The following is a 60,948-nucleotide window of genomic DNA, read 5'->3' as shown; positions in this document are numbered from 1 at the left end:
CAACAGTGAGGGACGTCATGGCGAGGGAGAAAGCCCCAGCCTGGCAGTCACAATCCCAGCTCTGCCACTAATGACCTGTCTACTTAGGTATGACTCTTTGACTAGGTTGTAACTTCTTTCTCCAAGAAATAAGGAGGCTTGGAATAAAGTGTGCTTACTGTCTGTCTTGACTAACAGTCTAATATTGTAGTATATATGCACTATTTTTAGCAGGAAAACGAAGGAAACAAGGACACAGGGAGCATCGCCACTGGACATTCAGCTATCAAGAGCATGAGCTCAGGATTCCCAAGGGGTCCAGCTCAGAGGAAAGCTACTCCAACTGTTACAGGACCAAGACCTTCTAGGAACCGAGGCAGTGTCAAAAACCCCTTCAAACCCCAGTTCTTGAGATCAGGTCAGAAAGATGTCAGCCATGTCACTCAGAGTAGCAACGATGAGTTTATTAGAAGGGATGGGAACTGGAAAAGGGGGACAACTTTTTTTTTTTTTTTTTGGTACCAGGGATTGAACCCAAGGGCACCTAACCACTGAGCCACATCCCAAGCCCTTATTTATATTTCATTTATAGACAGAGTCTCACTAAGTTGCTTAGGGCCTTGCTAAGTTGCTGAGGCTGGCTTTGAACTCATGATCCTCCTGCCTCAGCCTCCCGAGTTGCTGGGATTACAGGCATATACCACTGCTCCTGGCTAGGAGGACACTTTTAAGGGAGAGAATGGGTCCTCTCGAGAGAGAAATGGCCTGCCTCTACTGCCCTCCAGTTTATTGAGGGTCCCAAGGAGGTTTCCAGAGAGTTTCCAGGTACTCCTCTTGACCTATGTCTGACAGCAGGACGACATCAGACTTTCAAGTCCCCTCTGCCATGACAGCTCCAGGTCACTTTGGCCAGTAGTGTCCAGTTCTAACTGGACCCTGTTCTTACAGATTTTATAGTTAGGGAGAATTATCTTTGTCTGTTTTGGGATCTGGTCTGTGTAAGAGTCACAAAAGCCCCCTACCCCCTTCAGGATAACTGGTGTTCTTCATATTAGCAGTTCAGGGCCTGCATTCCTCCTGCAGGTGACAGGTAGTTTGCTGAGGAACGTAGCATATCCTGCAGACGTAAGCAGGCAGGGCTGCAGGTAAATTACTTTTTTAAGAAGAAAGCATGTGTGGGTTAGCACAGTGGGCCCCGTTTATAGAATTATTCCCTTAATGTCACATTCCCACCATTCACATCCTATCACAAAACCCCCAAAGCCTCAGATTATCCCATGGGCAGTTAAGGCTCTAACTTTTCCCTGGGGGGGGGGGGGGGGTTAAGACATGTTCTGCAATAAGAAGCTGGTATCACAGGGGTGAGGGGATGGTGTGGGAATCCAAGCCAGGTCTCCTTCTTTTGTTAAATAGTCAATTCCCTAGGCTGAGAGGGCAGAACCAACCTACTCTCCCACTTCTCTCCTCGCCCTTTCCCACCCATGGAAGGAATCCTGAATCGGACTAAATCCCATCAAGATGAGCTTTAACTGGAATCTATCCAACATGGTAAGGGCAGCCCACCTGGTAGAGAGCTGAATAAACACCTGTACATGGGATAATCCAATAGCCTGCCATGATCACAGCCAGAAAGGCAAGAGAGGAGAGGGGACAAGGGGAAGAAGAGGTGAATAAACACAGGAAAGGAAGTGCAACAGGAATTTGCTCCTGGTCCACAGTAGAGTTTGAAATGTAGAAGAAATAAGATTTCCTCCAGCTCTTTTGAACTTCCTCCTATTTTTGCCAAGATGGTTAGCAAGAAGTTTGTTGGTGCATACACTAAAGAAGCAACTCCCAGCACACGGTAGGTGCTGAATAAGTACATATTGAATGAATAAATCCACAAATGGATGGACAAATCTGTTAGTCATCATGTTGCCTCTTTTTTGAGGTTCTAGGTGTTATGAACCCCAAAGATGAGATGTGCTAATCAAAGAGAAGGCACAACAGGAACAGAGCTCCTCCTGTACACTCAGCTGAAGCTGCCTCCACACTCCAGACCAGACAAGCAGTTAGAACCGATGGCAGTACCCAGGGCACATCCCTCTGCCAAGGAGCACAGGACCATGCAGTTACTTGTCCTTGGCTTCTGAGAGCTTGAAGTCTAACCGAAAAGACAGCAAATGCTCATATGGAACAATGATATGAATCATGCAAATCGTAAGTAATCAGCCTTAGGTAACATAGGGAGATGTATAATTATGATTAGAGTTCAAAGAAAAGAGAGATGAGTGGAACTGGAATGGTCCAGAAACTTCCATTGCAGAAGTGGATGGAACCTTGATGCAGAGAACAGGTTCATTCACATAGCAGGGAACTTGGGTTAATTTTCTGGACCCTGCTCCCATCTGGGACATTGCCCTTTTATTTTCTAGAGGCATGACCAAGTCCCCTTTCAATTTTCCTCCCACAGTCTGATGGCAGGTGAGATTTCCATCACCATTAGAGCAGAGGGGGACTTCAAAAAGGGCAGTGCAACTTGAGTGCTGATGAAGCCAACAGGTTGGATTCTGAAGGCTGTTACTGCTGCCAGGCTGCAACCTAGACATAAATTTGCTGCTTCAAATGTTCCATCAGGAGAATTGGCTGGGGAGCACTAATCCCAAGTGAAACCGTCTTGATTACAAAAGAAGAAATGACAACTCCATATCGTTTAACTGCTGAACTTTCCAATGAAATACAAAGCGGCATTGAAGTTCTCTGCCTGTAATGCCATGGTTTAAGCAGTTAATCTTATTTTCGCTGAATGGCATGTTCATTACAGCAAATAAGTAGGTAATGCATGGGATTATGGAAGAGGAAAGATAAATTAAACCAGTTATGGGCATCATGTTGATGTTTTTTAACTGTCCATGTTAACTTGGTATTTTTCAACAGTCAGATCTAATAAACGATCATTTAGTAGAGATTAAGCCCATGGGACTCTTGCCCAGAAAAGGCATTATGTATGACTTCAGATGCTAGTTTTAGGGGCAGCAGTTCATGATAGCCAGCATGGGCCCCAGCCTGGACTCTCCAGTGCTGAAAAGGAGTGTTTCTGAATGTAAGGTAGCACTTCTTACTTTGCATTACAGTTATGTTTTTAATCATTTATACTTTTCATGGCAACTGCAAGCCTGTTCTTCAAGGTCTCAAACAGATCTTGGATCTGCTACAAAGATACCTATGACATAATATAATGTTGTTCAGGAATGTATTTTGTCATCTTTCCTCAAATAAGCATTATTCTGACTCCAAAACCATTCATTGAACCATGAGTACAAAAGACAAAGGAGATATTGTCCCTGAATTGGAAGAGATTACCATCAAGTTAGGAGAGAAAGGATAATCACAAACATAAAGAATCTTGGAAACAAAGGGAAGGGGTATATATCAAGTGCCAAATTGTATAGTATGGTTTGTGCATAGTGTAGCCCATAAGGAAAAGATGGGCTAGTACTTCCTAAGCAGTATGAAGTACTAGGTTTTAATCATCATGCTATATAGGCTCTTTGTATACCTGATCTCATTTAATTAACACAATAGTCTCATGAGGCAAATATTAGCACCTCCCATTTCACAGGTGTGGAAAGTGAGAGTCAGAAATTTAATCTGCTTGTCCAAATAAGGGAAGCAGCAGAAATTTAATCCCAGGTTGGATTTCAAAGTCCTTGCTTTCTCCTTTATGGCAAGTTGCCTTCTTAAGAAATACAAAATGGTTAGGATATAGCTCGGTGCTAGAGTGCTTGCCCAGCATGCACTAAGCCCTGGGCTCACTCTCCAGCACTGACAAAAAAAAAAAAAGTCAAGGAGGGAGTGGAATTGGATCTGAATCAGAACAAATCTTTGACTCAACTTAAAATTGACAAAAGCTCTGACCAGTGCAACATATCTGTCAATTCTGCTTTCAGATACTAAGCCTAATGGATAATTAAGAAATTTCCCTTTTAGAAAGTTTGTGTCCATTTGCATTCTTGCCTCAAGTGATTATTCTCATGTCAACACCAGATATTACCATTCCTTTTTAAAAACTGCCAATCCATTGAATGGAATACAGGTTCACAATGTAGCTTTAATATATGTACAATTAAGCTGAACACCTATTCATATCTCCACTGGCTAACTTTTGTTTTAGAATTCTCTATGCCTTTTTCTTTGCCATTTTTCTATAGTTACCTCCAGTTAATTTTTTATTTAAATTAAATTTTATGAATTAAAATTATCTAATTTGTAGAACACTTTATATATTAAATAACACCTTGTTACATATGTTCCATATTACTTCTCCTATTTAAAAAATTGGAAGTATTTTGATTTTTACACAGAAAAATCAATGTTTTCTTCCCTTCTAATTTCTGCAGCAGCATCCCAGAAACAACCTTCAGAATGTATATAGCAATAATGAGAAATAACCTTCAGAAAGTATATAGCTTTCTCGAAATGATAGTTCAGGTGACAAGGGACAGCCAGTGCAGATTTGCAGGACGTTTAGGTATCTTCCAGGATTATAATCCTGCAGTTATGCAGAATCAGGACTCCAGTGAGGCTCAGAGGTATTAAAGTGAAGACAGGTGATGTTTGATGGCTATCTAATCAAAGGACACCTTAGTTCCACAGATTTTTTTTAGTATCTTGAACTCCTGGAATAAACTCTCACATGCTCAAATTATATTATTTTAGCATCCTGATGAAATGAATTCACAAATATTGCATTTCAAAAAATTTTCAAATATTTTCTTTGTAGATGGACACAATACCTTTACTTTACTTTTATGTGATGCTGAGGATCAAACCCAGTTCCTCACACATGCTATGCAAGCGCTCTACCACTGAGTCACAACTCCAGTCCCACAAATCTTTGCTTCCATATTTTATAGTGAGATTCAGTTTCCTTTTTGGGCTGTGTTCATCAGGTCTGATATTAAGAGGATGCCAACTTTGACTCTCTCTCCTTTGCCTTCATCTACATAATGATACTTGGGTTTAAATTTATCATCTCACTATTTTGTTTGTTCTCTGTGCTCATTTCCTTTTGATTTGGCTATATTGATATTTCCCTCTTCTGTTAGTTTTATAATTATACTTTTATTTTTTAGTAGCTAAAGATTTCAACATTAATCCTAATCTCCAGTGTACTTGCACTTTGTACCTTCTTTGCAAATAATATAATCTTAAAACATTTTAACTCCAAGAATACTGTGATGGTTAAATTTGTGTTGACCTGAGTGGTCACACTCATTTCACACTGTACCTGAGATGTGGAGCAAAAAGTAAGTCCTGAGTGGACAGCAAAGTTCTGGTGGGCAAAGCATGCCAGGGAGCACAAGGTCAAAAAGACCTTTAGCTCTTTCCATAATCTCCATCATTTCCTAAAAGCTCCCCCAGTAGATATACAATTTAATAAAGCACAGTGAATATGTGAGTCACACACAGCTTCATGACAAATGTCCCCAACTCCCCTTTCCCACATAGATTGCCACCCCTAGGTGGAATTCCCCTATACATTCAGGAATCTCAGGGTAGAGGTGTGAGTGTGGTGAGCAGAAATTTAATATGAAGATACTATTTGTTCATCTACCCTCTTCATGTTGTATGTGATTTTTTTGCCCATACCACAATTATTATTAATTCTTGAGCATCATAGGATTAAAACAATGAGAGATGGCATGTATATGGGAGTAGGGAGAGGGGTGCTAGATTTTGACTAGTACAAATAAACACAGTGCCTTATTTAGTGGAGGACAACCAGGATATGAAGAGGATTTCAAAAAGCCAAGGTCAAGTCCTTTGTATCTCAGCTCCTATTACATTCCTGGCAACAGCACTTCAAATGAATGTAGAAAATAAAGTACTAAGAAGAGAGGGAAGGACTGGGGTTGGGGCTCAGTGGAAGAGCATTTGCCTAGTATGCCTCAGGCACTGGGTTCGATCCTCAGCACCACATAAAAATAAATAAATAAAACAAAGGTATCGTGTTCATCTAAAACTAAATTTAAAAAAATTAAATTAAATTAAAAAAAAAAAAAAAAAAAAACAGGAGAGAGGTTCTGGTCCTCTCTGAAAACAAGGATGGCTACAAGGCTTTCTATTGTGGCAACTGCCTCTAAAGATACACAGATCAGTGCCCAGAGCCTTCTGCTACCTTCTAGTCTCTTCCATTTCAAAAGTCAAAACAGAATAAACAGCTAATAATTTTCAATCCTATTTATACTCTAGTTATATATAATTATCCCAGAAATTACAACTGAACTATTTTTTTTATTTCCAATGCCTATTGGGCAAATCTTTTGGATATGATCTTGAGCATTTAAATAGGACCATAAAATAATTACTGCCATATCTGGCTAAAATGAACCTATCCTTCATTTTAAAGGTTTGAAATTTTTTATTGTATTTGGGTACTGTGACGGACTTTTTAAATACCTCTTTATCATAGGAAAATCTAATTCTAAAAATCATCACTGAAGAACTTCACATTTTAAGAGGCATGGATCAGTCAAATTATCTTTTAAAATCCCTCTTTAATTCCAAGGAGACAAAGAAAGTTTCTGGTCATAAAATGTGTTATGTTTGACTAACATTTATCATAACCAATTTAACAGTTTAGAACAAGCAAACTTGGAAGAGTTATACTTTTAAGTGCTAAGTGTGCAATTCGGTATAGGCCAAAGTCCTTTTAATAATCAACATGATCATTTTTGAAAATTTTTAAAAGATAAGAGTGTGCAGTAGAGAAAACATTTGATTAGGCATCTCAGCCCTGTATGATGTGCTGTTTCCCTAGCTAAGAAGACAGGGAAATAAGTCACATATTTTTTAGAGGCACCCATACAGTGGACAGAACGTCAGATTAGGTGGTCTCCAGGGGTCTATCTAGCTCTGGGATTCTATATGACCAAATGACCTCTAGGGTTTCTTCTAGCTCAAAATATATACATGGAACTACCTGGAAAGCTGAGGCAGGAGTATCGCAAGTTTCAGGCCAGCCTGGGCTACTTGGTAAGACCTTGTCTCAAAATTTAAAAAATTAAAATTAAAAAGGGATGGGATATGCAGCTCAGTGGTAGAGCACTTGCCTAGCAAGCATAGGGCCCTGAGCTCAATGCCCAGTACTGAAAAAAAAAAAAAAAAATGTTTACACACACACACACACACACACACACACACACACACAAATATATGTATATTCAAACCTTTGAAATAATTTTTGGATGTGTCAGCTATCAAGGCTATCTAGTGGAAACAGTTTTTCTCATTTAAAATTGTTATACAGGTTAATAGTATAAGTTTGTTTTCAAAATTCGTTACTAGTGATTTCTGATTTTTATTTGAGGTCAAGTCTTTGGACAATGCAAGCCTAACTATAATGTTGTTCTGGGAAGACATTTAACTTTATTAGGACTACACTGCAATAAAAAGTACAGCCCATCTGTGAACCATTAGAAAATGGTGATCCCAAGAGAAGCAACTTTTGCCAACTAAACTTTGATGTTATTCATTGATTTAGAATTACATGTTAAAATATTTAATGTGATTTTCACCACTCAAATTCAAACAAAAAATAATAATAATCCAAAAGCACATTTTTATTTGCACTAAAGTTATAAGATAGATGGGAATTTAAACTCAATACCTGAAAACTGGGATGTGATGTTAATTATGTCTGAAGTTTCAAAAAATGTATTTAAAAATCCAATTACAGCATTGTGATTTCCTTAAGTTACTTTATTTTAAAGTGTCAAAAACTTAAAGATGTTCTTGTGCATACACATAAGCTATGTGTCTCAATTCATAACTATGGAAAGAATTTTCCATCACTATAAAATGAAATACTTACACTCTAGTGTAGCACTTAATACTTATTTTTTTAAATCTACTACTGCTGATACAACTTCTAAAGAGCAATGACCTCACCAGAAAAATATTAAATGCTGTCTTTTCTTTTTTAAAGTGCTTATTAGCTTTATATCCAAAAGCAATGGTTTTTACAAACACATAATATTGAAAGGTGCTCACAAAGTCACTACTTACAGACTCAAATATGTCATTTTTCTAACTTTGCACATGTAAACAGGTTTCATCTGCATTAATGAAGACTGCTTTCAATGGCCCTCAAACACATGCTTCAAATCAAGACAGCGTTATTTGTACCAGCAACAGGAATAGTGACAGCAGAACAAACTGCAGCATATTTTAAATAGATTACAGCAGACCAAAAAAGCAGTAACAGTTTTTGGATATGTCAGACATCCCAGGATTAGCCTTCTTTCACTCTGCATATGTGTTAAATATTTTTTTTTAAACTATCAAAACACTCTCGTGTCTATGGAGCATTTTTGAGTGTATGAAGAGTTCAAACTCTCTTACTACTTAACTAAACTCTGGTTTCTATACATAGGAGACTTCATATTTTCAACATTTAAAATAAAGCCTATTTCCATAAAGAAAGCAAGAAGGAATTAATAAATGAAATCCTCAGTTCCAAAATCTTGAGAAATAAAATCATGAACAATTCTGAAATAAAGTATTATTTTAAAGGCTGATACAAATATTCCAAAATAGAATTCATTTTCTGAGAGTGAAATGTGTGACTTCATTTTAGTCATATCACTTTTATCTGATTTACACACTTTAGAAAACAAATAGACATCATCTTAATCTAACTCCTTCCTGTGGGAGACTCTCATCTGATTCAGGCCTTCAGTATGTACCATTCGACAGTCTTATAATAAGCATCTCCTCAGGTCTGTTTTCTCAGCCTGAAGTTTGGTACTCCTCCTTTCTCTTCCCTCCAAAAATTCCCCTATATCACAAGAGAAAATTTATATTTAAAAAACTTACAATTTAAATACAATTTAAAGTTGTAATAAATTATAAACTGCCAAATAACTTAATGTAATTCATAATGCAAATCCCTGGTATAAAAAGAATCCATCTTGCCCTGAATATAATAAAGCAGTCCAGTGAATTCAAATTACTTATGAAATAAAGGCAAAAATAAGATGTAAATACTATTTATAAAAGTCAAGTAAGAAACCAGTTACCATAAATCTTTTTACAAAGATAAATGTTATGTGGTTTACCACTTTTAAAAACTGTTAGGAAGGGTTATAATTAGTGGTTTCAAAAATGATTTTAGGGGAAACAGTTTGAATTATGTATTATTGTCATACAGGACATATTAAATATATCTATAACAATAATACCACAATGGTGGGGGGGCATGCACAGTGGTGCACACCTATAATCTCAATTACTGGGCAAGCTGAGGCAGGAGGATCTCGAATTCAAGGCCAGCCTGGGAAACATAATGAGATCCTGTCTCAAAATAATAATAATAATACTGCAATGGAGAATAATTTAAATTAATCTCTGTACTTGCTGTCTTTTGGCAAGTATACTTTTTTTCAAAGTTTTGCTGTGATTAATTTTAAATGTTTGTCTTCAAAAACTTTTCTACTTGAGGTACTTATGTTTATAAGGAGATACTACAAGTCTCAAATAGTAATAACATGCCTAACAAAGATTGTTCTTGCATCTTTTGTTATTGTAATAAATGTACTTTAAAATAGACAACATTGCTATGCTTGAAAATTAAAAATATCCAATTTTAAAAAGGGGTGAAAAGGAAAAGGAAAATTGAAAATTCTTTAAAATTTAAAAATAAATCTAAAGTCCTTGCATTTCTTAAGAACTTGACTTGTCAGATCACAGCTTATCTTCTTTTCAATCAAATTATATCTTCCACCACTCATCTTTGTGGTAAAAGTCATCCATGTGATAAGATGTCAAGCCTTCATCTTGTTGGCTTCAGTTTGCATTTTCTTGAATGTTTGCACTGCTGGTACTGGACTTAAGACGTTTGGCTAGATAAGACAAAAGTATATTTTAACTTAAATTTAATTCTTAAACATGATTATTCATTATTTCTATATAAGCACCGTATTTATCTATTGTTTGAATCTAAATAGATTCAATCTTCTGAAAATTAAAATTCATTTTTTATACCAACCTTGAAAAACAACTTAGTTAGAAACTACATATGACTTTGTTATAAGGAGTACCAAAAAAAAAAAAAAAAAGGAGTACCAAATAAAACAGACATCATCTATAATTTCTTGAACATCACCATCTTAAAATATGTAATATAGATAAAAAGCAATCTACTTAGGTAATGTAAGAGTGCTATAAAGTATAATAATAAAACTATCTTTTTAAAAGTCCAAGCCAGAAATCTAAATCTAAATTCCTCTTAAAAGAAATCAGTGAAAATTTCTATCTGCTAAAGGGTACCCACAAAGATTCTACAGCAATTATTATGCTCCATTATTAAAGACTGAATGATCTTCCATCAAGATCTGGAATAAGACCAGGATATTTGGTCTTTATTCAACATCATGCCACTAATTTTGTCAGTGCAACATAGTGAGAAAAAGAAAAGGAAAGGTATACATATGGAAAGAGAAAAACCTGTTTGTTTTCAGATTAAAAAAATAAATTTAGGGGCTGGAGGTATAACTCAGTGATAGAGATTATGCTTAGCATATTCAAGGCCCTGGGTTCAATTCCCAGTACTGTAGGGGGGAAAAAAATCAGTGAAAGAATTCTATAAAATAACATTGAAGAAATAAATTGTATATCACATGCACATTTACAAACATATACACAAACACAAATATATATAGCTTCAAAGAAAATATGTAACAATCAGTTTTGATTGAGTGCTACTTGGATTGAGTTATTATGGTTAATAGAAAAAATCATGGCTATTTGGCATGGTAATATGTTTTGTTCTTACAGTTAAATAAGAATATTTCTCATTGTCATGCTTTAGAAATGAAAAACAACAGTGCCAGTGTGAGAGCATCTTACACTGAAAAACTAGGAATCTCCTGACTTCAATGGTTGTAACCTAGAGTAAAGGTATGATTTGGAAGACCTGCAGTGGAACTCAGGCACCCATTTTGTTTTGTTTTTGAGCTTTATAAATAATTCTGATAATCAAAAATGAGAACCACTTCTATAGTTTCAATCAGGATCTCCCCTGACTCTCATTGTACATGTAAAATGATAACATGACTTCCTGGACCAGTGTGTTTGCTTTAGCATAAACTTAAGAGCAATGTAAACTAAGAAAAAATAAATAAATAAGGGCCTAAATTAGGGAGGCAAACTAAATCAGCAGATTTTTTTTTGTTTGTTTGTCTGTTGTTTTTTACCTAAAATTACAAAAAGTGATCTAGCTTCTTACCAATTATCAGATTACTTAATAAATTGATCAGACCACAATACTTATAGGTACACATACCCACAACTTCTTGCCTTTTTAGTTTCTTCCTGATAAATCCCCATGGCCTTTAAAATTCCACCCCAGCAATGGTCTAGTGGTAAATTCCACCCCCCCGAAAGCAGAATCATTCTGTGGCCCAACAATACTGTGTCTCCACCTCTATTACACATTGTAATAATTGAATCAGGGTCAGTGTATTCTTTAAGGGCATGAATTATGCCTTGTTCCTTTATCTATTTATTTTATCTTATTTTTTGGTACCAGGGATTGAAACCAGAGGCACTTCACCACTGAGCCACATCCTCAGTCCTTTTTATATTTTTACTTTGAGATAAATCTCACCAAGTTCTTAGGGTCTCGATAAGTTGCTGAGGCTGGCCTCAAACTTGTGATCCTCCTGCCTCAGCCACCAGAATCAATGGGATTATAGGCATGTACTACCTACCGCAACCAACTTGTTCCTTTTTTAAATTCCACTTCCTACCACAATGCTAGTATTTTGGTCAGGATTCAATAATTGCTTGTTATAGTTTAAAGTGTCCCCAAAAAGCTCATGGGTAAGACAATGCAAGAAAGTTCAGAGAAGAACTGACTGGGTTGTGAAAGCCTTACCCCAACTAGTCAATTAATCCTATGATGGGATTAACTGAGAGGTAACTGGAGGAGGTAGGTCAATGGGGGCTTGGGTTTGGGGTATATATTTGTATCTGGTATATATTTGTATCTCTCTGCTTTCTGATTATCATGTGAGCTGCTTCCCTCCTCCACACCCTTCCACCATGATCTCCTGCCTCACCTCCAGCCCTGAGGAATGTAGTCTGCAGTCTATGAATTGAGACCTCTGAAACTGTGAGCCCTTACATAAACTTTTCCTCCTCTACAGTTGTTCTGATGGGGTTCTCAGTCATAGCCGCAAAAAAATTTGACTAAAACACTGCTTGATGAATGGTACCATAAAGAAAAGTAAATGAAAATGTCCATGAGGCAGAAGCACACAGACAAGAACTGCTTGCTTGCCCTAGCACTCCCTCAATGTGTTTCTTAGCAATGCTTCTATGAAAGAAGAGGTGTTACTGTCGAGTTTTGGGACATGCAGTCTAGGAGCCTTTACCTTACATTTGTGTACAGTATGTAGCTCATGAAAAGGACATGGCATGCACTGCTTCTCAATCTTATTTGATCCACATTTTTTCCCCCTGAGGAACACACTTTAGAAAATCCTAACACTAAATACAGTATAATGTTTTTTCATTCAATAAATATTTTTAAGTATCAGGTACTTTCTAGATGTCGATGATGTAATGGTAAAAAAATAAATAAAGTTATTGTTCTGATGGGGATTTCAGTTCAGTTAGGGGAGACAAACAAGGTAGAAAATAAAAAGCTAATTGAAATGACTTAAATTATTTAATTATATAAGCTAAGTGACTGAGTATCCCTAAAGAAAGATGACACAGAAGACTGAAGGGAAGGTGTACTCTTAGATTGTAAAGGGGGTTGCTAAAAGGTCTCCTTGAGCAAGAAACCTGAGTTAAGATCTGTTAGCAAAGTGGGAAGGGCTTTGCAAAGGGGTAGTGTGAATGAGCTTGGTGTCCAAGAGGGACTGAAAGAAGGCCAGCTACCCACAGAATCATGAGCAAGGAGAAGAGAAGTGATGAGTTAGAAAGACAGATAAGTCATGCACGACTAGGAGAGCAGACCCTGGAAATAAAGTCTGGATGTTGCCCTATGAATAACAGGAACACATGAAGGGTTCCAAATGCAACAAGGTCATTGTAAAATCCAAGTTTTAAAATTACTCCAGCCACTATAGAAAGTATGGATTTAGTAGGTCAGATGGAAGCAGGGATGAGTGGGCATCTGTGTTACCACAGGCAAGAGATGATAATGGCTTTAGCTGGGTTGACCAGAGGAGGCAGAGGTAACTTAAGATCAGTTTTTGGAAGCAGGGCTGCCAGAATACTGCAGAGGAACTGAAAGGAGGTAAGGAGGGGAATGTGGGAATAGAGAAATAAAAGAGAGAAAATAACTAAGAAATGATCACAATGTGTCTGCATAGCAGAAGGCTGGTAGTGACTTTAACAATGAAAACAAACAAAAAACCCTGATTTAGAAACAGTAAATACTTCCCACAAAGTTCAGAAGAGTTGCAAGGCAAATAAGATGTTTAAAGTTACACCAAGTGCTGAAAGATAAAACTTCTCAACAGTGAGGTCCATATAATATTTTACTGTCATTAGGACTGATCTATAAGATGTTTACAGACATTTACTTTTAAAAAGCTTTACTAAATATAACATACAACAGACTCCTTTACTAGCCACCGTTTTAAGGTGACAAGACATTACAGGTTCAGTTCAAACTTATCTACATTTAACGATTTTATTTTAAACGTAGGTATATTAGAAGTGAAATCAGAAGAAGTGGGTCCAGGAAGGAATTTAAGGGGAAAAGAACTTTTAAAGCATATGGTCCTAGAATACAAGTAATATCTAAGAGAAAAAAGATAAATGTCTCCCCCGCAAATCATTCTTTTTTAAATACTAAAACTACTAAAAGCCAAGCCCATTCTTTCCTTGTGACAATAAAGGAGACATCTGTGTGATGCAAGAGCCACTCTCTTCTAGCTAGACAAGATCTTCAAGCTAGTGTTTCTCTTGCTCTGCCCTGCTGGCACGGGAGAGAGGAAAGGAATCAGTCCACACTGAGCATGTGCTACAGGTCAAGTAACGTCCTTGGAACTATAATTCTCTCTTGTTCATAAACAAGCAGCAAGTTTGGGCCTTACTCCACCTTTGAGTCCTTCTACCAAGATTCCAATGGTCTAAGAACTCTTTATATCCCTACTACTACCATGTTAGAACTGCAAAGACCCTGCTGATACCTCTCTGCTACTATCAACCTCATTCTGGGAGTAATACAGCTTTCTCATTAATCTGATATTTCAGATGATTTACATGTCCTCTGATTTTTTATAATTAGCACTTATAAAATTCTCACAAATCTCTTCTATTAGTAAGCATAATTGTAGAATGTAAAGCAGAGAGCCATTTTAGGTTGACATACTTTGAGTTCTCAGAATATATATCATTTCTAAAACAGGCATAAACTTTTAAATGCAGGCTGTTATCTAAACAAATGAATAATTGTTAAAACAAAAAACAAAACTTACGCAGAATGAGTTTGCGTTTCTTTTGCTCTGAGTGAAGAAAGCTACTAAGGTAGAAGACAACAGGTAGAAAGAGGATGAACACAGAAACAGCAATAACAGGCACTGTGTCACTGCAAGGAACTGAGCAGTTAAAAGTTCGACTCCAAAGTTTTCGAGTAATGTTCATCTGAAACAACAAATAACATTATTCTATTTTATAGTTAACTTGTCTTCAAGTTCTTATAATTATTTTGTTAATAATTAGTTATTATATAAATTTACATTAATGCAAGCCAGGCATGGTAGTGCACACATGTAATTCCAATGACTCAGGAGGTTGTGCAAATTTGAGGCCAGCCACTGAAACTTGGCAAGACACTATCTCAAAATAAAAAATAAAAGGGCTGGGGATATATGTAGTTCAGTGGTAAAGCACCCCTGGATTCAATTTCTAGTACCACAAAAATAAATAAAAAATAAAATTTATATTAATATAGCAATGCCATATTCAAAATTCATAATACTGACCAAAATATTATGGTCAAGTATATAACAATATCAATCACTCATAGCTTTCAAAGAGAAAACTTAAATTAATAGGAACGTAGTTAAATCCTGTTGTTGTCCTTAAAAAAATTAAAAAAAGTATTATTTACTGAGAGCCGACTTCAAACCAAGAACTATTCTAGGCAATAGGAATAAAGCAGTAAAAACAAAAGTCCTCATGACATAGTGATTTTAAGTGCTTTTTAAACCATCTTTAATATTACTGGTCCACTACAGTTCCCTCTGAGTTGCGGTGATAATTCACACTCATTATTAGCAACTGTTAAGCTTATCAATGTTAATTTCAAGTTCTCTGCTTTGAGCCAATAATCTGTTTCCTCTAATGCCTTCTCAGGCATCTTATTGCCTAAAAAGCCATGATCGCCATCTAGTGGTGACCTATGTAAAGGCAGGCTATTTAATGGAAACAAACTGTTGCTGACCATTCAATTAATACACTATTTACTAAGAGCCCACTGTATGCCAGTCATTATCCTACAGACTGAACAATTAACAAAAAAGTCAGGTTCCTGTCCTCATGTTGTTTTATTTTAGTGAGAGGAGACAGACTATAAACAAGTACTTTCAGATTGTAACAAATGTAAAGAAATAAAACAATCATCAGGTAGGAAGTAAACAAGGAATGGCTTCTCAAACACATTATAGTAAAATCTAGAAACTTTAATAAACAATGAGTACCCAATATAATTTAAAGTAAACATACAACAATGCCCATGCCTCTGAAAATAGCACACATTTTCCAAATTTAAAAAAAAGTCATAAATTATCAACTCACTTGTGAAGTGCCTGATCAATTTCCATTTAGTTTGACAGACCAAGATATTCTACTTTATACCTACTACAGTTATTTCTGGTTAAGACAGCATATGCAGATTCCAATGTGCCTTCAAAAGAGATAATAATACTAAAGGATTATTTAACAACCCTGCAAAAAACACATCAAATCAGAAGCAAGTACTTACTGCATCTTCCACATCAATGCATAAATGCTTTCCAGGTTCAGCCTTATTATCAAGCTCATTGATTTTTTGCATTTCACTGTAGAAACTACTCAGAGTTTTGTATGCTTCATGACAGTTCTTGCAAACTTCTGAGTAATTTTTTGGTGGTAGAAGACTGTGTGCACTCTCCTAAAGTCACAAAGGTAGATATGATACACACAATAAACATCACACACAATATCTCTGTAAACTATCTAATCTCCTAGAGGACTGGAGACAAATCTGGTTGCAAGTGTTGAGTTGTGAGGTCAAGGGCAGTACTAAATCACCTGTATTAAAAGTCTCACAGATTAGAGACCTGGTATATGAGAACCATATACCTGGTACATGAGTGCCAAAATATCTGGCACTTTCTAAATGACCTAAGTGTTGAAAATCACTGCACCAGTCAGTGTTAAATGAAGACAACACTAGCTCATATGACAAGTAATTTATAATAAAGTGCCAGATTTCCCCCAATTATCTCACCATTACATATCAGCACATATCGATCCCACTCTTGTTGAATAAAATATGTCCTTGCCTGTGCTGACTTCACCGAAGTTTGCTGAGAAAGGATTTTTATAATGGAGAAGGAAAAGGCACCACAATTATATCCCCACTCAATTCTCTTATCAGAAAGCTCTTAATCTGGGCCTTTTTAGTCAACAGAAAGAGACAAACTCCATAGCCTAGAATAAGGGAAGTAGATGTAATATACATTAGGAAATCTGTCTTTTACAATTCTAGAGTAACACTTGTCCTTTTTCAAGGACAAGTTTACACATTGCTTTCTACTCCCTTCATTCTTTGCTATATTGCATGGGGAAAGAACATTACTGCACATGGGAATGAAAGAGAAAAGGACAAACCAAAGTAATTAAACTGCTGTAGCCCCTATAACGTTACCTTCACCATCTATTTGGCAGAAAAACTAAGTCTCCCATTAGTCTGCCACAAGAAATAGCCCATCGCCTGTTTTTCACAGAAAAATCTAGCTAGACCCAAAATAAAAAATCAAGCACAGAATCTTGATGGGAATAATTTAGTCATTTTTATTAAAACTCAAAATGCACATGCTTTTCATAATGCAGTTCCACTTCTCTGAGTCTGCCAAACAAATCCTCACAAGTACTCCAAGTTACATGAAAAAAGGCTCTCTGTGGCAGTAGTCTGTAACAGTAAAATACGGACATGTGGCATGACAGCCTTAATCTGCCTGTGGGGATACCCACGTGCTCCGCAAACAGCTGCCTCTCTACAGTCACCAGGACAGGCCAGATTTCCAGAGAAGCTCCCTGCAGGCATCTACTGCCCAAGGTGGATCTTATCTCGCACTTAAACTCACCTCCCTGTCATTCACCTGAGCCACAGCCAATAGGGCCAAAATTTCACTGCTACTGCATTATCTGTTTTGCGGTCTCCTACTGACTCTTCTCCTGAGCTTCCCCCACCACACACACACACAAACCCTAAATAACACTGGAGTATCCCAGGGCTCAGTACTTGGGGCCCCTTCTCCATCTCTCTACATTCACTCTCATCCAGTCTCATGACTGTGAGCACCATCTGGACCTGAGGTCTCCCAAACCTCTATCTCCAGCTCACAATTCTTCCCTGAGCTCCAATCTCACTTATAACTCCATGTTTTATCTTACCTCAGATGTCTAATAGATACACCCTGCTTAACACGGTCAGAACAGAGTTCTTTTTGTTTTTTTATTGTAAACAAATGGGATACATATTGTTTCCCTGTTTGTACATGGCATAAAGGCATACCATTTGTGTAATCATAAATTTACATAAGGTAATGTTGTTTGATTCATTCTGTTATTTTTTCCCTTCCCCCCACCCCTCCAACACCTCTTTTCCCTCTAGACACTCCTTCCTTCCTCCATTCTTGCCCAGAACAGAGTTCTTAATCCACGCCCCTATGATCCACTTCTCCTTGCCTTCCCCATGGCATCGTCCTCTCAGTCACTGAGGGCCAAAGCCTAGGATCACATCCAGCTGCTTTTCTTTCCTTCACTAGAAACCAAAACCACTCCACCAGCAAGTACTGCTACACAAACTTCTAAAATACACCCTGAAATTCATCTGCTTTTCTTCAATGCTGCCAATAATACCCTGGCCCAGTCACCACCAGCCCTTTCCCGGCCAGCCTCCTAACCAGCCTGTACTTCCACACTCCACTCTGGCCTGCCTTCACCTGAGCTCCTCCATGGAGCAGCCAGAGTGGTCTTTCAGCATCTGATGACACCCTGTAACATTCCTGCTTGAAGTGTGCAGGATATTATATCATATAGTATTAAATACAATATTTCTAATTTGCTAGAAACCTGGTTTTAAGGCTTCAGATTATTTCAATGAATTATGGAATTCTATCTTTATCTGGGCAAGAAGAAGTAGCTATTGTCTAATCTTGGAAACTCAGAACTACAGATGCAAACATATTTCTTAAAAATCTTAAGATAAAAGATGCTTAAATATAGAAAATGAAACCATGAAAGAACTAAAATAAAATTTTAAAGTATCTCAATGTAGGAAAAAAAGTCTTCCTAATAAAAACACCAGAAGCCATTATAAAATTGACAAATCTAACAAAATTAAAATTTTCTTCATGATAGAAGAAAACACAATGAAAAGACATCAAACTAGGAAAATAACATTTGCAACTAACATCACAGGAAGAGGGCTGATATCCTACAAATATATTCATTATAATACCGGTCTCTTAAACCAAAGAGTTCCCTGGTCAAAGAAATTTGGTAAATGTGGTCAACACAAATTACCATTTGAAATTTTATAACATACCTGAGTCCACTAAAGGTTCTGAAGTACTGTAGTAAAGCATTTCCCAACCTTGGTAAAATAGTAAACCCTCTTTTTTTTTTTTTTTTTGCAGTACTGGGGATCGAACTCAGGGCCTTGTGCTTGTGAGGCAAGCACTCTACAAGCTAAGCTATCTCCCCAACCCTAAACCCTCTTTTGACAGATCATCTTATTAATGTCCTATAGGACACGTTTTGGAAAATGGGAAGTCTTTTTTGTTTTTCTCAGGGAAATTCATAACTCTATGTAATCACGTTTATTAAAGAGGAAATTACACATACACCCTACAAATGTTTACATCTACTTGTGGGGATTACTTACTTATTGTGCAAATACAAAACTAGTCTTTACCAAGGTTCCAATCTCACACTTCACTACCACCTGGCAAGTTCTAATACCAAAATTCAAGGGTCAAAGATGGAGACAACAAAAATCTACCAGGTAGGATTCTTAAAGGCTACCTTTTATATGATAATTCATTATTCAAGGTTACCTTACTAAATAATGCCTTTTTAAAAAAATTTTTTAGCTGTAGATGGACACAACACCTTTATTTTATTTATGCAGTTTTATGTGGTGCTGAGGATTGAACCCAGTGCCTCACCTGTGCTAATCGAGCATTCCACCAATGAGCCCCAACCCCAACCCCTAAATAACACCTTTTAAAGGGGATAAAATACACTTAAGTAAATATTGAGGCTAAAAGTAAGCTTCCTGTAGACAGAATCATACTGCACAGCGAAATACTTTATTATTGCACAAACAAAGTCAGGGTAAATTACTGTCAGACTAAACAACATTGTGTTTTAATTAAATACCTGCATACCTCAGTTAATGTTTTCACACTCATTATCTCACCAAATTGTCCCTATAAAAACACTTGAAGGTAGGCAGATCAGTTATTACTGTCCCAACTTTACAAATGAGAACTGCAGTCTTAATATTTGCAAGCAGAAGAACTGAAGGGCAGAAATTCAGATCCACTAATTCCACTATGAGTACAGATAAATACCAACAATGTTATAAAGACTTGGAATTAGACATTATTCATTTGTCAAGACAGTATTTTAATCTCAAATATATATGAAGTACCTGAAGGTTATGCTCAAAGCAGGTTAAGGTGAGGTTAAATAGATTGAGGAAATATATTGTGCTGTTTGATAATCCTTCACTGTTGTCTGTTAAACAATCTGTTAAAAAAAAAGTATATTACTATATCACAAGCAACAATTATATGTTGTCAGTTAGCTTTCAAGTTATTATCTTTTGTTTGCACTATAGTAATCCTTTATTTCAGCAAGCATGAAGTATTCTACATAAAAGAATTTTCTAAACGCATGAAGCTCACCCTTATTAGTTTCCAAGTTTTTTTTAAAATCATAGCCATTTGCATGAAAATCTTAAAATAACTGCATACCTTCCTCTTTTTATATTAACAATATACAGTAACAAATAAAATTTAAATTGACTTTTAATGGCAAAAGGTCATAATAATGAAAACCAGCTCTCTTAATAGAGCTATTTAGGCATAACACTGTTTACGCTGCATTAATTTTGCCTCAATTCTTCTGCTTTTTTATCTCTGTGTCAAATTAAGTAGTTCTATGTTTCTTCCAACTTCACTAACGGGGTCATTTATTGTATCTAATAGAGTAGCCTTTTTAATTTGCTCATCCTAATATATCATGATTTGGGAGTCCAGAGACATAAAGGGGTGCAAATTTTACCCAAAATACTGACAAAAAGGCCTCAAGTAAAGTTTGGATAAAAACAGGACTGTCTTACACATTTGTGTAAATCTTACGTGAATTGTATTCTTCTGCGACTTCTACTCTTGCTTAGCATTAGCTCAAGTTCACTCATTCCTTTGGTTTTTTATGAATAAACATATTACAATTTTCTTCTCCATTCTCCCCTCATCAGTGAATCTACTCTTTATCTTCCTTTGTCTTTTTCTCTCCCTGTGTTCTCAGCCTGCTATTCCCAAGCCGGGCTCAACTGTAGGCCCTCAGATTCCATGGCCACAGTGCCATCTAACTCTCCTCAAATCTTTGCCTTCCACATACCACAAACATTCCATCTGCTTCCTCTATTCCTGATTCTGATTATAGAACACTATTACATAAAATTCTAAAATTATACTAGAAGGACCCAATTCAAATTCATGTGACCTATGAAGTCACACAATCATAAATGCCCTATTAATTGCTCTACAGGGATGTTCCACAAGGATGTTCCAAATATTTTCTATTCCCTAGTCCCTAGTTCAACTCCTGTCCCCCTTAATTTCAACAGACAGCTTTATATGGCATCCACCTGACTCAGAAAGTCAGAGCTAACCAAGAGTATCTTCCCAGGCAGACCTGGTAGTCCACACCTATAATATTAGCTACTCAGAGCTGAGGCTGAAGAATCAAAAGTCTGAGGCCAGACTGGGCAATTTAGCATGATCCTGTCTCAAAATCAAATAAAAAGGGCTGGCAATGTAACTCAGTGGAAGAGCACTTGCTTAGCTGCACAAAGCCCTGGGTTCAATCCCTGATACCACCAACGCAAACAAACAAACAAAAAATCTCTTTCAACCAAGAGTGGAGAGATACCTTAGGAAACTATGGCAATAATCCTAATGGAATTTGGAGGACAAGAAAGAGACTGAACAGATAGACACTAGGACACAACACCAAAAGACATCCCATGTACTATGAAAAATGACAATCACAACAATGAAAGCTGACATGTGCTGAGGAATTGTTATGTTCCAAGCACCACAGCTTAGATTTGAAACACATTTACTCATTCAATCCTTGCAGTGATTCTATGAGGCAAGGGTAAGAAGCTTAGAGAAATTAAGGAAGTTGCCCAAGGACATAAAATTGATAAGCAAAAAGCTGGAATTTGTACTCAGTCTCAAACACAGCAAAATAACACATTCACAGCTACATTCTGAACCATTAAAACGTTCAAGACTGAGTTAACAAATACAGGCCAGGGCTCCTCCCTCCCTCCAGCACACACAGATAAACTCACACCATGCAGGGATTCAGGCAGTCACTATCAACTGATCAGAGTTGGCAACCAAGAAGAAACCTAAAACTGGCGGCAATAACCAGCATTTTAAGACTCCTTTCTGCAAATTAGAAACAGGCTCCTCTTCTAGGTGAATGAATTATGAAAGGGCATTCCTTCCTCGGAAGCCAGCTAGAATTCAGCCATTCGCCCCCCTACATATACCGCCTGGGCAGGACCCCCTCTGCACCCAGTGAACACAGGGCCCTCTTGGTAAACCTATTGTTTAGATGCTTTAGTTCTCTCTGAACTCATGTACTCTACATTCTCTGCAGCTTTATTTTCCCAAGAACATGAGTCCCATATTAAATGTTCACCCAATCATTTAAAAATCTGAGGGTTCATTCTATAAATTGAAACTAAGAAACTAAGCCAGAGAAATGAGGTGATATACAGAGGCCCATATATCAAGTTCATAAGGCACTGAAATATCAAATACACTTCCCAGACTCCTATATTCTTTTAATTCTACCATTTTTCTTTACTATTTAATACATTATTCCATTTGTCAGCTTTCACAAAATTCAAATACTATATTCTTTAAAATGTGTGTGTGTGTGTGTGTGTGTGTGTGTGTGTGTGTGTGTGTGTGTGTGTGTGAAAAATCCCCTTTTAATGCTAGTTTAACATCACCATGAAGTACCCTTGAATTCTCTTAGGGATGAGGCAGAGAAGATATAAATAAAAAGAAACACAATTACATAGACACAGAATATTAGCATTTTAAGTTAACAAGACTGAACAAGGCTTTTTGTGTCTGATGTCTTGCAGGAAGTTGAGGGAGCACAATTTCATCCACAGCAACAGGACATCTGTGTTATAAAGAGCCACATCATAACAACATACACACCATAAGGAAAGGAGCGTGTATCCCAGCACTGTCTGCAATAATAGAAAGCCCTTACTATGAGAGAGCAATGCAATTTCTTCTATATAAAATATATAATTAAAAGGATTTATTTAAAAAGTAATTTATAAACAAAGCTTCTCTGAAGAACAAAATGATGTAATCTCTTCTATTTTACTAAAAGCCATTTACATTTCTCTGAAGATAATTTGAAAATTAAGCTAAAAGCTAATATAGACTGGTCATCTGGCTAAGTACTGCACTCAACCATCAAAATTTTTTCAATAACTGTTAGCAGTATCATAAGGCACAAACGAGTTCATTATATAATGGGGTTAAAATGTCTTCATTATTAAAAAGCCCTGACTTTCTGCTTCAAAACAAAGGAACACCAGTGAATTCCTCTTTTATCTTTTTGCTGGAACTGGAGGCATGAGGTTATAAACAGTGAGAAGCTATGTATTTCAGAAATTAGTAAGTTAAAGAATATTAGTAATTATAAAGCTTCCTATAAGCACTAAGTGAAGTGGTCATTATGAATTTCCCTCTCAGATAATCAATGGAGCCTCATCAAGGACACATTAGCATAGCTTCTTTCTCAGTGAGGGCTCAGGCTTCTGCTAAAGAGGCATTCTTAAAGGTGTTAAGGATCCAAGTAAAGACCTTACACAGAACCCAATAAATCATCATAATGGGAATTATGCATCTTTAAATAAAGCATTTGGCATCTATTACAAGTTTGTGTAAAGAACTCTGCTGTTTTCAAAACTAGTTTTAGAGAAAATAATAATCACCAATTTTTGAAAAACAGGGCCAACTTCAGAATATATAAAACTGGAAACTTTTAATTAAACTTAACAAGAAAATGTAGACATTTTAAAGATATAAATAAGTAAATCAGATGCTTAGAACATTTTTGCTAGATAAAATATGGGAAAGAGCTCTCATTAACTGACTTTCTGGTTAACCAGTACGTTTTACTATTGATTTTTCAAGCATCAATACATAAGCTATATGTAATAATTTAAGGTTAATCTTCCTTTTATGAATCAGAATGTGTATCAGGATTACACAGTGATTCAATAGCGTCTCAAAAATTATCATTCAGATCACTCTAGAAATAGGTTGTTCATAAAGAAACAGTGGGTTTTCAGCAGGTAAGATCTAACATCTGAACTGGTTAATTTGGATGCCCTTCTTAATACAGTACGTCATGATAGATACTACCTGCCAAAGAACCAAGTACTTTACAATAAAACAGTCCATGGTCTCATCGAATCTGGTCGTTCTGCTAATCATTCAACTTGGTATGTGCAAGATAACCAGGTAAGGTCTCAATAACAAGGCTATATATTCCTATTCCTATGTCAACAATGTCAACAATACACTCCTGCTAACAGCTTTATAATTCTGTACAGGAGAAACTGTTACTATACTTTCTTCTTAGGAGTCATTCTCCACAAGGAAAAACTAGTTTCCATGTTATTTGTACTGTGGTAGGAAGAGTGGACTCTTAACACTTCTTTTGATGATCCATCAATTTCTAATAATTCATTTCCTACCAAGACCAATACTATTCAAAGACAGAAATTCTGAGGAGAAAAGGCATGTGGATGCCACTCACTCCTCTACTGGATTCCTACCCTTCTTTTTATTAACCAATAACCACAGAAACTAGATGCCAACCCTATTTCAAGTTAAACTGGGCTGAGGATATGGCTCAGTGATAGAGACCCTGCCTACCATGCATAAGTCCCTGAGTTCAATCCCTAGTACTGCCAAAGAAGTGGGGGGAAAGAGTTAAATCAAGTGGAGGTTTGAGGCTGTGTATTATTTTTAATAATATTCCTTCCCACAATATCTTTTTATGTATATTTTTAAATAATACTATTTTTACAAAAACTCCAATAGCTCCTGCTATGGTCTGAATACAATCATGCATCACTTAAGGACAGGGATACATTCTGAGAAAAGCTTCATTAGATAATTTTTTACTGTGTGAATGTCAGAGCATATGTAAATAAGTTGCGGATAGTATAGCCTAGGCTACACGGTATAGTGTCATGCTACTCAGTTATAAAACTATAAAGCATACTATTGTACTAGATTATAACACAATGGTTAACAGTTATGCATCTAAACAGATAGTAAAGGCACAGTAAAACTAGAGTACAAAAAATTTAAAATGGCAACCTATACAGGGCACTGGCCATGAGTGGTGCTTGCAGGACTAGAGCTACTCTCGATGAATCACTGAGTGGTGAGTGAATACAAAGGCCTAGAACATTAACTGTAGACTTTATAAACACTGAACATTTAGGCTACACTAAATTCATTCATAAGATTTTTCTTACTTCAATAATAAACTGACCTTAACTTGCTGTAACTTTTTTATTCTATGAACTTTTACATTTTTTTTAAACTTTTTGAATCTCTTGTAATAATATTTAGCTTAAAACATACATACTGAGCTGGGCACAGTGGCACACACCTGTAATCCCAGCAGCTGGGAGGCTAAAGTAGGAGCATCATGAGTTCAAAGCCAGCCTCAGCAAAAGGGAGGCACAAAGCAACTCACTGAGACCCTGTCTCTAAATAAAATACAAAACAGGGCTGGGGATGTGACTTAGTGGTTAAGTGCCACTGAGTTCAATACCCGGTATCCCCACCCCACCCCCCCCCCAAAAAAATACATGCTACATTGTACAGCTGTACAAGAATATTTTTCTGTATATCTTTAGTTTTCTTCTATTTTTAATTTTTAAAAATCTTTTTTTTGGGGGGGGGTTGTAATAGGGACTGAAACCCAGGGCATTCTGCCACTGTGCTGCATTCCCAACCCTTCATATTTTTTCAGACAGGTCTCATTAAGTTGCAAAGGCTGGTCTCAAACTTGCACTCCTCCTGCCTCAATCTCCCAAATTGCTGGGATTATAGGCATGTGCCACTGCACCGTTTTCGTTAAGAATGAAGACACAAGACTGGGCACTGTGGCACTTACCTGTTTGATATGACTTAATAATGGTTATTATGGAGATTAGTATAGAATGAAGGAAGCCAGATGTTAATCATGAATACAATGGAGAATGATCCAAACAGCATTTCTATTGGGATGGAACCTTCAAGGCTGTCCATTCCATCATAGGCCCAGAGTGCTAGAACCTTGAAGGCAAAGCAGTTTCAAGGGAAGGCATGCCATGGGACCTCAAGTCTCCGCTCCCTGCATTTCAATGCATTGCTCCTTGGATGTCCCAGCTGTGGTCCAGGAGGCCCCGGTGCAGCCTGGTTATCACTGTATATGGCACGAGCTGTAAACCCCCGTGGCATCTATATGGGGCTAACTTTGTAGGCACAAGGTGTTGCTTGAGCTATGAAGTCATGGCTACCTCAACCTAGATTTCAAAGGCTGCCTTGGAAAACCTAGGGGTGCCAGGCAGAGATATGCCACAGGGGTGGGGATGCTATAGAGTCCCCACTAGGGCAATGTAAATAGAGCAGGGTTGCCAAAGAGAGCCCCTGCTAGAGCAATACTCTGCTGAGTCATGGGGTTGGGACCACCAGATAGTCCCCATTAAGGTAATGCCCCCCCAGAACTGTGATCCAGGTCATGACAGATAGCCCAGACAGGGGTAACACCTAGTAGAGCTATGGGGATGGGTCCACCCCCAACACTACAGACCTAAAGAGCTTCCAGTATAGAACTCCTGCCTGGGAGAGCCAAAGGCCTGCAAATCCAACAAGAGCTGCAGCAAGCAAAGCCATGGAGACTGGGGCAACCAGAGCCTTGGGGACCCAACCCTCAGTGGGTCCAGAAGGCAGGACATGGAGTCAAAGATTATCCTCAAGTCTCAAGATTTATTTAATACTCTCGGCTCTGTTGAGTTTTGGACTTAACATGTAACCTGTTATTCCTTCCTTCTTTCCTACTACTTTTCTTTAGAATGGAAATATATTTCCTAAGAATGGTGCATCACTGTATTTTGGAAGCATGTAACTTGTTTGATTTCACAGATTCACAGCTGAAGAGCAATCTGCCTCAGGATGAAACATATCTTTAAGTCTCACCTATATCAAGTTCAGAAGACATTTCGATGAAACTCTGAATGTAGACTTTTAAAGTTGATGCTAGAACAAGTTAAGACTTTGGGAAATACTGGGATGGAGTATATTCTGCATGTGAGGAGAACATGAATTTGGGAGTCAAGGGTGGGATTGCATGGTCTGAATGTGTACCCCAAAGTTCATGTGTTGAAACTTAATGGTCAATATGACCACTAAGGATCAAGTGGTGGGACCTTTAAAGGTGATTAAGTCATAAGGACTTCTTTCTCATGAGTGGGATCAAGGCCCTTAGAAAAGAAGCTTCACACAGGGTTTTGTTCCTTTTGGCTATTCCACTCTTCTGCTATGTGAAGACATAATATTTGTCCCCCTTTTGCCCCTTCTGTCCCATCTGCCATTGAGAACAGAGCAGATGATTCCATCTTTGAGGATTAGGCCTTCACCAGACACTGAACCTGCTGGAGCCATGATCTTAGACTTCCCAGTCTCCGGGACTATGAGAAATAAATTTCTGTTGTTTATACATTACCTAGTCTGTGGTATTTTGTTACAGCAACACAAAGATAACCTCTTAAAGTCACTTAAAGTTTTTTTTTACTTATATAATTAATAGTTTTATACTTACTAGCATAGGGAAGAAAAAAATAGACATTTTATATCAAAATATATATTTGTACAAAATGGATCACATATTGGTTTAAGTCTCAGTTAAAAACAAAATTTTAAATCAGTGGTCTTTGTTCTTCTTTTGTGATTTTTTTTTTTTCCTTTTAGATGACAGACCATACCAACTCCATACTATTTACTATTAGGATCCCTATTGAGGGATGGGAGGGGTGGGGGGAAGGGAAAAAATAACAGAATGAATCAAACAACATTGCCCTATGTAAATTTATGATTTTTAATAAAAAAAAAAAATCAATCCTTGTTTTTTACCAATTGAAAATTTGATGAATGTACCATAAGTTCTCATTTAATTAATAGCCTATTGAATATGGCAGTCAGACATTGGTATATACGACTTGATTTTATTGTATCTTCCAATTTTGGTATTTTTGAAATCTTTATAATAATTCGTTTTATACCTTTGTCCAGTATTAGTACTAGACTTTGGTTTTCTAGATTTTAGTCTTCTGTTGTCCCACTGGTGAGGATCAGTACTGTGTTTTCTCTAATCCCATCTGTTAGTCACTTACCTTTCAATTTCCTTGTTTCCTTGCAGATTTTCAATAATAGACCTATAGTTAGATATGTCAGTTCAAGAGTCATAATCCTAAGTTTACAGATCTTTTGATATGTCCTCTATACAGAAAAATGTAAATGGAATGCAATTTTCATATAATATTAAAGAGTTTTTAATTACTTAAGTAATTGAAGTTATGAATTTCTTATATGGGGCCAATTAAAAAATGTCTCTATGCTCTATTCCCATCTTTTAAAAACTTAACTAATCAGCAATACATAAATATGGTCTCATATAGAAATTAAAACTTTGTCTTGACTATCTGCATTTTAATCTGCTTCTTAGGTGTCATCAATGTTATATCATGTATAATCTTTGAAGTTTTTTCATGCTGTTATCAAAAGACATATGTACCTATCAAAAATGGTTATTCAGTATTTGTTATAAAAATGGTAACATGATTATTCTAAAATGTTTTCCCTACTGAATATTGCTTAATATTATTTAATAAAAGTACATACATACTTTTTAAGTGCTACACAGCATACTACATATAACAGTTCAATGATTTTTTAAATCAGAACCATCTGAAGAAGTTTTAGAGTATTTAAGTTTTTAGATATGAGTATGCTCTGAGAATTTATAAGAATTTTCAAGTGCTGTTGATACATCTGGTCTGAGGGTCATACTTCTAGAAACTCTGCCTTGTTTAGTTATTCTTTCATTGATGAACTGTAGAATTATGACTGCTTTTTCACTGTTGTGAATAAATGATATAATGATTATCTTTGTACTCCACTGGTCACTTGAACTGAATGTTTCTCAAGAGCAGATTGCAAGAAGTGAAATCCCTGTTGTGCACCATTACAATTTTTCTTGATGCATTATAATTATACATTTTTAATTGATGCATTATAATTATACATAGTAGTTACACAGTTGTATGTGCACATAGCAATTTGGTTGATTCCATTCCTTTTTTCCACTTTTCTCCCTCCACCTAGTACCTTTCCTCTATGGGGCTCCCAATTTTTCTTCCTTTCTGCTCTCTAACTTCCACATATGAGAGAAAACATGACCCTTCACTTTCTGAATCTGCCTTTTTCCCTTAATATAATGCTTTCAAGTTCTCTCCATTTTCTAGCAAATGACATAATTTCATTCTTTATGCCAGACAAAACTCCATTGTGCATATGTACCACATTTTCTTTATCCATTCGTCTAGGCTGGTTCCATAATTTGGCTATTGTGAATTCTGTGCTATAAACATGGGTGTGCATGTATTGCTAATACTAGTATGCTCACTTTATTTTTCCTTTATATATTCTTTTATTGGTGCATTATAATTGTAAATAATAGTGGGATTCATTGTTATATATTGGTAATACACATAACACAGTTAGGTCAATTCCATTAACTCCCCGTTTCTTCCCCCAGTCCCCTTTATCTACTCTATTGGACTCCTGTTTATTTTCATGAGATTCCCTCTTCCTACACCCCAATTTTTTCTCTCTGTTTTCCACATATGAGAAAGAACATAGTACCTTTTACTTTCTGAGTTTGACTTATTTCGTTTAACATAATGCTCTCAAGTTCCATCCATTTTCTAGCAACTGACAATTTCGTGCTTATTTGTGACTGGATAAAACTTGATTGTGTATATATAACACATTTTTTTTTTTGTCTATTCATCTGTTGATGGACACCTAGGCTGCTTTCGTAATTTGGCTATTGTGAATTGTACTGCTATAGACATGGATGTGCATGTATTGTCATAGTATGCTGAGTATGGATAAATACCAATAAAGGAGTGGTATTGCTGTGTTAAAAAAAAAAAAAAAAGATCCCTATTACTGGCATCACTTATCAGCTGTGTATCTGCTAATTTAATAATCCAATCATTGAAAAAAGGCAACTAAGATAAGTGGGTTAGTGGTTCCTGCTCAACAATTTAACACAGGTTCTGAGAAAGTCGAGCATTCTTTGTGTTTAAATAAAAAGGCAAATAAAAATCCAGAAATTTGTTTTGAATATTTATATTGTGATTTTTGTGTATATACAAAATGACAGCACCCTACTTAAATTTCTGATTGGGAATAATTAGTTTAAAATTTCAGTGTGATGTGACAATCTCCTTCCATTTTATTAAAAGAGTAAATACACTTTATATTCTTTTACACACTTTTAAAGGCCATGATTTTAAAAACAATGACTGGATAAATAGGACATGGATTTTCTTTTAAGTGCAAGGATAAAAAGAAGCATTTACATGATTTAATATCAACATAATACAGCTAGGATGCAATGAAATCAATGCTTAATAGATCTGAGGTTGTTAAAGACGCAGCTGTGTGAGAACTTGCTGCTGATGCCTGATCAATGCAGGGTTGACATTAGAAGATGTATACTTCCATTTTTAAAAAGGTTTTTTTTTTTTTTCTACACATTATCTAGTTTGAATTTTAAGTAGTACTAATTGATCTCTGGAGGGGTGTGGAGAGAACTTTACATTTATATTCTTAGTAAAAGATCTGACTTTTAAGCTGGGTATGGTGGCACACACCTATAATTTTAGCTCCTTGGGAGGCCAAAGCAGGAGAATCACAGGCTCAAGGTCAGCCTGGACAACTTAGCGAGGCCCTGAGTCAAAATAATTTTTTTTTTAAAAAGGGCTGGGGATGTTACTCAGTGGTAGAGCACATACAAGCATGTGGCCGGCCCCTGGTTCAACCACCAGTACCACCACCAAAAAAAAAAAAAAGGCTTACAGTTGTAATATGAAACAAGTCTATGTCTACAGTATACTACAGTATAAAAGTTAAATTTTAGTGGGGCTAAGTGTATTTATATTTCTTAAAATGGGGAACTGTACAATGACTTTGCCAAACTGCACTTTAATTCTTTTTTTTGTTTGTTTGTTTGTTTTTTGGTACTGAGGATTGAACCCAGGGACGCATAACCACTGAGCCACATCCACAACCCTTTTTTTATATTTTATTTAGAGACAGGGTCTCTCTGAGTTGCTTAGGACCTTGCTAAGCTGCTGAGGCTGGCTTTGAACTCGTGATCCTCCTGTCTCAGCCTCACAAGCCACTGGGATTACAGGTGTGCACCACTATGCCCAGCTAGATATGCAGAATTTTAATCCATCCTGTCCTCTACTTCCATGGCCCCTGCCCTCCACCACGTTTTCTTGTTATTCTCTTTCTTTTCCAAGGGGGTTCTATTTTTTACTTGGAAAGTGCCAGGCTAAGTGATATTTTAAAAACCTGGTTTTAACCTGCAGTAATTCTTGCTGTCTTAATATTCCACACACATTATCCATACCAAAGATATTACACTATATAGCCCTTTCTTAATAATATGATAGTGTTCTAAGCAGTATAAAAACATGTTGGCCTAAATGATAAACTACAGTATCAGCCAAGGTCCCACCTTCCCTTTCCAAGTTTATCTCTCCTTGTGCTTCCAAGACTCTGAGCTTGGGCCCAGGATGCCTCTTTATCAGCCACATCCTTCCTCTCATCTCCACTTACAGAAACCATGCCCAGTCATAAGCCGAGGATCAAAAAGTACCTCTTGCACCAAGTCATTTCAAATTCTCCCCAGTTAGATTTATTTTCTACTTTCCCCAAAGACCCTAAAGCATGTATTTGTCCACCCTAGGTTATATACTTGTAAATACATCTTTGTCCCTCACTGAATTATAAAAGTTGAAAGATAACTGCCTAGCACATAGTTGGTGTTCAAAATACATCTAAATTGAAACAGTGATTTTAATTGTTACAAATACCTGAAAATAGCATTCTATTATGCAAAAACATACATATTTGCAAAGCTGGAAGAACAAATGTTACCTCCCTCTCCCTTTCTCTCTCTCTCTCTCTCACACACATACACACAAACACCATTTGACAGATTATTATAAACATCATAATTATTATATTAAACAGTTAACATTTCTTGAACATTAACTATATAACAGGCACTCAACTAAATGCTTTATACAATTTATTCATTTAATTTTTAACACAATCATTTAAGAGAGGTTCTAACATTACCACCGATTTACAAACAAGGAAACTGAAGTTTCAAGAGGCAAAATTAATTGACTAAAATCCAGCAGCTAGTAAGTAGCAGGGGTCAAGATCAAACCCTGCCTGACTTCAAAGCTTGTATTATTCTCTGTTACACTTTTCTAACTTTCAGTGTTTGCCCAAGTAGTTACCACTAATAAACTATGATGTGAAGACAGTTCATTTAAACTTAGTTTCAAAAGCATTATAGAGCCTCAGAGATTCTAAAATCGACTAAAATAAAATCTGAAATTTATACCACTGAACCACAAGTGTAACATGAAAAGAAGGAATTACGTACCTGCACAATTTGCCTCCTTCCACGTGGTATTAAAAAACTCAGAGAGAATCACAACTATTTGCATTCTATCTGCCCTTAAAAGACTTCTGACACAATTCTGACTCTCTGAAGTATTCTGAAACAAAAGAAAGATAGAAAAATGCAATCTGATTATTTTTAGACTTTTCAAACAACGTAAGGCAAAAATCTTGTAAAATAATTAAAACATTTATTATAAACCTTGTAAGATTCTGAAATGATCAGATAATGGTGACATTAATAATAACAATGAGAATGAAACAATCAGCAGCTATCATTTATTGGGATCAGTTTCACCTGTAAGAGAAGAAAATTTCTGCTTTTTAAACAAGCATTTGCTTCTATAGTTCAGTCTCAACTACTTAGGTCTCAGTAGCTTGTGTGTCATAATCTCTTACTTTTTATGCACAGGGGAAAATTCTGGAACACTACCAAAATGCAGCAGTAGGTATCTATGAATAACAGAAATATGGCATTTTAAATTTCACTTTTGCTTCTCTTAAGCTAAATTTTTCTTCAGTGAAAATATGTTTATACACACTTGTACATATGTACATACATACACACACATAGTTTTTAATCTGTGGGTAGATGATCACAAATCATCTGGTTCCATTTGGGTGATATTTGATTCAAAGTCTTATAATCCATGAAAAAAATCCAGTGACATACCCAGTGAATATCCAAACAGTTGGTACTAAGGAAAATATGCTTTCTACAGATCATCTTAAACATGAGATAAACTCATGCTATGCAAATAAACCCAAGCTCCGAAATCACTTAATCCTACTGTTTCCTTTCCTTTGTGTCTCAAGCAAAAAACTATGTTCTGCTGACTCTTCATTCCTTCAATTATTTAACTCCTGCTATTTACCAGGCACCAAAAGAATCCTGGAGTTTTGACCACATAAAAAGTATGAGAATGCCTTCAATAGCCAGGCTTCTAGAACCTCCCTGCAGACACAGTTAAGGAGCTATACAGCAGGACAAGTAATAAGAGACAGTGTTAACTCTAGGGAAAGAACTGATCAGTTGTGTGGGGTGAGAAAGAAGGGCAGGCTTAAAGCAAGGATTCCTGCTTTCAAATATTACTGACACTCATTTGGGAAAGCTAATCCTCTTTCTGATTTAGTTTTGTCATCTCATCAAAAAATACAAATGAGTGCTTGCTTTTAAAAGAGTGAACTGAACAAAATACTTTAAAGTTATTTTCCTGGAATGCTCTCAAAGCAATATAAGTAGTAGGAGAAAATTTGTATTTTTTGAGGGGTGGGGGTTATCAGGGACTGAACCCACCACTGAGCTATAACTACAGCCTCTTTCACTTTTTATTTCTGAGACAGGGTCTCATTAAGTTGCCCAGGCTGGCCTCAAATTGCAATTCTCCTGCCTCAGCCTCCTGAGTTGTTGGGATTGTAGTTGTACACCACCATATCCTGCTCTATATTCTTAAATAGAGCTTGGTCAAGAAATCCAACATGCCTGGATCAGTAGTTGATAATCCTGAACAGCTGACCTAACCTGCCTGGGGTTCAGTTTCACAATCATGAGTTCTATAGTTACTATATTAAATGAAATAACATGATAATCATTTAATATAACATCTGGCACACAGGAACTGCTATATGCTGTTTTTTACCTTGCAACCTTGCTACCAACCTGGAATGCTCCAAGTGGATATATTTGGCTAAAAGTACTCAGTTACTTAGGTTACATCTTCAAAAATTAAAAAATATCAATACAGCATAGCCAGGTGTGGTGGTGCAAACCTGTAATCCCACCGACTCACAGGCTGAGACAATAGGATTCTGAGTTTGAGGTCAGCCTGAACAACTTAGTGAGACCCTCTCTCAAGATAAAAAGTAAAAAGGGCTGGGATATAGCTCAGTGGTAGAGTGCTCCTGGTTCAATCCCCCACCCCTGCTAAAAATCAATATAGTACAGACTGTATGGGTGCTCAATGTGTGGAACAGCTGAGGTGAATAAGACATCAATGTATTTGGGAAGAAAGAAATCATACGGAAAGCAGGATCTGAAGTAAGCTCCCTATTTTGAGAAAGGAAAGAGAATTCTAAAATGGAGACTAAAAGGATCACAAGGTAAAAGTGATTATGTGGTATTTGTAAGTATTCAGTGGGCAAATATAGCTAGAGTGCAGAGTCCCCATATGAAAGTAGGGACATTAGAAGGGTAAGTTAGAACAAGGATGAGAAAGGCCTTGAGGGTCATAAGGGTCTGTACGAAATTCTTGAAGACTTCTGAGGAGGAAAATCAAGAGTTTGGGGAACAAATGTTTAACCCATGATATTTAGGTGAGGAGGCAGGGAGACTAATTAAACTATCCCCATAGTTCAGGTCTGATGAAAAGATGGAGGCAACACTGGGGATGGAAAAGAAGTGATGAATAATCCCAATGATGACGATGTGTCTCCTGAGTAGTTCTAAATGCTCCTAGAGCATAAACCCACTCCATCCTCCTAACAACTATAAAATAGTGTTACCCACCCGAATTCAAAGCCCACCTCTTCCATACATGACCGTGGATAAGCTACTTAGCCACACTGAGGCTATTTCTTACAGCATGATATCCCCCAAATGTGTGTCTGTACCTTAAGTTCCTATTGGAGGAAACTTTGTCACATCTTTTTATTTCTAACACCTAGCAACAGTGATCAAAACCCTAGTCATTGATTTATACTTAAAATTGTTAATAACCAAATCTGTCATCATCATTTGGCAGAATCCTCACTACCATGAACCCAACCATCCACTTTCCTCATGCCTGAACGTAGGTATTTGGAAGCAGTTGGCAAAAAGTTAAAAACCAAGCAGATTGTTTCCAGAGTAAATCCATAATCCCAAGCTACACTCCTCACTTTCTTGCTGTTCTCCTTTTTACAACCACTATTTCAAATCTTCTCCAACTCCCTGAAACTTGGGATAACAATCCCACTCTTTACTCCCAAGAAAAGGTTCAGTCTCCCAGCTGGCAGAGACAGCAGAAGACCTCAAGCCAAAACTCTGATTTGCCTCCCTCTACACTCAACCTCTCCTTCTACCCTCTGGTGGAGAAAATGCCTGCCCCTGATAAAGGCCCGTCACTCCTTGCATACCCTAGATTCTATCCACTCTGTCTTCCTTAGAAACTGACTCTATCTATTTCTCCACTCTCTTACAGGACCATTCACCTTTACAAGGTCTTCACCTTTTCCACCAACATGTTTGGGTGCACAGGCATGCACCTGTAGTCCCAGCTACTCAGGAGGCTGAGGCAGGCAGATCACTTGAACACAAGGGTTTGAGGCCAGTCTGTCTCAATAAACAAACAACTTTTAAAGATGTTTAACTCTTTCACCTTAGGAAAGGAAGAGAGACGGAGGGATAAAGGAATAGAAAGAAATGAAAGAAAAATCACTCAGTGACAAATCTCCTTTAAGGCCAAACTCCCAAGTAGTACAGGTTCACTCTTCCCACTCCCTCACTTTCTATTTACTGTTTAACTCACCCTATTCTTGCTGTCACCCCCAAGCGATCCAATGAAACCATTCTTATAAGTGTCAGCAATGGTGCTGCTGTTGATAGAAGTACTTCCAAGCCCTGGTCGCAGTGACACAACGCCTGTAATCCAGCAGCTCAAGAGGCAGGAGCATCGGCGTTCACAGCCAGTCTCAGCAAAAGCGAGGCGCTAAGCAACTCAGTGAGACCCTGTTTCTCAATAAAATACAAAAAAGGGCTGGGGATATGGCTCAGTGGTCGAGTGCCCCTGAGTTCAATCCCTGGTACCATCCCCCCCTTAAAAAAGGTACTTCCAACCCTCTCAGCAGGATCTGACACAAATAACTACTCCTTCCCTTGTTCTTGGCTTATAGGATCCTACCCTCCCTTCATTTTTCTTCATCTCTGTGACTCCTTCTAAGCCTCCTTTGATAATTTATCCTCTATCCCAAACTTCAACTTTTAGCCTCCTTTTATATGTGTGTGTACATGTGTGCACGCACATGCGCACGTTTGTGTTTGTATATTGGGACTAAACCCAAGACCTTGCACGTGCTTGGCAAGAGCTCTACCACTGAGCCCACAGCCCTCTTAGCGTTCTCACTCCTTTTTCAGGTATGCTCATCCCTGCTGTGGTTTCAAGGACTATGTTTATGCTGATCTCTTCCAAAGGTTTTATCCCTAGTTCAGACCTCTAGACATGTATTACCGAACCACATATGCAATTATCTCCTCTTAGGTGGCTAAAAATACCTCAAACCCAACATTTCAAAATCAAGTTAATGATCTCCCATCAAACAGGCTCTTCCTTCCATCTTACTAAACATCAACCCTCTCACTAAGTTGCTGTTATTCAAACCCTGGAAATCATCATTTCCTCTCTCTCATTCCCCACATTCAATTAAAGACCAAGCCTTGTCATTTCTACTTCTTGAATCTCTCTGAAACCTACCCATTTCTCTCTGGCACAATGGCCCGACTGACCTAGCCACCACCATTTCTCACACCACTGTAACAGTCTCCTAACTCACCTCCCCATATGCCCTCTTTCCCTACCTTCTCCAAGTCCTACTCCTTCCATTTTCTGTCATGTTGCCAAATGGCCTTTAGTACAAATCTGGCCATGTCATTCCACAAATTATTCCTTCCAAAAACATCACACTGCTTTTAAACCAGAATCTAAAATCCTCAGCATTTCTTACAAGGAACACAGACCCTAGTATCTGCTCACTTTTTCAGGCTCAAATCACAAGTCTCCTTGCTCACTGTGCTGAGTTTTCAAACACACCAAACCTCTCCCCATCTCAGAGTCTTCACACCTGCTATTTCTTTAAACATACACCTTTTCTCCCCACCTCGCACTGTCTCACATTGTAGGTGTCAGCTTTAAGCACTGATCACTTAACCTATCCCCAAACATTCAAGATTAGCCCCCTGGTTATATGCTTTGGTACCTCTGGGTCTTTTCTTTACAACACTTATCACACTTGAGTTAAATAATTACCTGTATGACAATATATTTTAACATCCGTTTCAGTCAATAAGCTCAGCTCACCTGGATATATCCCTAGTAACTACCATAACCTGCACATAATAGGTAGTCAAATGTTTTGAATGAATGCATAAGAAGAATTACATTTTCTGGTATTTAATGAAAGATACAATGTTATGCTATGTTCCCATTTTCACCCTATATTAATAATGATGAATATTACTAAGAATTCATTTATTAATCCACACTAAAAATAAAGATTATGCTATGCTCTGTTCTCATTTTTACACTTTACTCCTAAGAATCCATACTAGGAATGTATTAAATACTCTCCAGATACATAACCCAAATGACTAGCACATTCACAAATACATGTGTAACAATACATACTTATATACATCTATTTAAATTTTAAATAAACCAAGTGGAATAGGACAGAGCTTACTATCTCAAAATCTGCGAGGATGAAAGCATCCTTAAAACCAATCTCATGATGCAGAACAGATCAATGAATCCATGTCCTATCAGTTTAAACTAAAAGAAAATACGACTCTAAGGAAAAGGGAACCCATCAGTTCTACCATTCAGGTTTCATAATCACTGTATACTGTGAGATTGCAAAACTATATGAGGTCCTTGGCCCAGTAAATCTACAAGGAAGTTAAAAGAACATAGGATTCTCGTCAGATAATTCTACTAGTTAAACTAATTAGCTTGCTATCCCACATAAACAACCTGGCTAGTTTCTAACCTTAGATTTTTTTCTCCTGGTTCAACTCTTGTCCTCTCTCAATCTGAGTCCATTCATCCTAAAGAAGGTCAGAAATTCAGCCTATGGGCTTTTCTCTGATTAAGCAACCACACCTTGCTCTGTTCCTATCTTTTGGCATCTCCTTTATCCTATCCTTCTACAGAGCTATGGTATAATTTATAACACCCTGGTAATAGTTTCCTTTTTCTTAATACAGGTTTATTTTATTTCCCCAATTACACAGATAGTTTGAGGCCTGGGTCTTACCTACTTTTCTTTCTATATCCTCCTACAAGCCCAACATTCAAGTAGTAAGTAAGTGCCTGCTAATTAAATTGATTTAAATAAAAGAAGTGAGTCAAAGAAAATGGTTTACTCTGAAGAAATAAACCTCCCCAAAAAAGACAACTAATTTCCTCAATTCCACTTGTATGAAAATCAGAACACATTCTTTCATAGATTCATTATATACATAATGGTTTCCAAACCAATCTACAAAAGCCTACTAAATCCATAAAGCAGCTATAGAAATCACGCTTTTGAGGTAATGAACCATACCCAGCTCTACTGAGGAAAGAAGGGGAACAGAGACCAAGGTCTAAGATGAATTGAAGAGGAAATGCAGATTGGAAAAAGGATTTTCTTGTCTCTTTTCACCTCTTTACTCTCTTCACACCAGGGTGAGGTAAGCAGGTGCCTATGTTACTGGCAGAATCTGTGGTACAGAAGAAAGAGGAAAGAACCCCCATATGGGGAACTCATGTGGAAATTCATATACGGATTGGGTGACATCTTTAATACTGTACTACTAGAGTCTGGGATAATTTTTTCTTCAATCCATAGTACCTACACAAATTAGGAAATTTGGCTGCCTCAAAAGCTGTGTCATGACTCATGGTTATTCTGCCCATAATAGCACATGTTCTTTATAGTAAAAGTCACCCTAAAAACTACTCAACTAATTGCTCAAAACCAAATATGATGCCCTATTATTCCCTGCTATAGTTCACAAAGACAATTCTTGGGTACACTAAAGTCTCACAGGAATATAAATACATTTTAAATATACACATATGTATATAAATATACATATTTAAATATGCATATTTTTAAATATGTAAATATGTGTATTCTCCAATAGTACACCTGGAAAATACTGCATGTAAGCCTAAATTTATTTAAACTATCTTGAAAACCAATTCTTTTCAGCATAATAGAGCACAGAATTTATTTGCTGCAAATAAATCCATTTATGTAAAATAATATCAGCTGATTTAAAGCACAACGTAACTATGTACAAGTTTATATTTATCCAAATCAACAATGATTTAGGAGATAATTCCAACCACATTTTCATGAGACTATTTGCTGTCCCCTCAACACAAGAGGAACTTTCCCACTCCCCAAACCCTTAACCCTCATGTTTTCCCCTTACCAGGCATCCTTGTGACTCGCCAGCTGTGACTCTAAAATTTTCCTAGTCTATACATTAGACAGTACTTAAGGGCAGTAATTGTCTTTAAAAAAAAAAAAAATTAAATCCTACTAAATGACCAGAAAAGCTTTCAGGGTGCCAAAAATGGAGGGCACACTTAACATTTCCTAAACTTTTAGCGCCCATAGACGGAGAACTATTGCTATGTACCAGTTTTCCTTGACCTCCTTTTATTCCACACTTTACAGATGAGAAAACGGGCAGAGTGTGCAACTTCCTTAGAGTATAGCACCAATAAGCAGAATGGAACTGGACTCCTGGCCAACTAGCTCCACACTGGTTTAATCGATAAGATGAACTCCCATACATTTCTTTTAATTCTTTTAACATCCACATCACGCAGTTATTGTTCTTTTGTTGTTTTCATTTTATAGGGAGGAAACTAAGGCTCTGAGAAGATCATTCATCCAAATACACACTGCTAAAAACTGGTGGATTTGAATATTTCTGACTACAAAGCTCAAGCTTCTAACCACTATCTGCTTCTCCACTCCACTGTAGTTTCAAAAAAGGGTTCTTCCTGGGAATTCCACGTTGAGACGGGAAGAAGCAGTTGCAGAAGCGGCGGAAGAGGGAAAAGGAAGAAGTTTGGAGAGCGGGACCCCCCCCCAAAAAACGAGTCATATCTACCTGCAAGTATGTACCAAGAGGATGCACAACAGCACCTAATCTCAAGCGCCAAAATGCCATCCCCTTTTTTCCAATGCCCCAAACTCCACACACTCAGTTCAACCCTCGTTTTTTACGGCTGGAAAAACTGAGGCCCCCTGAGTTGACCATCATTACATCCTTCTCCGCTGCCAGCCCTCCACGCCATAGATGCCGGGTGTGCTCCTCTACCCACCCCCACGGCTCGGCTGATGTTGTCCATCTTGCTGACGACCTGTTGGAAGAGCAGGTAGCAGGTCTGGCAGAGGCGCACGGGCCGGGCGCTGCGCACTAGACACCCGGTCAGCTCTGCGCTGCTGTTGGCGAAGTCCAGGAGCAGCTCCTGGCACTCGGGATCCAGATTCGGCAGGTCCGGGGGTAGCGTCAGTGGCCCCAGACCTCCGCCCTGTAGCAGGGATACGGTCAAGTCTTCCACCTCCAGCAACTGCTGCTCCGACAGGAGGTCGAACAAGACCCTGCGCGAACTGCTGCCGAAAGGAAGCGCGCCCAGGGCCAGCCTTGACCACAGTGGCAGTACCAGCAGCAGCCACCACAGCAGTGACGCCCTCCGCCGCGCCACTGTCTGGTCCCGATCCATCACTGGGTTGACAAGCCCCAGGGATCACACCACTGCTTCTCCGCCCCACCGCCGGCGCCGCCACAGCCGCTGCTTCCGGCTTCCGCGGGCGCAGGCCGGGAGCAGGGTCACGAGGCACGCGCGTCACGGCCCCGCCCCCGGTCGCGGCGCCCCGCCCCCTTGGCGGCCGGCGGCCTCAGTCTTAGGGCGCGCGCGCACGGACGCGCGGACGCGGAGGCTTAGCTCTCGAGCGCGCGCCAGGCGCTGGCCTGAGAGCGCGCGTGCCGCGCTGTAACACAGGCTTCCACCTCTTTTGAAAAGACCCACCTTGCCGGTCTTGACCCTTAAACGCCCACTGCTTTGGGGGCTGCCTGTGTTCTAGAAGTCTGCGGAATTTCTTCAAGTCAGCAGACCGACGGCCTGGACCGTCGAGGTTACTGTCCCTTGAATTCCCAGGGAAAGCCCGTTAGTAAGTGGACTTTGACAGGTTTTTTATTTAGAGTTTGTTAACATAATGGTTTTCCTCGTCCTATTTGGAAAAAGTCATAACATCGTTGGCTATTATTGGTGTTGGAACTAGTGGCCTGCTTTTTATTGTGTAACCTTTCGACTGTCTACGACAGCGCTGCGCGATAAAACTTTCTGCGGTGATGGACATAATCTACATCTGCGTTAATGAGTAGCTGTAAGCAAAACTGACCGAACCGGGAGCAGACCTCGACCGGTCAGCAATGCCTTTTATTAAGCAGCGGAGTCCATCAGGCATCGGAGGGGTAGAAAATGGCAGAGGGCTGCAGCAAAGGTCGGAATTTGATGGTGTTTTGGCAAGACCTGCTTTGGGGAGGAGACAGCTGCTTTTGGCGGGCAGGTGAATTTTGGCTGATGAATTTTGACTGAGTCATAGCAGGAGAAAGTTCGGAAGCGACAGGGAGAGAGGCCTGGAGCCACCAGAGGACCGATTAGAGATAAGGGCAATTGTACGTGCTCAGGGCCTATGTCCTTCCAGGGGACGTGATTTTCTGTATCCTTCAGTAGCCACTGGTCATATGTTGAGCCCTGGAAATGTGGCTACTACGAATGAAGAACTGAATTATCGATTTTATTTAAGTGTGACTAGCCACATCTGACTGGTAGCGACGGTATTGGATGCAGGTCTGGGCAGTGGGTGGCCAACGTGTAAGTCTGCTGGGAACTGAAGGGGTTTCCAGGAGGCAGCACCTTCAATGCTAAAACCTGGGAAATCCTGGGCAAACCGCTTTACTTCAAAATCCATCCAGTTTCTGACATACCCAAGGCAACTGTAGGACAATCTAACAAGCATCCTGATACCACTGATGGACTATTAAAAAATTTAAAGTCGTGGATGGAAAATCATTTTCTGACAAATATCTAATTAACAAGATTGGTAGAAAAAAATACTTCCTTACAGTTTTGTATTATCCTGCTTTCCAGATTATCATTTTTGCTTATAAATTGCAGAGCTCCTGCACAGATTCCTATTTAGCATAGTATCCCAATTTATGTTTCTACGGGGTTTATGCTTACTTTTTACCCCACCTGATTTGTTATTGTTTTGTGTTTCTGAGTTTGCTTGTGATAGCTAAATTTTGTTTGATTTTTGTTACCAAGAAACTGAATAGTTGGAAATTGAATTTGTATAACAATAAATGTATTTCCAAAAGAGAAAGTAGGTCGTCTTAATTTTCTCAAATGTAACTTTAGGGTCTTTCTATGTATTGGAATTACCATTATGTGTTGCTGGTGGTTGTGTCCATTGTTAAAATTCTGTAGAAAGCAATGTAGCATAACCAACATTATAAATTCATTTATCTATTGACCCAGTAAGTTGACTTCTGGGAATTTATCTTAAACATACACCAACCTTGTATAGATATTATTATTCATTGAAGTTTTGTTTAAAATAGTAAAAGTGGAAAGGAGGAGGTGAAGGAAATGGGAAATAAGGGGAATTATATTGGCCAAATTATATTGTTATATTATGTGCATGTATGAATATGTAATAATGAATCCCACCATTACAATTATAATGCAAAAATAAACAATATGGAAAAAGAAAAGTGATTTGCAAATATTTCCTAAAAAGTAAATAAAAAGGAATGTTTAAAAAATTATGGACATCTTTTCTCTTCCCTTTATCCCCCTTCCTGGAAGTATGAAGTCCTAAAGGTCAAGTAGAGCAAAGTAGGCATCTGTATTTGGTAGGCTTGCATTGGTGGAGGCCTGGAAAAAGATGTCAGAACACAGGTAAGAAGAGGAGGACATTTACATGAAGGGAGAGGCAATATCAACCAGATGCAGGCTATTGGATCCTGAGAAGAGTTTCCAAGCAAGGGAAGGGATGGCAGTGACAGAGATTGCTTGCAATCAGAAGGATTGATAAAATAAGTAAAGACATTATGGATAATACATTTACCATCAGAAAAGGAAATTACAAGTATGAAAAGAGAGAAATTCACTCTGCAGTTTTGGATTACAAGAAATTGTACACCTTACGACTTAAGATACATATGGATATAAACCAAGTGTGCGGACTTAAACTATACTGCACAACTGTTTCCCAGCAACTCAGGAGGCCAAGATAGGAGGATTGCAAATTTGAGGCCAGTCTCAGCTATTTAATGAGACCCTGTCTCAAGCTAAGTTTTTTTTTTAAAATTAAAAGTACTAGCTATGTACCTCAGTGATAAAGCACCCTTGGATTCAATTCCCAATACAAAAAAAAAAAAAAAAAGAGAGAGAGAGGGAATAAATATAAATATAGGTGTAAGTATGTATGAGTGTATATTTAATATGCATGTGTCCATATTTCTCCTGTGAGAAGGCTCAGTAGCAAAGGCACCTCAATAATAAAGAGCACACATAGTGCCCAGTTCTTGGCTTCTAGTGTCATTTTCCACCAGAAGAAATGAAGGAGCCTTAGAGAAGTGGCTGATTCTACCAATAGAGGAGGAAGAGTACATTTTGATTCTGAACCATCTTGTGCAGCAAGTAAGGAAGTACTCCAAGAAGGATAGGAACATATCAAGAACATACAAAATAGTTTAGTTTCCCACTTACCCAATCTGAAACAATTTTAGCATCAAAATAAATAATGATGCTCTCTTTCAACAATTGACATGTGTCCTTCCTATCCTGGATCACCTTTTAAAGGCCAATGTAATTCATAAACAGGAACATGATATTGTTAAACAAAAAACACAGATACCTTTACAAGCAAGAGAATTGATCGATACCATTTTAGTTAAAGGAAATGCTGCAGCCAACATCTTTAAAAACTGTCTAAAAGAAATTGACTCTACATTATATGGGAACTTATTTGTGGAAAAGAATATGAAGTATATTCCAACAGAAGATGTTTCAGGTCTGTCACTAGAAGAACAATTGAAGGGATTGCAAGAAGAAAGAACCTGTAAAGTGTGTATGGACAAAGAAGTTTCTATTGTGTTCATTCCTTGTGGTAATCTGGTAGTATGCCAGGAATGTGCCCCTTCTCTAAGAAAATGTCCTATTTGCAGGGGTATAATTAAGGGTACTATTCGTACATTTCTCTCATAAAAGAAAAATAGGCTGTACAGTAGTTTTTACCAAAAAGTCTAAGCTGTTGTTGAACATTGAAAGCATCTAACATAAAAAAGGAATGCTTGGTTCTTCATTTAGTAACATTTATGTTCTACTCTGTTTAGGTATTAATAATCTTGTTTCAAAAAAGACAGTGTTATATATTTAATCTTAATCCATTTAGTTGCAAGAGAAGATTTGTTTCGAGAACTAAATCAGTATATAAGTGTGAATGTAGGAAGAATTAAAGGAGTAGTGTCTGTACTTGTTATGGGTCATTTTGGGTCTTCTTTATAAAAGTTTTGGGTACTAAATTGCAGTATAGTTTAAAAGAACTATTAATTAGTAACACTGGAATTCATCAGAATTGTTGCCAGATTCTTTGTTGCTTTTCACTTGTTTTGTAAAATAAGGATTTTTCTGTTACTAATAAACAATATTTTCCCTGATTTGTTGGAAACAATAAAATGCTTTACAAGGAAAAAATAAATAAATAAATAATGATGGTTAACAGATTATAAGCCATTGAGTAAAACAAGAAAACCTTAGTCTATAGTGATATATTTAAATAAATGAATAAATTGATAAGGAATAAGGTATTTACATATTTTCAAAAAGTTTTGCCTTCAAAATATTTACTAATTACAAATAGGAAAAAAGTAAATTTACAATGAAGTTTGTCAGTCTCCACGTTAATTAAATGATCAACATAAACACCACCATAACAGGATGTATTAAAAAGTGTATGCTAACTGATAGAATGCAGTTAGAAGACTGCACATCACTTCTGTTACATTTCTGCCAAAGATGCATTACCTGATTCTAATTATGAGGAAGCAACAGATAAACTAAATTCAGATTCATTCTACAAAATATCTAACCAGTAACCTTCAAAAATATCATTGCTATAAAAGTCTGAAAGGAATTAAGTCCTGCACCTGACATAAAGAACCTTACTAGAATAACTAGCAACATTTGACGGGATCTGAGCATTAGATAAAGTAATGTATAATGTTAATTTTCTGATTTTGATAATTGTGAGTTTTTCATTTGTAGAAAATCCACTGTAAAATATCAGGGTCATGAGGGACATTAAATCAGCAACTTTTAGATAGTTCCAGAAAATTTTTAGAAAAGATTTGTACAGTGCTTGCAACTTTTTTGGTAAGCTTGAAATTGTTTCAAAATCTAAAAATACGTTCAAAATCAGAGTAGAAATACCATAGAACTCTGTGCATTTGAAATTGTATGTACAAATGTGAAACAACTGCCAAGGTAAGTGAAAAAAATAAAATGTAATAAAAAATGTTAATGCTTGTGCAAGCATATGTATAGACTGTCTCCAGAAGGATATAAGAAATTGATCACTTTGGCAGAAGAATAATTGGGTAGTATGGAAACAGGGCTGGAAGAGATACTGTTTGTTGTAAACTGTAGTACTTTTAAAGTTTCGTTCCACAAAAATATACTTCTTAGAGGGGTGGGGGGGGGAGGGAAAAAAATAACAGAATGAATCAAACAACATTACCCTATGTAAATTTATGATTACACAAATGGTATGCCTTGACTCCATGTACAAACAGAGAAACAACATGTATCCCATTTGTTTACAATAAAAAAAGACAAAATATATATATATACTTCTTATTCAATAAATTGATAAGAATTAAGAGTTTCTTGTCAACTATCGGTGGGCTCAGAACATTTCTGAATCCCACAAATCATGACAGAATTTTATAGGTGTATATGTTTTTCTGAGAAGATAGACATAATTTTCATCATAGTTTTTCATAGGAGAAAATGAAGAATCATAGATTTAGAACAAATTTAAATAAAATGACTTACTCTAAATTTGAGTTGCATTAACTTTGCTTTTTACTTCACATATCTTAAAATACATGAAACAAACAACAAAGCAAAATGAAAGGCAGTAATTCATGGAAATAGGCACAGAGATGACTGAAATAGCATTGTGCCCGAAGAACAGAAAATGAAAACAAATGTGTACAATACAAATAAATATTACAGGAAATGATGCAGAGGTATTTGAGAAGCATTGAAGATGGAACTAACCATGCCTACAGTTTTGCAGAAGAGTCAGAAACCTCTTCAAAGAGTTTTTTTTTTTTTTTTCTAGTGGGGTTCTATAGAATGAATAGGAATTCACCCAATGGAAGCTCCGGAGTGTCTAAGAGCGAGGTGACTGACACCAGTCTAGACAGAAAGAAAGACTGGGGAACTTGGCTTAAACCTGAAGTTGCAGGCAAGCACACTATTTTTCCTTAGAACTTAGGTTAATAAGCTTACCATGGAGATGATGGGGATGGTGCTAAAGTCAATTCATATGCTTATTATTTTCTGTGCTGAAAAAGCTTAGGTTTTGTCCTGTAGGCAGTGGGGGAACCATTGAAGGACTTAAAGAGGACAATGACATAATCATGGAGGCATTTAAGAAAGAGAACTCTAGCAGTAATGTGAAAAAAATTTTTTTGCAGGACTGAGACTGCAGTTCTAAAGTAAAAGACAATGATGAACTAAAGGAGACTGGGATAGGTGGGGGGGTGGGATAGAAGAAGGGTTTGGTTAAAAGAGTATTAGATACAAAAAGAACATGAATTGGTGGTTATTTAGATCTGGAACATGAGTCAATGAAGACTCCAAGTTTACATATTCAGATAACTGGGTAAATGATGGGCCATGGTCAGGAAAAGGGAATACAGGAGAAGGCAAGTATTTGGAATGGAGTGGATATAATGAATTCAGCTGGAAATGTCAGCTCAGGATGCTTCTGGTAGAGACACCAGAGAACATTTTAAACTACCAATTAGATGTCTGGTACAGATGATGGGGCTAGAGATTTAGAGTTAGGAATCATTGAGGTTTATGTGATAGTTGAGTCCTTGAAGGTAAATGAGTCACCCAGAGATCAAGACACTGAGTTTAATAATGGGTTGTTAGAGAAGGTTGTATTCTTCATGATCTACACAATAGCCCCTGAATATAAGAATAAGATCAAAAAATGGTCTTGTCTAATACAAAAAAGAAGCAATACCACCACCTTTATATCTCTTTCCTACATTGTTGTAATAGCATGTGGTGGAGCAAAGCCATTTGCCTCACAGCTGGGAAGTGTAAAAGAGGAAGGGACTGGGGTCCCATGGTCCCCTTTGAGGGCATATCCCCAATGACAAAAAAACTTCCCACTAGGCCTACCTCTTCCACCACCTCCCAATAGCACCATGCTGGGAACTGAGTGTTTAACACATGGGCCTTTGGAGGACATTCCAGATCCCAACTATAGCCTTCCTGCACTGGTTTACATCCATCTTGCAATGCAAAATGCATTCAGTCCCTCCTCAAGAGTGCCCAAAGTCTTAACTGTTCCAGCATTGCTCAAAAGTCCAAATCCAAAGTCTCTTCTAAGACTCAGTGCAACCTAAGCTGTGGACTCCTATAAAAATAAAAATGTTGCATACTTTCAAGATATCACAAGATAAATATTCCTATTCCAAAAGGGAAGAACAGGAAATTAATAAGGAGGGATCAGACCAGAGCAAGACCAAAACCCAACAAGGCAAACATTAAATCCCAATATTCCAAAATCTGACTGGAGGGCACATTGTAGTGGGATGTGGGCTCCTAAGGCCTTAGTCAGCCCCAAACCTACAGCCTTACTGATTACGACCAGATGGCCATTCTCTTGAGCTGACTTTGCATGCTGCCTGTAGCATCCCTCTGCAGGTGTTCCATATTCCTGACATGTCTACGTTCCTAGGCTCTCCACTGCAGCTACAACTTCACTCTCACAGCTTTGTGTGTCACCCTGTCAAGAGCTGCTTGCAGGGACCCTGATCCTGCCACAAACTCTGTGGTCTCCCAGGACTTCTTTTTTAATCTTGGCGGAAGCCTCAGTGACCCCATAACTCTTGCATTCTGCATGCCTGTAAAACCAGCATCACATGACAATGCTAAGGTCTAGAACCAGTGCAAGCTGAATATGGGCCTACCTGAACCACAGCTCCAGCAGTATCTGAAAGTTTTACCAGCTGAACATATCCTAATATGTGAGCATGGCATCCTTTGGCTCTCTTCTCAAAATACTCTACCCTGAAAAGTCTTTCACTGTGTGGGGTCTTAATGATGCCTGAGATGCCCTATCATCATCTTTCCTATTATTCCAGTGCAAAGTACTTGGCTTCTTTAGCAACTGTACCCTACTTACCAGCACCTTTAAATGTGCTCCTTTTCTAGCCAAACTACAAGCTTTTCAAATTTTTTCACACCTCTGTGCTCCTGATTCTCACTAGAAATTTGACCCAAAGCAGCCAGTAATACTCAGAGCACTACCTGAATGCTGTGCTGCCTTGAAATTTCCTCCATTAGATAAGCCAGTCCATGATCTTTAAGCTCAGTCTCCCAAGAGGTCTTAAGGCATAGACAGAATATTTACAAAATTTTTTGCAATGATGGCCTCTAGTCCAATTCCCAATTGTATCCTCATTTCCATCCAAAACCTATTAACACTGCCTCTGCTGTTCACATTATTATAAACATTCTGGTCTTCTGAGCCTACACAAAAATCACCCATTAAACTTCATTTACAACATTCTAGGCTTTCTATAGCCCACTCCAAACTTTTCTAAATTCCTCCTGCAAACAAATTCCAAAGACTTTTCCCCATAATCAGGTATGATTGTTGTGACTAACAACTCTCTGTATTGGTTAGCTTTCTGTTACTGTAACAAATACCCAGGTGAATCAACTTATATAGAGAAAAGGTTATTAGCCAGGTGTGGTGGCTCATGCCTATGATCCCAGTGACTCAGAGGCTGAGACAGAAAGATCACAAGTTTAAGGTCAGCCCAAATAACTTAGTTGAGCCCTAAACAATGTAGTGAGACCCATCTCAAAATAAAAATAGAAAGGGCTGGGCATATATCTCAGTGGTAAAGTGTCCCTCCATTCAATCCCCAGTACCAAAAAAAAAAAAAAAAAGTTCATTTTGTCTCACAGTATTAAAGATTTCAGCACATGGTCACCTGGCCCCACTGCTTTTGGGTTTGTGGCAGGGCAGCACATCATGACAGAGTCTGTGGTGGAGTTTCTCTTTTTCAGCACCTATACCAAATTAGAGAAACATTAATGAGTTAAAAAACATTTGAGAGGTTTTTCAAGATGGCGGCCTAGAGGGTGGCTGCATTACGTGTTGCTCCAGAACTCAGGATTCAAGAGAGGAGATATTGAGACGCTTGGGACCAACTCAAAGTAGCCGGGTGACTCTCACCCCCTGGGGGGGCATCCGGATGGGACGGGGGTCCCGGAACGCAGGAAACTTTGTGAAGTAGAACTGCCGGCGAGACGCCCCTCCCCCCGCTGGAGCGCCATAGAGGAGGCCACTCGGCACAGCGCTGGGACTCGGAGCAGCCACTGGGGCTCCGGCGGCTGCCCGGGGGAGGAGTGGCGGGGAGAACTGTGTGGACTCAGGACACTGGGGCCTGCCCTGAGGAGGAGGAGAGGAGCGTGGCCACTTGGATTCGGAGAGACTGCGCCAGAGCTGAAGGCGGTTGCCAGAGGAGAAGCCGCGCGGCGGAGCTGTTTGGAATCAGAACGACGCTTCTGAACACCGGGGCCTGCCCTGAGGACAAGGAGGAAGAGGAGCGGCCGCTTGGATTCGGGTGACTATACGGGAACTACAGGCGGTTGCCAGAGAAGGGGCTGCGTGGCGAGCTGTTTGGACCCTGACCACTTCTGAACGCCGGGGCCTGCCCGGAGGAGTAGGAGAAGGAGGAGAAGGAGCGCGGCGGGTCCTTTGGACTCGCAGTGACTGCATTAGCGCTCCAGGCGGCTCCTCAGAGGAGAAGGCGAGTGGTGAGTTGTTTGGTCTTAAAGTGACAGCTCCTGAACACAGGGGGGCTGCCTGGAGGAGAAGCGTGGTGGGACGCTTGGTCTTGAGGGACCACACCAGAGCTCCGGGCGGTTGCCCAGAGGACCCGTGCAGCGGGTCACGTGGATACAGAGCCACTCAGAGGGACTGCTCCTGAACACCCAGGGGGTTATCTGGAGAAGGAGGAGGAACGGGCAGGGTCACTTCGACTCGGAGTGATTGATTGCCCCGGGCTACGGGTGGTTGGTGGGAGGAGGAGGCACGAAGTGAGTTTCTTGGACTCCTAGTGACCGCACCGGCATACTGGGCGGCTGTCTGGAGGAAGAGGCCTGTGGCGGGTCTCTGGGACTCAGAGCGATTGTTCGGGGCCACAGGTGGCTGCTCAGAGGAGGGGCCACGCAGCCAGGCGATTAGGTGCAGAACAGGGTCCCAGGATCTAGGAGGCTTCTGGGTGGAAGAGCCGCACAGAGACAGGCTTAGGGCGGAGCGAAGGTTCCAGGCCTATGGGCAAATTCTCTGAGGAGGGGCAGCCTAAGGAGATTCATCTGCGAAGGGTGAGGCTCCCAGGCCCAGGAGGTAGGGCCGGGCCCCTGGAAACTTTGCAGAGGAAGGCAGCCCAGCCCAGGCAGTAGCTGTAAATTGAGGGGAACCTCTAGGAGGAAACTGACCAGCGAGACCTCCCCACCGGGTGAGTCTTCCCTGCTGGGTGAGGTTTCCCACAAGGACGGTAAAACCAGAGGCTCAGGCCCAAACAGGCCTTGCCTCAGCCCACAGCCTAGGTCCCCTTTGGATGACCATTGGTCAACAAGTGGAGGCACCTCTGCCCACTAGCAGGGAATATACCCCACCTGAAGGCCACCACTCCTAGAGAGGCAGCTTCCTTGTGGAGCACCGCATTATCAACCTCCTCCAAGACTTCAGCCTACTGAAGGCTAAGAGGGGATATATATAGAAATCTTCAGGGTCATTGTAAATCAACAGAGGAAATCTGCAATATCTCAGCGGTCCACTGATATCTGAACAACATGAGAAAACAAGGAAAGAAAATGCTGCAAACAAATCTAGATGTTACATCAATAAAACCCAATGACAGCATGGCAGAAGAAATGACAGAAAAGGAGTTCAGAATGTACATAATTAAAATGATCAGAGAAGCAAACGATGAGATGAAAGAGCAAATGCAAGCATTGAATGATGAGATGAAAGAGCAAATGCAAGCATTGATTGATCGCACCAATCGACAGTTAAAAGAGCAAATACAGGAAGCAAAAGATCATTTCAATAAAGAGTTAGAGATATTGAAAAAAAACCAAACAGAAATCCTTGACATGAAGGAAACAATAAACCAAATTAAGAACTCCATAGAAAGCATATCCAATAGGATAGAACACCTGGAAGACAGAACCTCAGACATTGAAGACAAAATATTTAACCTTGAAAACAAAGCTGAACAAACAGAGAAGATGGTAAGAAATCATGAACAGAATCTACAAGAACTATGGGATATCATGAAAAGGCCAAATTTAAGAATTATTGGGATTGAGGAAGGCCTAGAGAAACAAGCCAAAGGAATGAACAACCTATTCAATGAAATAATATCAGAAAATTTCCCAAATCTGAAGAATGAAATGGAAAATCAAGTTCAAGAGGCTTACAGGACTCCAAATACACAAAATTACAACAGACCCACACCAAGGCACATTATAATGAAAATACCTAACATACAAAATAAAGACAGAATTTTAAAGGCTGTGAGAGAAAAGAACCAAATTACATTCAGGGGGAAACCAATACGCATATCAGCAGATTTTTCAATCCAGACCCTAAAAGCTAGAAGGTCCTGGAACAACATTTTTCAAGCCCTGAAAGAAAATGGATGCCAACCAAGAATCTTATACCCAGCAAAACTTACCTTCAAATTTGACAATGAAATAAAATCCTTCCATGATAAACAAAAGCTAAAAGAATTTACAAAAAGAAAGCCAGCATTACAGAACATTCTCAACAAAATATTCCATGAGGAAGAGATGAAAAACAAAGAAGCAAATCAGCAAAGGGAGGAATTATCCTAAAGGAATTGTCAAATAAAGGAGGAAACAAGTTGTGTCAAACAAATAAATAAACAAAATTTTAAAAATGAACCAAATGACCGGGAAACCAAATCATTTCTCTATAATAACCCTGAATGTTAATGGCCTGAATTCATCAATCAAAAGACATAGACTGGCAGACTGGATTAAAAAGAAAGATCCAACAATATGTTGCCTGCAAGAGACTCACCTCATAGAAAAAGATACCCATAGATTAAAGGTGAAAGGATGGGGAAAAACATACCATGCACATGGACTCAGCAAAAAAGCTGGAGTATCCATCCTCATTTCCGATAATGTGGACTTCAAGCCAAAGTTAGTCAGAAGGGATAAAGAAGGTCATTTCATACTGCTTAAGGGAAGCATAAATCAGCAAGATATAACACTCATAAACATCTATGCCCCAAACAGTGGCTCATCTATGTATGTCAAACAAATCCTTCTCAATTTCAGAAACCAAATAGACCACAACACAATAATACTAGGTGATTTTAACACGCCGCTCTCACCACTGGACAGATCTTCCAGACAAAAATTGAACAAAGAAACCATAGATCTCAACAACACAATCAATAATTTAGACTTAACGGACATTTATAGAATATTCCATCCAACCAAGAGTGAATACACTTTCTTCTCAGCAGCACATGGATCCTTCTCTAAAATAGACCATATATTATGCCACAAAGCTAATGTTAGCAAATACAAGAAGATAGAGACACTAGCATGTATTCTATCAGATCATAATGGATTGAAGTTAGAAATAAATGAAAGAGTAAAACACAGAAACTATTCCAACATCTGGAGATTAAACAATATGCTATTATATGATGAATGGATAACAGAAGATATTAGGAAGGAAATTAAAAAATTCTTAGAGGTAAATGAGAACAAAGAAACATCATATCAAAATCTCTGGGACACTATGAAAGCAGTACTTAGAGGGAAATTTATTTCATGGAGCGCATTTAATAAAAGAAGTAAAACTCAACAAATAAACAACCTAACACTACAGCTCAAAGCCTTAGAAAAAGAAGAACAGAACAGCACCAAAAGTAGTAGAAGACAGGAAATAGTTAAACTCAGAGCTGAAATCAATGAAATTGAAACAAAAGAAACAATACAAAAAATTGACAAAATAAATAGTTGGTTCTTCGAAAAAATAAACAAAATTGATAAACCTTTAGCCACACTAACAAAGAGAAGACGAGAGAAAACCCAAATCACTAAAATTCGGAATGAACAAGGAAATATCACAACAGACAGGATGGAAATACAAAACATAATTAGAAGCTATTTTGAAAATCTATACTCCAACAAAATAGAAAATTTCGAAGACATCAACAGGTTTCTAGAGACATATGAATTGCCTAAACTGAATGAGGAGGACATAAACAATTTAAATAGACCAATTTCAAGTACTGAAATAGAAGAAGTCATCAAAAGCCTACCAACAAAGAAAAGTCCGGGACCAGATGGGTTCTCAGCCGAGTTCTACAAAACCTTTAAGGAAGAGCTCATTCCAATACTTCTCAAAGTATTCCATAAAATAGAAGAGGAGGGAACCCTCCCAAACTCATTCTATGAAGCCAATATCACACTGATACCTAAACCAGACAGAGACTCATCAAGGAAAGAAAATTTCAGACCAATATCCTTAATGAACATCGACGCAAAAATTCTCAACAAAATATTAGCAAATCGCATACAAAAACATATTAAAAAGATAGTGCACCATGATCAAGTGGGTCTCATCCCAGGGATGCAAGGTTGGTTCAACATCAGGAAATCAATAAACGTAATTCACCATATTAATAGACTTAAAGTCAAGAATCACATGATTATTTCAATAGATGCAGAAAAAGCATTTGATAAAATATAGCACCCCTTCATGCTCAAAACACTAGAAAAAATAGGGATAGTGGGAACATTCCTTAATATTGTAAAGGCCATTTATGCTAAGCCCATGGCTAATATCATTCTAAATGGTGAAAAACTGAAAGCATTCCCCCTAAAAACTGGAACAAGGCAGGGATGCCCTCTTTCACCACTTCTATTCAACATCGTTCTTGAGACTCTGGCCAGAGCAATTAGACAAACCAAAGAAATTAAAGGGATACGAATTGGAAAAGAAGAACTCAAACTATCCCTGTTCGCTGATGACATGATTATATATTTAGAGGAACCTGGAAATTCCACCAGAAAACTCTTAGAACTCATAAGTGATTTCAGTAAAGTAGCAGGTTACAAGATCAATGCCCATAAATCCAACGCATTTTTATACATAAGTGATGAATCTTCAGAAAGAGAAATTAGGAAAACTACCCCATTCACAATAGCCTCGAAAAAAATAAAATACTTGGGAATCAATCTCACAAAAGAGGTGAAAGACCTCTACAATGAGAACTATACAACACTAAAGAAAGAAATTAAAGAACACCTTAGAAGATGGAAAGATCTTCCATGTTCTTGGATAGGAAGAATTAATATTGTCAAAATGGCCATACTACCTAAAGTGCTATACAAATTCAATGCAATTCCAATTAAAATCCCAATGACGTACCTTACAGAAATAGAGCAAGCAATTATGAAATTCATCTGGAAGAATAAGAAACCCAGAATAGCTAAAACAATCCTTAGCAGGAAGAGTGAAACAGGGGGTATTGCAATACCAGATCTTCAACTCTACTACAAAGCAATAGTTACAAAAACGGCATGGTATTGGTACCAAAATAGAAAGGTAGATCAATGGTACAGAATAGAGGACACGGACACAAACCCAAATAAATACAATTTTCTCATACTAGACAAAGGGGCCAAAAATATGCAATGGAGAAAAGATAGCCTCTTCAACAAATGGTGCTGGGAGAATTGGAAATCCATATGCAACAGAATGAAACTAAACCCATATCTCTCACCATGCACGAAACTAAACTCAAAATGGATTAAGGACCTCGGAATCAGACCAGAGACCCTGCAGATTATAGAAGAAAAAGTAGGTCCAAATCTTCACCTTGTTGGTCTAGGACCAGACTTCCTTAACAGGACTCCCATAGCACAAGAAATAAAAGCTAGAATCAATCACTGGGATAGATTCAAACTAAAAAGCTTTCTCTCAGCAAAGGAAACTATCAGCAATGCGAAGAAAGAGCCTACAGAGTGGGAGAATATCTTTGCCAATCATACTTCAGATAGAGCACTAATCTCCAGAATCTATAAAGAACTCAAAAAACTCTACTCCAAGAATTCAAATAGTCCAGTCAACAAATGGGCTAAGGAAATGAATAGACACTTCACAGAAGAAGATCTACAAGCAATCAACAAACATATGGAAAAATGTTCAACATCTCTAGTAATAAGAGAAATGCAAATCAAAACCACCCTAAGATTCCATCTCACCCCAATTAGAATGGCGATTATCAAGAATACGAGCAACAACAGGTGTTGGCGAGGATGTGGGGAGAAAGGTACACTCATACACTGCTGGTGGGGCTGCAAATTAGTGCAGCCACTCTGGAAAGCAGTGTGGAGATTCCTTAGAAAACTTGGAATGCAACCACCATTTGACCCAGCTATCCCACTCCTTGGTCTATACCCAAAGGACTTAAAATCAGCATCCTATAGAGATACAGCCACATCAATGTTCATAGCTGCTCAATTCACAATAGCCAGACTGTGGAACCAACCTAGATGCCCTTCAATTGATGAGTGGATAAAGAAACTGTGGTATATATATACTATGGAATATTACTCAGCCATAAAGAATGATAAAATTATGACATTTGCAGGCAAATGGATGAAATTGGAGAATATCATGCTAAGTGAGATAAGCCAATCTCAAAAAGCCAAAGGACGAATGATATCGCTGATAAGTGGAGGTTGACACATAATGGGGGGGAGGGAAGGGTTAGAGTTAGGGTTAGGGAGGGGGGCAAGTATGGAGGAAGGAAGTACTGTATAGAGGGTAAAGAGGGGTGGGAGGGGTGGGGGGAAGGGAAAAAATAACAGAATGAATCAAACAACATTGCTCTATGTAAATTTATGATTACACAAATGGTATGCCTTTACGCCATGTACAAACAGAGAAACAACATGTATCCCATTTGCTTACAATAAAAAAAAAAAAAAAAAACATTTGACACATTTTAATTTTATAACTATATGAAAGCTGTGGCAACTTCTTGTTGTTTTGTTTTGTTGTTTTGGGTGGTGCTGGGGATCAAATTCAGGACCTCACATGTGCTAGGCAAGGACTTTGCCACTTAGCTACATTTCCAGCCTGAGAGTTGTGTTTTCAGCTGTCTGAAAATTATACTTTGTTCTTGCCTTTAAAATACATGAAATGGGGGTAAAGCAAGGATGTAGGCCAAGAAGGTAGTCAAAGATGATCAGAAGAGGCTCAGACACTGAAGCTCAGATACTGACACCCTTTCTCCCTTATGGTCTATTCTCACCACTGCAGGCAAAGCGATTATTTCAAAACAAACAATAATAATATTGTGAGATAAGTGATATGGCCATTGAATGAGAGAAAACTGAGAGCACATAGCAGAAGGAGCACCTAACCGAGTCACGGAAAGGCACATAGGTGGCCAGGGAAGTCTTCTTCTGGATAGGTGCTATTTAAACTGAGAAGTTAATGAAGGAACATATATTAACTGAATAAAAAGCCATTGAGAGAAATGTTCAAAATGAAAGGACAGTAGTAGAGTCATGAGAGAAGGGAAGAATAGTTCCAGAAGAGGCTCAAAGGAGGGGAGCAGATAGGACTAAGAAGGGCCTTTAGTCTACAATACAGACTGTGGAGTTTACCCTAGGGGCAGTGAAAGACTGAAAGACAGGCATGAATCATTTTTTCATTTGAGAAAAATTCCTCTGACTATGTTGTAGGGAAAGTAGATTGGAGGTGGTGGCAGTTAGGGTGGGAATCTGAGAGACTTGTTGCCATCTAGGGGAGAGAAGGTTGGAAGTAGAGTAGAGACAAAAGGATGGATTTGAGAGATATTTCAGGATATAGAACTAATGGGATGAGAAAGAGATTGAAGAAGAGAAGGAGATGGGGATCTCATTAGCTCAGGGAGGACAGAGGTATTGCCTAGGAATCAAACAGCTAAACCTGTGGAAACACCAGTGTGAGAATCCATCTGTAGGTCTAGAAGAAGAAGGAGGAGGAGGAGAGGCAGGAGGAGGAAGAGGAGGAAGAAGAAGAAAGATATTCAATTCTGTATCCAACCCTGCTGTGCCTGTTAACACATGTGTATGTATGTGTGTGTGTGTGTGTGTGTGTGTGCATAGATATATTTATGTATCTTTCATTTCTCTTCTCTTTATACTCATGTTCCTATTTCTGTCTGCCCTAGTTTGAATCTAGAATGTTCCCCAAAGACTCATGTGTTAAAGCTTTGGTCACCAGTTCTTGCACTTTTGGGAGCGTTGGGAGGTGGTGGAAGCTTTAAGAGGTTCCGCCCACTTGGAAAAGTTACAGTCAGGGATATTGAGACACTGGCCCCTCCTTTCTGTTTCTCTCTCTCTTTCTTCCTCCCTCTCTCTCCATCTCTGTATCCCAGCAGTTGAGGTGAACTGACATTCTCTCCCATGCACTCCACCATGATATACTGTGTTGCCACAGGCCCAAAGCAACAGGGCTAAGTGACCATATTCTCTGAAATCTTGAGCCAAAATAAATCTTACCTCTTTTTAAGGTATTTATCTCAGGCATTTGTCACAGTGACAGAAAGCTAACACAATATCCTTAAAAATATTTAAAAGATTTATGAAATTTGTTTTAAGTTCCTTGTCTACGAATTCCATAACCTCTGTCATTTCTCAATCTGTGTCTATTGGTTGATTTTTCTTTTGGGGGTGTCTTGTATTTTTCTCTCTTTCCATGCCTCGTAACTTTCATTATTTAGGAGATGATAACAATGGACACAGCAGGATTGGATACAGGGGTGGCTATGGACCCAACATATTTCTAATGACAGAGCAAACTATTTATAAAACAGAGGAATCTACCTACCTTATGCCACAGGTGGACAAAGAACTTCTGTGCTGCTTAAGCCACTTTATTTTGGAGTCTCTTTTTTATAGCAATTTAAGCTACGTCTTTTTGTGGGGGGTGGAGGTAACCAGGGATTGAACTCAGAGACACTCAACCACTGGGCCACATCCCCAGCCCTATTTTGTATTTTATTTAGAGACAGGGTCTCACTGAGTTGCTTAGCGCCTCCATCTTGCTGAGGTGACTTTAACTACCCATCCTCCCACCTCAGCCTCCCCAGCTGCTGGGTTTACAGGTGTACACCACTGCACCTGGCCATTTAAGCTACTTCTAATTCAGTTCTCCTAGACTGTTACTTAAGTTATCTTCTATGTCCTTTCCTATTTTCCATCTCTTTTTACTTTACTTTCTAGATTTAATTAACTTGGTTCTCCAGTACCTTTCATTTTTACTATTGTATGTTTCATTTCCAAAAGCTCTTGTTTTGTACATGCTGCATCTTCTTCAAGTTTTCTTCCTCCTCATAGTCTTTTTCCTCCAAGTTGCTTTTTTTCCTATTTGTTTTTGTCTACATCTTTCCTTAAATGTCTGGCTAACCTTGGCTGTCTGCTTATATTTAAAAGGGAGGCACTACAAACCTGAATGGAAACTCTGTTTTAATGGATGGATCATTTTGAATATGGTTTTCACTATAGACCAGTGGTTCTCAACAAGAGGCAATTTTGCTCTCTGCACTTGCGGGACATTTAGCAATTCCAGAGACCTATCCAGAGAAGACCTATTCAGCTTTAAGCAATCTCAGATCCTGGTAGTGGAAAAAGCTGGCATCTCGACATTCAGTTAGTAAATTTTTACCTAACCCCCCTATTTTCAGCAAAATGTCTTGCCCTCAATTAAGGTTGTCTCTTGGTCCAGAATCCCCCCTCTGCTTCAGTCCTTAAGTCAGAACCTCAGGAGTATTCTGTAGGAGTCAGGGTGGGGCATAAAGTTGTGGGGAGGGCATTGTACACAAACCTTCGGTCATCCTGCTCTTGGCCCTTCCTTTACCTACACTTTGAGAGGTACCTGAGGTCCCCTACTTCCTGAGTCATTTGAGGGTTCTATAACATAATTCTGTTGCCTCTCCTCTCCCTCACCCCCTAGATCCAAGCTCAGGATTCAGTTTCCCTGGTTCTGCTAAGTCAGTTGTTATTAGTCCATCTGCTTTTTACTTCCCAATATCTTCATTTTGTTTCCTCCTCTGTTCTGTTTTTGGTTTTGTTTTTAATGGTACTGGAGATTGAACCCAGGGGTGCTATACCACTGAACCATATCCCCACTCCTTTTACCTTTTCTTTTGAGACAGAGTCTCATTAAGTTGTGGAGGCTGGCCTTGAACTTGCAATTCTCTTGCCTCAGTCTCCTGACTCACTGGGTTACAAACACACAACACCATACCCAGCTTTACCTCACTCTTTATTAAAGTCAGATTCTGCGTCTTATGATCCCTCCCACCAGGAGATGATAATCTCATGCAGATTGTGGACCGTATCCTGTTAGAGTTGTATACTAAGAAATACCTGGTCTGCTACTTGCACACAGAAGGAACTCAACAATTTGTTACACTGAATTTATTTAACACACATGCACATCTACTTTACATTGTTTAAATTTAAATGCTTTTTACATTGTATCAGTGGGAATGTGTTTTTATATCCTAATTCTTTGATATGCAAGACACGCTGTCAGTTAACTCTTAATGTCCATACACTTTTCAAGTCCAAGTAGGATTACTTGAACCTATGGAACATAAATTATATGTTCATTCATGACACTTTGCAAAGAGTCTTATGCATTTACCTTGGTGACCAATCTCATTTCAAATCTCCCACCCCAAGACAGATTATTATACAGCCTCAGCATCAGGAAATGTTTTTAAAACAATGAAACTTAAGTACATTTACCTGACAACTAACTGTTTATAAATGTGTTATTTCTAATAGATGAATCTTATTAGAACTAATGTTTATATCAACATATTTTTGGTAGATATTTTTAAAGGAGTGAAAATATATCTGTATATGTGTGTTTATGCAGTAGAGGTATATTATCAAGGACTGAATTCTAATTATTGAATCCATATAATTCTAATTACCAAATATAGTAGGGAAAGAACTGTTAATTGGATATCTAATATACGGTGCTGTTTTTGCCATAGCCACAATTCACAAGTGGAGGCATCAATAAGTAGAAATCAGACTGGCACATTGCCTATTACCCCTACTCACCTATGAGCAAAAATTTTTCTTTTCTCATGACTTTATTTTCTTCTGGCTTAGAAGTCTTCATTCCAAAGGCAAGAGTCCCTCCACCAGGAGATAATGATTCCATTGAACTATATGTTAAGTCTGCCACCCAGCCACCTTGGACTTCCCAGACCTCTAAATCAATAGGCAAAGAAGGATGTTCACATGCTAGATAGGGCAACAGAACCTGACAACCAAGGGGAAATTGAACTACTATTCCATAAAGGAGGTAAGGAAGAATATGTCTAAAAGACAAGGAATCTCTTGGGGCACCTCTTAGT

General features: G+C 38.3%; 1 protein-coding gene across 1 annotated transcript; it reads right to left on the bottom strand.

The window, feature by feature from the left end:
• Positions 1 to 7,568: 7,568 nt before the first annotated feature.
• OSTM1 (osteoclastogenesis associated transmembrane protein 1) lies at positions 7,569 to 40,930 on the bottom strand. The gene is made up of 6 exons (XM_079147612.1): positions 40,448 to 40,930; positions 32,353 to 32,467; positions 19,910 to 20,007; positions 15,968 to 16,135; positions 14,460 to 14,625; positions 7,569 to 9,863 (listed from the first exon to the last, which is right to left on the bottom strand). Exons 1-6 carry the CDS (start codon positions 40,847 to 40,849, stop codon positions 9,808 to 9,810), a joined length of 1,005 nt encoding a protein of 334 aa, XP_079003738.1. The 5' UTR covers positions 40,850 to 40,930; the 3' UTR covers positions 7,569 to 9,807.
• Between the last annotated feature and the right edge of the window lie 20,018 nt (positions 40,931 to 60,948).

The sequence above is a fragment of the Sciurus vulgaris genome, assembly GCF_902686455.1.
Source record: "Sciurus vulgaris genome assembly, chromosome: 7".
Lineage (NCBI taxonomy): Eukaryota > Metazoa > Chordata > Mammalia > Rodentia > Sciuridae > Sciurus > Sciurus vulgaris.
The sequence above is the reverse complement of the archived record's forward strand: the minus strand, read 5'-3'. Positions and strand labels throughout refer to the sequence as shown.

Coding starts and splice junctions, on each gene's coding strand:
- OSTM1 (XM_079147612.1), bottom strand. CDS start 40,849: ATGGATCGGGACCAGACAGTGGCGCGGCGGAGGGCGTCACTGCTGTGG. Junction 32,468..40,447: donor ACATCAGCCGAGCCGTGGGG/GTGGGTAGAGGA, acceptor CTTTTGTTTCAG/AATACTTCAGAGAGTCAGAA. Junction 16,136..19,909: donor GCTTTGAGCATAACCTTCAG/GTACTTCATATA, acceptor TTGTGACTTTAG/GAGAGTGCACACAGTCTTCT.